This window comes from Amblyomma americanum, chromosome 7 (genome assembly GCF_052857255.1).
Source record: "Amblyomma americanum isolate KBUSLIRL-KWMA chromosome 7, ASM5285725v1, whole genome shotgun sequence".
Lineage (NCBI taxonomy): Eukaryota > Metazoa > Arthropoda > Arachnida > Ixodida > Ixodidae > Amblyomma > Amblyomma americanum.
In genome coordinates, this window is record NC_135503.1 from 15,008,151 (window position 1) to 15,072,993 (window position 64,843).

General features: G+C 47.0%; 3 protein-coding genes across 4 annotated transcripts; 1 reads left to right on the forward strand and 2 right to left on the reverse strand.

Moving 5' to 3' along the window:
* Positions 1-14,584: 14,584 nt before the first annotated feature.
* LOC144098541 (uncharacterized) lies at positions 14,585-22,170 on the forward strand. 2 transcript variants are annotated; one of them, XM_077631268.1, is made up of 3 exons: positions 14,585-14,796; positions 19,241-19,654; positions 20,323-22,170. In XM_077631268.1, exons 1-3 carry the CDS (start codon positions 14,785-14,787, stop codon positions 20,917-20,919), a joined length of 1,023 nt encoding a protein of 340 aa, XP_077487394.1. In that variant the 5' UTR covers positions 14,585-14,784; the 3' UTR covers positions 20,920-22,170. The 2 variants fall into 2 exon arrangements, with proteins under 2 accessions (XP_077487394.1, XP_077487393.1); XM_077631267.1 differs by lacking the exon at positions 14,585-14,796 and having other exon boundaries at positions 19,220-19,654; positions 20,323-21,053.
* Positions 22,171-34,270: 12,100 nt separating this feature from the next.
* Positions 34,271-40,964, reverse strand: LOC144096953 (cuticle protein 16.8-like). The gene is made up of 3 exons (XM_077629760.1): positions 40,758-40,964; positions 39,084-39,278; positions 34,271-36,135 (listed from the first exon to the last, which is right to left on the reverse strand). Exons 1-3 carry the CDS (start codon positions 40,764-40,766, stop codon positions 35,776-35,778), a joined length of 564 nt encoding a protein of 187 aa, XP_077485886.1. The 5' UTR covers positions 40,767-40,964; the 3' UTR covers positions 34,271-35,775.
* An 8,019-nt stretch (positions 40,965-48,983) lies between these two features.
* On the reverse strand, positions 48,984-53,073 carry LOC144098542 (uncharacterized). The gene is made up of 4 exons (XM_077631270.1): positions 52,889-53,073; positions 52,648-52,738; positions 50,226-52,170; positions 48,984-49,157 (listed from the first exon to the last, which is right to left on the reverse strand). The coding sequence occupies exons 1-3, from the start codon at positions 52,898-52,900 to the stop codon at positions 50,249-50,251; spliced, it is 2,025 nt and encodes a 674-aa protein (XP_077487396.1). The 5' UTR covers positions 52,901-53,073; the 3' UTR covers positions 48,984-49,157; positions 50,226-50,248.
* Between the last annotated feature and the right edge of the window lie 11,770 nt (positions 53,074-64,843).

Genomic DNA, 64,843 nt, shown 5'->3' on the forward strand with positions numbered 1-64,843 from the left:
GTGCAGTATACGCCATTGTCGCATTACTTTGGCTTTTGTGCCGATTTGTAATGTTAATGTCCGCATTTCTTCTGGGTGTGCTGAACGTGCCCTAAATGCACCCGCAAAAATTTGCGGAAGTGTAGATTTAGAGCAGTGCCGATCCCGAAGCTTCATATCCTGAGCGGCTCGTTTCCATTCCAGAAGTGCCCACTTCCGTGATGAATGCCACTAACAAATGCCACATGTTGTTTACTGCAGCGAAACTATTCGCATTGCTGTATATATATATATATATATATATATATATATATATATATATATATATATATATATATATATATATATATATATATATATATATATATATATATATATATATATATATATATATACTGCTGAGGAATTTCATTGTTGTATGCAAAGTGATCCTTACTACCGAGAGCGCAGCTCTAGAATTACATTTTTTGCGCCTCTGTGGACGGACAAACGGGCTTCAAAGCTGTTCGGCGTCAAGGCGGGAACAACCCGCCAAGCCCTGTAATTCTTTCTGGCTCATGCTTCATATGCGTTCACGGCTAGTATTCCATCACTGGGCCGTCTTTAACATTACATAGCCGTCAATCGTTATCTCACCTTTCTACCCTTCTACGAATCCCCCCCCCCCCCCCCCCCCGACCCCTCCCCTCACTGGAAAAAAATACAGAGAACAGGGTTCACCCCTGCGCAAAAGTTTATATGTTATTATTCAATGCGATACATTCAGTTTACGCACGGAGAAAGAGGTTCGTCCTATTTTAGCTGGTAACAAGCCTGTCCTAATGTCCTGCAACACACATATCACAAAGGGGGTAACAATTGTCACACTTTTCTGCTTTATAAGGAAAGCATGTGCCCTGATTTTAATTTTAAAAAAGTAGGCCGGCTTTATGATGACACTCGAGGGTTCGCGCTATTTTAAACACTTGGTGATATTAAATCCTTCTATAGTGTTCAAGGGTTGGTGTTTATTTCTAACAGCACTTCGCAGACTGCGTCACGGTATGGCCTGCGCATAGTTGGCTAAAATGCACTTATTGCAGTTCATTAAGAAAACACACTGGCAGATTTTGTACCATTGAAGGTACGAAATTTTCTAAGCGTGGAAAAATTTTTCCACGCTTACAAGAAAAAATACAGTTGAACATAAGAAAGAAAACATGCAGAACGCAGAAAAAGTGTATTTTCTGGGAACTTGCATAGTGATGCGTTCACCTTAAAGAGATCATGTGTATAAGCAAGTGCAGGAAATTTTTATTTGCCTTTAACAGTGCTCAGAGCTGGATTCGTAGCAAATATTATATTGTATTTAAAAAATGCATTAAGAAGTTTGTCTTCGGTCGCACTTCTAAAAAAAAAATTGATAAGCCTTTTCTTCGATGGTTCTGCCATTATATACAGAAAAAATTTAAGCAGACCACCAAACCCTGTTATCAGGTTACTGGTAAACGCGGTTACAATCTTTTTGAAAAATCTGGAAGTAACGTTTTGCAATTAGGAACACTGAGCATTATAGCGGTAAAATTAAATCCAAAAGGTTATTTACGGTCCTAAACTTGCATCGTGTTGTACAGGTTCTGAAAACAATTAACCTTTTCTGAGAACGTTTATTTTTTTTTCTAAGGTCTCAAGGCGTATATAAGGAAAAGAAATACAACGGAGAATGAAAGGCCGAACTCTAGCACGGTGCTTCTTCTCACGGACATATTTCTCGACATAATAATTGCTCCTTTGGTCGAGAAAAAGGCGTTTCTTTGCAAAACAAAAAGGGGTGTGCGGATTACTTGAAGGTGATGAAAAGGCACCAGCTGTGTAAAGCAGGATGCCCCTCCATCCTTGACCATTTTTTGTATGCATGCCCAACATTTTATTCTAAATTTTGTAATTTCATATTTCCTCTACTAACTTCTTGCAATTAACCAGAGTGGCTACTACACCAAAAAAAATACTGCCAGCTTTTCTTCGCCCCAGCAACGGAGATTCGATAAGGTCATACTGTACTTTAGAAAGAAAGATTTATTCGGAAATGGCGTGCGGAAGTGAAACAAATTGTTATCCGTGTCGTAAGAATGCTGTTTATCTCACCTACCCCTTTAGCTGCCCAAACTGTTTCTGCCGCAACCGTTAAGCGGGGGCACTCAAACAAATAGGACTTCGCCACCATTAGACCACAGTGGAAGCACTTGACAATTAGAGAAACTGAATAAATGGTCGCTGAAAATGTCAACTTTCCTCTATACATTTTGTCGCCCAAATTAACGCTACATATGTTTCTTTAACAGGAACTGATATCAAGTATAACCAACGCAAGCAACGACAAAAAGAAAAGTAACCGCCGGTGGTATTCGACAGATATACGCGAAAAGCCCATGTTGAGGCAGATATTCTGCCACATGTCTGAGTTGGTCTCTCTGCGTCTTAACATTATAACTCTCAATGTTCTCATAGTATTTTCGCATAGTAAGCACGAGATCATTTTGCCCCGCGTAAAGATGCCATTCAGTTACATTTTTGAAAATAATTCATTTCTGGGGTAATGGTTAGAAGACTGCATTTGCATGTTAAGTGGCACAGCATGGATTGCTAGCTGACAGAAGAGGCGATCAAGCTGCGTCGTGTACAGCAATACAATGGGCTTGCTTATCACGGCTGATTCATATAATATACATTTGGTTTCGGGGGAAAGGAAATGGCGCAGTATCAGTCTCATATATCGTTGGACACCTGAACCGCGCCGTAAGGGAAGGGGTAAAGGTGGGAGTGAAAGAAGGAAGGATGAAAAAGGTGCCGTAGTGGAGGGCTCCGGAATAATTTCGACCTCCTGGGGATCTTTAACGTGCACTGACATCGCACAACACACGGGCGCCTTAGCGTTTTGCCTCCATAAAAACGCAGCCGCCGCGGTCGGGTTTCAGTTCTGTGTATGCGCTAGATCAGCAACATTTCATACGCGTCCACCCACAGCCGCCTTCACAAAGTTCACCGGGCCGCACTATCCAGTTAAACTCACCCGCACTGCGCATTAGGTTATAAATGTTTACAATTGATAAACGTTCATTAATAAAGGCGCAGCTGCTCAAAGTGCTTTTTAGACCAAACACTCCTGACCCTTCCACGCGTCAGAGTTACTGAGAAATTATGAAGAAAAAAGAAAATGTTACAGCGCCCACAGTTCTTTGGCCCCACCGTGTCATAGCTTGGGCCGCGCATGCCGCACTCACCGAAGACTGATGCGGGCGGAAATGCATCTCATCCTTTACGAGAAGAAAAAAAACAAAGAAAAACAAAGCAGCGAGAGGCCTAAATAACCACGACGCCTGGAGAACTCGTTTCCCGACTTCAGCACCGGATAGCAGCAGCCCAAACTGCGTCCAAAATGCCATCGGGGAGGACCCCAAGTTCAAGAAATAAGACGCTTTAGAGCGGCCGCCATCATTCCCTTCCGGCTAGGAGTAAAAAATACAAGAATAATCGACCCTTTTGTGCGGATAACGGTTTCGAGCGACTATTTGGGAGAAAAAAAAAAAGGTCAGAGAAACAAAATCAGAGGAAGGGAATGCAGTGCGTATATAGCCTGAACAATTCGGGCGCATCAGGAAACAATAAAAGTTTCATAGAAAAAAAATGAAAGTAAAGGAAGCGACTAAAGTCGGCCCCCGGGGTATTTCCGCAAACTTCCGTCTCGGGCGATGTTTTAATTCGCCGCTCGGAAAGGCGACCATTCTGACGCTGTCGGACACGCATTTCAACGCTTTCGCCTTCGCGGTCCATTTGCAATTCCAATTCTTCGCGCCCATATCCGTGAAGCCACGAGCCCATGTTTTTCGGGGCTATGGCAGCGGTGCTCCTCGCGCTTCAGCCGTGTTATTACGGGCCGAGCGCTCTGGTGCGCGCGGTCCGCACGCTACAATTTAATGCCCTCATAACAACGAAATCGTGACGGGCGATGCCGTGGCATCTGAACCTCCCGGTGCGCTCGAGGCGGGAAGGTGCGGGGTTCGTTAGGGCTGACTGGGGGTTTCACGACGGTGACCGAGGTTTTTAGTGGTAACTTTGCGTTGCTGCTGACCGATGCTTTACGCCATACGTGCCGCTATAGGGGCCAAGACAAATAAAATGGTTAGAAAAGGCTCGGCTTCCGGAAAAGGGCACGCGTGGCTTGTATTTGCTTGCTGTTACGCAATGGCGGCCTGTTAAAAGATGATTCTCATTTTTTTTTCGGACCAGTATGGGTCACGCTTGAAGCTTCTACGACGATACCACCACCAGTGTCCCACCTTGAAACATTATTGCATGAAACTTTATACTGACAGAGTTTTGGATTGGTATGAAATCAATCAATCAATCAATCAATCAATCAATCAATCAATCAATCAATCAATCAATCAATCAATCAATCAATCAATCAATCAATCAATCAATCAATCGAACAATCAATCAACCAATCGATCAATGAATGACTGAATCAATTTTATTTTCCCAGAAAAGAAGCTGAATGGTCTTCTGGGCTAAAAGCTGCTCAAACAGCTTGACTGAGGCCCAAGAGACCACTACAAGACAGTAGCAGCCAAATAGAATGCACAGCTATAGCGCCTATAGCACCAAAAAAATAGAGCACCAAGAATCATCAAATAATAAGTTGGGAAACAATTCAAAACGTCACATAAGCATTGCACAGTACGAAAGAAAATAACTGGATCAAAAATCTAGTAATTACATCTTAAAACAGTAAACACACGTGACCACATAATGCTTATTAGAGCTAAAAAAGACTGATTAACATTGAGCATTATAAAAGAAAATAATTGAAAAAATCAAGCAATAACATTATTAACAGTCGACACACATAAAACAACTTAATGCTTCCTACAGTTCCAAAAACAAAAACCTGAGCTCTCTGCGGTGCAATCCTGGCATCTGTATGAATTTGTTAAGCAATAATGGAAGATTGTGAGCTAAAATGATAAGATATGAATGAATGAATGAATGAATGAATGAATGAATGAATGAATGAATGAATGAATGAATGAATGAATGAATGACACAACGAAAAGTAATAAAGCCATTCCAGCAGTTAGCCACTGGCTTAGTTAGAACAATGAACATAGAAGCTGCATTTTCTGCAAATTATAAGCACATAGGTGCAGGTCAAGCATGCAGTCATGGATAAGCTAACTTGAAGAGACGGAACGGCGGCTAGTAACTATTTATGGCTTCGTAAAACCACGACAACGTGAACCAACAGCAATATAAACATCTAGGAAGAGAGCTCTCTGCGTCTCGATTCGAGTGGAACAACCCTGCGTTGATAACGCTTATGAAGACATAATTCCGGAACTAGGCGACAGAAGCAAAAGAGCAATAAAAATTCGGCGATTGTAGAGAGCGCTCAATGATTGCTCGTATGAATAATGAAACAAGATGGAAGCAAGGCACTCCTCCTCAGCTCGTCTAGCATCTATTATGCTGATGAAGGCCCACTTGTCTGCACTCTCGTACGTTAGTATATCTCGTTAACGGTACTCGCTTTCCAAGCTGCACGGAGCCACCGGTAGTTCTGAGACGTCGTTTCGTCATTTCAGGTGAACTTGTCCTTGACTGGACATATTTATATATCGACAAACGGCAATCACAAATATCGAACAAACGAACGGCAACAAGGCAGTCGGAAGGGAAAGGAAATAATGTTAAAAATATCATGGCAATGAACGTCCCTAAGTATAGCTATTTGGACCCGTATCATAGTCGTTTGAGGGTGCCGCTATAGCTACGGAAGTCGTTCATTGTGCTCGCTGGTCGCTCCAAGGCGAAAGCAATTTTTCTGTTATGGGAGGCCGGTCGTCTGGCCGACTCAGTGTCGACATTCGAACTTGGTCAATGATCCCCTCAAGAGAAAGCACTTTCAACGAGTATGGTTGTAGCTTGAAATATGCAGCAAGGAAAACTGCCTCTACCGACATTCATTACTTACTGTGGGACTGCCCAGCTCTCAAGCCCACAAGGATCCGGCACCTGATGGTAGCAGGTCTTTCACCAAGCAAGCCTTCTACATACGTTGCCTGGACGCAGGGACCGTACCATCGTTCTCTACTGGACTTCATCAAATCAGCTAACCTTTTTTCATTCATTTAATCTCTACTATATCATTCATCACACCTTCACCCATCATTGATACCCTGGGGCAATAAATTTCTCTTAAAAAAAAGAAAACTGCCTGTAAAGGGCATAAACCGGTGATGCATGCATGCATATGCCCTCCCAGAATCCGCCTTAATGCAGGTCACAATGATTATTGCTCACATAAAATCGGTCAGTCAAGAACACCAATGTTCTGTTTGAGAAAACATTTAACGTTTAATTTTCGGTTGTAGTTGTTTCATACCGCCCACGCATAGCATATGCCTTCACCGAATCCGCTTTAATAAAAGACACTAATTATTGCTCACATATAATCGGACAGTCCAAAACACCGATGGGCTCATGTTGTGTTTGAGAAAAAATCGAACGCTTACTTTTCCGTTGTAGTTGTTTTACATCGCCACGCAGAACACTATCAGCTGCTGCCGCTGTTGCTCAGTGGTTATGGCGCTCCTTTGCTGACCCGAAAGACGCGGGTTCGGTTCCGGCCGCGGTGGTCGCATTTCGATGCAGGCGAAATGCTAGAGTCCCGTGTGCTGTGCGATATCATTGCGTGTAATGAACCCCAGGTGGTTGAAACCACCGGAGCCCTCCACTACCGAGTCTCTCATAGCCTGTGTCGCTTTTGGTCGTTAAGCCCCATAAACCCAAACCCTAAGAATCAGCTAAAATTGTCTCAGAAATATAGCCCCAGTCTGGGTAATCAACTTAAACCCGCATCTGCGTGTGACTAAAGCGTTTTAAGGTGTCTCATTTACACAGGACGTATATGTACCGTGCAAAAAATCTGCGAGTATGCGTGTCAGCGAGGCATTTTTGTGATGTACTTCACCTCATCCTTGTCATGCACACTTGTGGTAGCCTGCCAGACGGATTATCAGGCTAACGTATCTTCTTATCATTGAGGAATGCCTCGTTGCATGTCGGGACTAAAACCGTTGTACACAGTCATTTAACAGCAGCATGCACCAACTCTTTAGAAAAGAGCTTCCAAATTGTGTGACGATGATGAATTTGCGAGCGCAATGGCACCACGATGACAAGGGCACTACCAAGGCGAAGATACTGCACGCGCAATTCTAGAATCTACGAAAGCGTATAAGCGATTTATGTACTTATTTATTTGTATGTATTTCCCTCGCTACAAAAAACTGCATGCCCCATCTGCCTCGGTTGTGGAAGTCGTAGGGGTCAGCACGGGCGCAGTGCAATGCCCACGCCTTGCCCAGGTTGGCTTTTCGTCACCTTAGGGTGGCGGGCCTGTGACAACGGTGATTCAAGTCAGGGCAGGAACCCAGCAAACTGGGGTGTAAGATCCTCAATGGAGGCAGTTTTAGGCATTTTTCTATACGTAGTGCCATGCTATATTGTGCTATGGCAAGTGCGGGATTAAACCAGTACCCTGAGCTATAAAATAGACACAGTTGGACACAGTTGGAAATATGCGCGACTAGGGTTCAAACTTGCGGTGACGCGAACAGACCAGCTTCGCTGGCCACTGTACCAGAGCACTACTCTATCACCGTAGCCAATCACGCCTCGTGTTAAACTGCAACACACTTTCGCGTTGTGCATTGCACATCGTCTTCTGCATCAACTAATATTACTATCAAACAAATATTCGCCCTTTGAGATATGTGGCATTATAGTGACAAAGAGATGTGCTCTACATGCAGTAACGTGGCACTGGAGCATAGGCCACCGGCGTACATTGAGTAAATTGGCACTGGTGATGAAAAAGTTCGAGATGCGCATAACTAGCTCCCCGGGTAAGTGCACACCTCAATCGCGCTTTCAGGTACGTGGCGGTGGTGTCCACCTGAGAAAAACTGCGCTTTCGCAGAATACTTCGTGCTGAGCGATGCTAAACTTCCAGCCATTTTGTTCCGCGAGAGGAATGCAAATGAGACGTTACTGAGAAGGGAAGAAGCAGAAAGAAAGAAAAGTACAATCGGGTCACGACCCTAGATTAAAGATCAAAGGCCTCAGGTGCCTGAAGTACGTTGAACTGCCTTAATCTCTACTTGTCGATAGAATCTCTGATCCGTAATTATGTGTTTAACCTTGACATTAATTAATGATCCCGTTCAGTTATTTTGAGCGACACCTGATTCATCAATCAATAAATAAGCACGGTGCAGAGTAAGCTATTGTGGAAAACTTTAAACTCTCTTGGTGTTATCGTTGTTCTAAAAGAAAAAAAAAACAGCGGTAAGTATTCCTGCTAGTGTAAGTACGCTGCTTATTGTGACAGAACGTTCCTGCCGTGCGCTAAGTGAGCGGTTGTGTGTATGATTTGTGAGTCCGACAAGTATGACCTTGTAAAAGGAGTTTTTATGCTGCCCCATTTCCATCCTTTAATTATCCGTTTCACGAGGTCTTATCTTGTAATTCTTTCCAAGTTTGTGCCGCTATACGCGGGGAATCTTTTAGGAGCCCTTGTTTTGTTTTGCATTGGCGCTTCGGTAATTTACACCCATATCTGTTAGCTGTTTGTGCCGAAAGATCTGCACGCTCGTTGACGACGGTGCCATTTCGACAGAGATCGCACGGTGCTAGAGATGCAGCAGATAAGTATCATTCAGCTTTTAACTTAAACTGCCGTTACTTCTCTGAAAAGGCACAAAAAATAAGAATATTTCTCCTTCGTGGGATTCATTCTTAAGTGCAGCCGTTGCACTTCTCGGGCCTTGCTGTACGCTACTGCCTTTTTGTGTATTTCACTTCAAATGATCCTGCGTCAGACACACATCAAAGCGAATCTTCCAATTTGTGGATTAACGCAGTGTTGTTATTTCAAGTTCGTCAGATGATCATGCTGCTTGACAGCATACCCAGGAAATGCAACATGCAAACATTTCCGCCCCAAGTTAATAACTAATATTTTCAAACACTCGTAACCGGTAGCAACTGGGGAGCAGCCACGAGTCTCGGAAAAGAAGTGTTCTCACGGTCAGCAACCCCGCGGGACGAGGAACACAGGCGAGCCAGGTGTTGTCCCCTTAGTCAACGAGTAGCTGGCTGCGGGAAGGGGCGATCTTTCCTGACCTTTCCTGAGGATGTCGCTCAAAAAGTACGCGGAAAGCCTAGTCGCGCTCTTTCGTTATGCTACGCCAGCTCCTCCAGCACCCATCGGTTACCTTGGAACGCACTTGCAGCGGAAGACAGGCCAAGCTGTGGGGCCCCAGGCGCAAGTGTGTCGCTGACGCGGCTAAGGCTTACGTACCAAAAAAAGGGGGGGGGGGGGCTCGCCGAGCGCCGACGCGCTAGTTCCTGCTGAAGCGACGTCCTGTTAGGAAGTGGATGACCTGAGAGACTCGCTGCCCTTGAGTTGTGCATACTTGTATCATACTATGTACATTTTGTTTTATCACAATAGATATATACGCAAGCTAAACTCTTCGTCGCCCCTGGCCTGAGCTGCCCCTGCAGAGACGAAGCAAAAAATTTAGGGGCACTACAGTTCATTTCATGAGTATGACGCGATTGCTTTAAAGGGTTCCTACAGTCGCTTAACCGGGTATCCCCTGGCACATCCTTTCGCAGACATTAACGCACTTGCTGCCATCACGTACTGCTTATTACATACCACTACCCATATTAATTCCTGAAGCTAATTGGGGATGCTGATTAACTCCTGTAATATAATTCGCCTACAGTGTGATGTGAGGTCCACTTAAAATACCTCCATTTATACCACTGAATGAATGTTCCTCAGTGGTGTGGCGGTAGCATGCCCTGCTTCCGATCTAAGGGAAAAAAAATGGCTGTGGTTTAGCTCTGGTTAAACCTGGAGTGACACGATAGCTACATCTGGCCAAGTGGAACTCCCTCAGTTGAACTGCAAAGTCAGTATTTCGCCGCTCCGTTTCGCTGGGCGTTCCTTCTTCATCTTCGTCCAACTTGACTCGGCGCATGCGCGCAGCTGTTTATTGCAGCTCTTGCGCGCCGCGCCGCCGGCAGCAGCTGCTCCGCACCACGTGACCAACCACATGACCAACGGCCGCACCACGTGATCAACCCACGTGGCCAGCCACGCGACCAACGGCGCCGCCACGGAGCTGAAGTTTTGCCACGGATCTTAAGTGGGGCCACGCTTAAGGGTCGTGTAGCTATCGCTACAAAAAAATGGACAGTGGTTTGATTCCTCTAGACCAGAATTTTTTCTTTACGACGAAAGTGCTGTCCTACGTCACAACTCTCTCGACCAATCAGGATTTTCCAGTCACGTGGACGTCGACACCGGGTTTTCCGCCGACCGAGACGTTTAACGCTATCGGTCAAATAAACTGAAATACGCCACACTAAACATTTAACTTTGTGTTTGGCGCATGATTGCCATAGTTCCACGGTGTTAAGTGCCGTTGTTGGAAATTTATGTGAGCTGTTGTGGGTGGAATTAGAAAACTCGATGATGATATAAGAGTAGAAGCTTTGGGATCGGAGGATGCATTCCGCACAAGCACTGATGAAGTTTGGAGGGGCGTCCGGGGATCTAAGAGCACTATATCGCCTTAGCTTATAGAGCACAAATTGTTGTCGCAGTCGTACATGGAGGGTTATATATAGGATGGAGAGATAAGCAAATAGTAAAGAAATATTGGAGGGGACACTTAAGCTCCGCCTTAAGGGTATGACGCGATAGCGTAATGGGTTAATTTTCATATACGCAGAGGGTCATTCTCTGCTTTGCAATAATGGATCCCTGGGAGTCCTAATACCCCTCCTGGCGCAGCGGTTAAGCGATGCGCCACTACCGTGCGATGGCAGATGCTCCCAGCGGTTGGGTTTGTGTGACACAGGTTGCTCTTCCCGAGCGACCAATCATTTATTTGACTGCCACCTGTCACGGTGGGCAGTTTGCTCACTGTCCGGTGAGCAGTTTGCAATGTGTTCGCTAGGTAACGCGACCTAGGTGGTCCTCTGCCTCCTAGGTTGCTCTCAGGGGACCAGCTGCCAGTCCCATGCCCGTGATTTTTTGCTCTCAACGCCTACAACAGATTTTCTGGTGAAGGGGGCCTTTAACGCTGTCGCGTTAAAATGTAGTCCATTGTTGAAGCCGCCGGGTATTTTAGCATCACAACGTTTAAAAAAGCATTGTTCAGAATGGGTATAATGTTCCGTGTGGGCAACGAACGTTATTACCAACAAACGAACAATATCGACGCCTATTTCCTCTTCTGTCACTTTTTTGCACCAGGTAGTAACTTGGTGCTATTTTTTTCTTTACTTAACGCGCAAATGAAACAGTAAAAGCCGGCGCCTCCTCCTCTCGTCAACGGTTCCGCCTGAGCTTGATTAAAGCTAATATACTGTTCTGAACGGTATTTCTTCACAGTATGCACCAGTTACGTCGGGAGTTCCCCAAGGCTCAGTATTGGGACCACTTTTGTTTTTGCTGTATATTAATGATATTTCAGTTGGCATACAGTCTTCATTCAGGATGTTTGCCGATGATTGTGTTGTTTACAGAGTAGTAAATTCCACTTCTGATTCACAAATCCTGCAAACTGATTTAGATACTGTGGCAGACTGGTGTGTACGTTGGGACATGTCCTTAAATATAAACAAAACTGTTCACGTCACCTTCACAAGAAAACGTGCTAATCATCCGTATAGGTATAGAATTAATGATCTTACTCTCAACATAAGCAAGTCATTTAAATATCTAGGCGTCTTTTTTACATCGGACTTACGATGGAATAAGCACATTAATTATATTGCGAATAAGGCAGCGTCACGTTTGGGTTTTCTACGGCGGAATTTTAGCCATTTACCAAGTAACTTAAAAACACAGCTGTATTTCAGTTACGTACGCTCCATACTTGAATATGGATGTGTTTGCTGGGACCCACACACATCTGAGTGTGTAGGAAAATTAGAGAAAATTCAGAATAGGGCAGTTAGATTTGTTCTTGGTAATTATAATTGGCAAGTTAGTATGACGGAAAGCAAACGAAAACTTAACTGGCAAGAGTTGAAGGACCGTAGAAGGTACATCAGATTGAAATTTTTCCATGAGATTTATTATTCAAAAACTGGCATAAACCGCGAACAATATATCCAGGCACCTCGTTATATATCAAAGCGACTAGACCACTGTTTGAAGGTCAGAGAATTTTCTTGCAAGGGTGACGTCTTGCGTTATTCTTTTTTTGTTAGAACTGTTCGGGACTGGAACAGTTTGCCATCGAGCATTGTATGTATTACATCTAACGAAGCATTTTTCCATGCACTGCAATAATTGCTTTATACCTATAAATGAAGTCTGTACCCCCCTGCTGTAATGCCCTGCGGGGCGATGCAGGTAACTAATAAATAAATAAATAAATAAATAAATAAATAAATAAATAAATAAATAAATTTTTGAGACTTCATTTCTTTGCAGCAAAAACACGAAACAACACGAGATTTGTGCTGAAGGAGGGAGGTAGAGAGTCCAGTGTCTACAGGAAAGCGTTCCGCTTGGAGGGATGAAATTAAAACGCGTACAGCGGTTGGTCTACTGACCGCTTAACTATAGATAGATGGCTTCAACGAAACGTCCACACTATTTGGTTTGCTGATACGGCGTTAGGTGTTAGTGCGCAAACGCCGCGTGATGTCGCTCTTGAGCTTGTTCTTTCTTGTCTGAGTATTCGTTTTTCCGAGCTTAATTGCTCCCGGGATTCCGGCAGTTATTTTTTGTTAAATGTCGCTCTTTTAAAACGCATACACACCTTAAGTTTCACTCTTTATATACCAACATACAAGGGCAAATACTTATGGACAACTACAGGTCGTCACAGGGCCAGGGCGGAAGACTACGTCAAAAAGCTCTCAGTTTGTTCGTTTCTGAATGCCAGCAAAATTAAAGGTAAGAAGAAATAGTGAGCATAACCTAGATGGCACCCTCACGCAGTCTTGAGCAAGCAGTAATGGTTGAAACTCCGGTCACGATCAACGCAGAACCTCCAGCCCGAATGTGCAGATGCGAGCGGTTAGCCAAGCGTGGAAGGCGCGCCGCTTTTCTTGCGAAAGCACCACCCTTCATACAAGGAATAATTACACTCCTGTCGCGAAAGATGAATGGGAAATTTTGTTTTTTGTTTTTGGTGTCATCCGTCTTCTACCCAAAGGCCAAAACGCTTAAGCGGAAGGCTATGCTAACTAAACCAAACTTTACAAAAAGCGAGCACCCTGCGCTACGCGCCGGTTTCGCACCCTCTGCTGAGGTGTAACTTTCTGCAGCCCATCCTTTGCGCTGAACACATAAAATATTCCTCACATTAAGAAACAGAAATGAAAACATGAACAAACACTGCTTCTCTCGCATATTGCACCACGGATCCGAATTCAGGCAAAGAGGGACAGAAGGCCAAAGGCTTGACCGCACCTTGCCCCATGCCTGCGACCAACGTCTACCGCCGGCGAGAAACCGCGCCGGGGGACTCCCAGTAAAGCTCCTCAACCCTTGCACCGTCACGACGGTGCTACGCAAAAAGCAGCGAAAGAAGCGGACAGCCGCATCTCCCAGAAGGGTCTCGCGGGATAAGCAAACAAGCAAAAATAAACTCCCGCTCGAGTCAGCGTTATTGCACCCACTTCCCCCCCCCCCCCCCCCCCCCCCCCCCCAACTTTTCTACTCCTTTTGCTGCGGCCATACACTGCCTCGCATTAGAGAGCTACCACCGGCGTCCGCGTCACTTTCCTCCTTGCCACGGTCCACGTCTCGCGGGTGACGTCGGCCGCTCTTCCGAGAGCGAAAGGACCTTCCGGAGAGGAAGGGCCTTCGCGCCAACTGAGAAGAGACGGGTGAGGGGGAGGGACGCACCGGCATTCCCGTTACATCCCGCAGTGCCGGACGGCGACGAGGAAGGGGAGAACGGACAGGTGGGAGGAGGAGGAGGAGGAGACGCGAAGGCAGCGGGCGAAAGGCGGTGTCCGACGGTGGCATCTCAGAGGAACCCCTCTTTCCTCCTAGCTCCTCTTCCCTCTTCCTTCGGAAGGCCCGTCCACCGCTCATTCGTGTCCCATTATTTTCACTTTCGTCCAGGGCCTGTCCTGAATTTCGATATTATTCAGCCGCCGCCGCCGCTCGCCCTTCTCGGCGACTTCTTTCTTTGTGGTTTTGTGCTTTGTCTGTCTGGCAGCGTCGCCTCTCCTCTCCTCGACTTTTGTCCATCTTTGGCCCGCGCTTTCTCTTTTCATTACGCCCGGCTTCTTTGTCCTTTGTTTTGCCTTTCGAAGCCTTCCTGCGAGGGGGTGTGCGTCTCGCCGTGAGGTCCTCGCCCGCTCGCGGCTGGGTCGAGGAGCCGGTGGATATGGTCGAGGGGGGTGGAGGAGGTGCGGAGGAGAGAACGGAGGGAGAAAGTGTAACGGTCCGCGAGTACTCGCGAGGTCTGGGCCGAACCAACGCGTGGGTATATAAGCTCTCGGGCTGCGGACAGGGAGCATCATTCCCATCGCAAGCGTCTTCCAACCCCTATCGCAACGAAAAACGTGCTCTTCCTGCAGCGTCAACCACAAGTGCCCCGGCAAAGTTGTCTTCGCGGAGTTGGAGAAAACTGCTTCTTCATCGTGTTTACCCTCCCCCTCCGCCCCAGCACGCCTGGAGTTAGAGCCCAGTCAAGACTACAACCAGGAACCATGCTTTTTAAGGTAAGGAACCGAACCACCGCGTCAATGTTAGGATCAGCAGGCGCCGCGCCTACTTCTTAGCTTGTTTGAGCCATAGGTTCGGACACCGAAGCGATTATGGTTGAGGAAGCTATTAAGTGAATTGGTAGGAGGCACTTTCTTTCAGCATCTCTTATCTCAAACGTCAGTATTGGAGGGAGTTATTGAATCCATTGTCGGGGATTCTCAACTCTAGTTAACGATACAGGATCAGCAGTAATGGCAGAGCGGCATTGCTAGCTTCACAATATTAAAAAAAAATTAAGTATATAGCGCCAAGAGTTGGCTAAACGAGATTTAAAATTAAACGTCGGTAGCAGCAGCAACCTCCTTCCAGCTTCACATTACTCAGGTTTTATACCCTGTGGGTGCCTGCAACAGAAGTCTCAGCGCTATCACAGCTTTTCGATGTCATTCTGCTAATATTCGATGCAATGCTGCTCATAAGGTTTTGGCGCCAAATTTCTGCGCGGTGTGCATAATAAGCACGTAAGAGCTCTGTCTTATCGATAATGCTACCTCTCAGTGCTCGTTATAAGCTATATTGTTAAGTATCTGCCGAGGATGCACATGGTCATACCAAATGCCAAAAAATATATATATATATAACGCTGGCAGAAGCAATTAGTTTCTGATAAGAACGGTGGGGGAATCAGTGGGAAATAAGCCTTGTACTGAAACTAGCTGATTTAACGGCAATTATTAGGCGCTCGATAGATTTGTTTAGAACTCAGCAGGAGTGAAGTGTTGTCTGTAAACTTAGTCCGTTTCAATTTCTGGATAAACTTAACAGGCAAGGATCAGAAACAACCCCATGAAAGGCAACAACCACGTGTTGCCTCCAGTGACATGTATTCCATAACTAGAAAGTTTTCCAAGTTGTAGCACGCAGAACCGCACTTTGTGTTAAGGTTTTATAAAAGTAGATTATTTTACACTATGATAGAGCTGCATGGAATTAATTTCGTACATTTTTCTCATGTAGTCAGCTAAATAATTTGTCGTGTAAGATGGGGTGGAAAAATTAAAATTTTTAATAATAAATAAATAAGATCTACAGAAATGGATGCTCGCCAAGGCCCTGACGAGTTCAGCCACATCAGGTTGATTACTTTGCCTCAATCCACCCTTCCGAACAACACCAACAAGGAAAAAAAAAAAAACGGACGAGAACTGGAACTGGTCAGGCGTCCCGTTGGGAAGAGCCCAATGCGGACGATAATTTTAGCTCCATCGCTAGTCCCAGCATCAATTGTCAGCGGGCTCAGAAGACTATATATAGTGGAACATGATCGACAGCGATGCTGAAGAAAGGGGTGGAAACCTTACCCCTCCTGTTTTTTCAACAACCTTGCTCTAGAAAAATCTAGCAACGGCGCTCCAGACGACGGCGTCAATTATATTCCCCGTGAACGCCGATTAAACAGTTCTTGGCCTGGCCGAGCATACCTTGTGTGGCCTAGCGCAGTCCCGTGAAAAAGGCTGAGATAATCAGAAAGATAAGGTCTAAACTTGAACAATGGAACCTGCAACGTTGATATTCTCGCATGAAAATGTGTGCGAAAAAGAACTCGATTGAGGCGAAAAAATAACCACTATAATTCAATCTTCTCCATTTAAAACGTTGAAGAATTTAGTAGAGCCGCATTAGAGGGCTCTTGGCGTCGGCACCTCTAAGACTGACCACTCGATACTATTGCTCAGGTACCATGATGATGTCATTGGTGCTTAAGTTTTGGTCACAGGATGTGTCCTAAATCTTGTGGTGCCTGCGGACCGGACGCTGCCAAATTAGGCGGTCAGTGGCTTGTTTTGGAGTCCGCAATTTCACCAAAGGTTTGCTGCCTAAGCGCCGCAGAATAGTGCGACGGTGGAGTGCGTCGAGGGGGGTCTACGACAGACGGGCTTTGCACAAAACGCGGTGTTTTCTTGCGGGAAAGTTTCGTGCCCGCGACCGTCAAGAGAGTTCCGTTCGTAAGAGGCGATTTTTCTCGCACGATGCTCTTTCCGGCTCGAATCAAAGCTCGCTTCAAAGGGAAGCACGAGACGAAAGAAGGGCATATGAGAGGACCGGATGCTGCACGACCGCCGCTTCTTTCCCGGATCACGAGGAGTAGCGGGGCTTTCGTGACTAACCCGCCGGGCTGGACGAGCAGAGGGGAAGGGGTGGAGGAATCTTGTCCGCTCCAAACGCTGCTATCGGAACGAGAGCGCCGCCGCGCTCGTCCCCGCCATTCTATTTATACGGCCCCGTGGCGCCCTTTGCTCCTCGGCGGCTACTCGCAAGGAGAGGAGGTTGGGGCCGTAATGAAGAAAAACAGAGAGAGCGAAGGGGAAACAGAGAGCGGTAAAGTGGAACCTGGGAACCACGTGCGCGTCCAAATGAAGCCTTATTTCGTCGGGTCCTCCCGCGTGATGAGAGCGAAAATGAGTCCCAACTTTCTCTGACCTCTCTGGAGTACTTCTCAAAGAGCGTCCGTAATGGTCCACGCGCCGCGTCGCTTTCGTGAGCGTTACCGGAGGAGGGCACCTGACGAGCTAAAATGGTTCTGTCGACAAATATCCAGCCTGTTTATATATATATATATATATATATATATATATATATATATATATATATATATATATATATATATATATATATATATATATATATATATTACATATATATATATATATATATATATATATATATATATATATATATATATATATATATATATATATATATATATATATATATATATATATTTGAGGCCTTTTTCCTCGTCCTGCATAGTCTCTCCGTCTAGCGAGAGCTCTGTTGCCATCCGCCCTTAGAGAAACAAAACTTTATCACAGCTTGGCGCTCCAGGTGAGGTTAACCAGATTCCTCAGCTCAAGGTTACAGGGATTAGAGAATGTGCGTGTTATACTTGCGGTTGTACAGTCAAGATCTTGGTTGTTTTATGTGCAGCATCATCTAAATACATGTTTGCACGAATTGTTGCAGATATGCCAAATGGCGAGAAAAAAAAACACTTAATACACATTTCTTCCTGTAGTGCACTATAGGCGACGTTATTCATGCCCAAGTGATGAATCCGCGAAATTTCAAAACGTCACCACACATAAGATAACCGCTCTTTGGCCCGCTTTTAAAGCAAAAATATTCTTATTTCTTAAACAATCAAAAACGTCAATTAGGTTTAATCAACATTTACTCCATTGTTGTGTATTAAGAGACTTGAAAAAGAACAGTTAAATTTGAGCCCATATTTGTTACATTGAGATGGTATGCCGTTAAATTTGTGAGTACAGAATTGCGGTTCACGTGTGAAGTCTTCGCAGTATTTCCACAAAAACGCAGAAGTACTGGTCGCCAGGTTGCTGTATATTTTCTGTTAGCTGTATAAGTAGTGTAAGACAGCGACGTCCTTCCTAGATTTGCTATGCTGAGTGCATGAGAGGGCATACCCGGAGCATATAACCAGCGGAGCATACAAGGAATACTTCAACGATTGCAAAGGAGATTTTTATGACTATTTTGTGTCGCCTGAATATATCCTGAGCGCCCCAGCTTATCATACAGGTGATGGCGGTCGAAAACAACAAATGTGTGTAAATTTTATGCACGCTTACGAACCCCAGTTGGTCGACAGTAGTCCGCAACCCTCCACTATGGCGTCTGTCATAGCTCGTGGGCAACTTTGAGACTTTATACTCCCCATATCATAACATGCCATCAATTGCAACCACTCAATACCTACCCCAAGCATCTAACTTGGTAAAAAGAAAACAAGTTTACGCATTGCATGTATATGCACAAGAACATGAGCTTTATCAGCATACCGTTCCCGTAAATGGTGGGACAATAATAAAAAAAAGCCAGTCATATCCTGCAATGGGACGTACAACCTGATGTGTTTCCTTTGTTCTGTTCGTCAGATGCATTATACGCGAAGGAAAGCTACATCAAAACAAAATTACTGTGGACCTAACCCCATGGTTACTGTTAAAGTTCTGAACTCTTGTTTCCTAGTCTCCAAAGTAATTATGCAGAAGCCACCCATTAGGCTTATGCGGGTGCGTGGTATTATTTTTATTTTTTGTCTATTTTTGTCTAGTTTATTTTTTGTCTCACTTTATAATTCTGTTTTCATTCCCGTAAAGATACATTACAGCATTCTTTGCCAGTGCACTGCAAGTTGCAATTTCCTTATATGGCCTGCCTTCCGGAAAGGGCTTAGGTGTATAGTGGCTCTCATACTCTTAGAAATATTTGGTCTTCAACTTGAAGATTTGTTTAAAATACTGCTTCATTCGGAAAATAACGCTTGAATCCAAGGGTTGTTCAAAACAATTACTATGGGCGAACGTTATTTGTTAGACAAGGATGTTCATAAAAGGCTGAATAACACGTGAAATGATTTTCGCTGTTCTACAGGGGCTGTGCCTAAGCCTCATGGTGGCCACCGCCCTGGGCGCTGGTCGCGGAGGTGGCTACGGCGGTGGAGCCGGAGGCCACCATGGTGGCGGAGGTGGCGCTGGCGGTTTCGGAGGAGGCCACCATGGAGGCGGAGGTGGAGCTGGTGGCTTCGGAGGTCATCATGGTGGTGCAGGAGGCGGAGGCTTTGGTGGAGGCCTTGGCGGAGGTCTCGGTGGAGGGGGTCTAGGCGGTGGTCTCGGTGGAGGCCACCATGGTGGAGCAGGAGGTGCCGGCGGTGGTGGATTTGGAGGACACCATGGAGGTGCTGGTGGTGGCGGAAGCTACGGAGGAGGTCGTGGTGGCGGTGGATACGGTGGCGGAGGAGCTGGTGGTTACGGTGGCGGAGCTGGCGGCTACGGCGGCGGTGACTACGTAAGTGTGGTTTGTTTTCTTCATATTTGACTTGCATTGAACAGAGCACGAATAGCCAATGACAGCGTGCGGAAGCTTTATGAATTTTGTGGGGCCTTTATACAGAACTTGACTGATTCGGTGAGCTATGCGCCACGAGGAATCAGTTCGTAATATATATATATATATATATATATATATATATATATATATATATATATATATATATATATATATATATATATATATATATATATATATATATATATATATATATATATATATATAACGAGGGGCGCATAAAACTTTTCAAAGCAGAAAAAAGCAAATTAGGGTGACAATAACAACCAATACATGAGCTGGGAAATGTTCACCGCAAATTCGGAGATAGTTACCCTTTGTTGCGTGTGTCGGATTTCACTATTACTCACACCCCCAAGTGGTGCCGTACTAAACGTCGCGGCTTCCTAATACCCTATTCGGATTGCGTAACGCTTGCTATTTGTATTCCTTGGCTTTCTGTAAAACTAGGCAGTGTGCCTAAAGAGCATCACTACAGCCACATCACAAATATATAAACAAGCAGATACATCACAAGCATTGCGACAGGTGTTTAGCCATAATAACGAACAGTTTTCCTCTGTACAAAGCCATGGCCTGATGAAAATTGTTTTTTGTTTCATATTTAGGGCCAGCCTACCCCGTACAACTTCGGCTACGATGTCAAGGACGAGTATGGTAACAGCCAGAGCCGCCAAGAGAGCGGAGACGGAAGCGGCAATGTCAAGGGCAGCTACGGCTACACCGACACTAACGGCATCTACCGACAGGTCAGCTATGTCGCCGACCAGAACGGATTCCGCGCCACCGTCAAGACCAACGAGCCCGGAGTCGGCCCCGCCAGTCCCGCTGACGCTGAGTTCCTTGTCGAGTCACCACCCGCAGGCGTCGTCAGTCAGTACGCCGGAGCTCGCGGTGGCGGTGGATACGGTGGAGGCGGCTACGGCGGAGGAGGACACCATGGAGGTGCTGGGGCTGGAGGATTCGGAGGCAGCCACCACGGTGGCGGCGGCGCTGGAGGTCACCATGGTGGTGGTGGTGCTGGTGGTGCTGGCGGTTACGGCGGCGGTGCAGGCGGATATGGAGGTGGTGCAGGCGGTTATGGAGGCGGTGCCGGAGGTCACCATGGTGGGGCAGGTGGGGGTGGTGCATACTCCCCGCCAGCCACCAGATACGGTTCTGGTGGAGGTGGAGCCGGAGGCGGAAGCGGCCCCTGGAAGTACTAGTACCTCCTTTCCGCGCGCGCGACACCGGAAACTTTTTAGTCCCCAAAAGATGCAGCGCTTGCCCATTTCCAGGGGCTAGCACTCCATGATGCTTCGTTTATTAATTATTATAGCGACAGGAAGACCTCTGTGTTCAGTAAAGCCACTTTTGCCAGTCAAAAGCACTTGAAACGAAGGTACAGGGTCACCTGGCTCGTCAGCTATGACGCCTACTTACATACTGACAACATTTTACAACATTAACAGCTACATCCGTAGTACATGGAACCTTGACATTATAGCTCCAATTCAAAAGTGACTAAATACCAACAGTCACGGTGTGCTACTGCATACTTTTGGGCAGCGAAAAAGTTTACCGTGTTGGCACAACGTAGCTAACGACAAGCTGTGGGCCTTCGCTTCAGGCTTTCACCGATTCTCGAGGACTTCGCACCTGTACATGTGTGTGTCTGTGTGTCCTGTCCTGTGTGGAGGGGGGAGTTGTCGCTTGGTCGGTCTGTGATTGCTCGGTACGTAAGTAAATGTACACCAAGATGCTCTCTACACGTCTAAGTCCTAACAGGAGCTTGTGCGAGCCAGCCCGTTGCCCGGTCGAGTCTCTGCATGGCCAGCTGAACGAACTTCCGATTCCCTCCGGGCCAACTCGAAGTTTGCAATGGGAATCAGCGGCCCTGTTCACTCTCCTCCGGGCAACGAGAGCGCGGCGCCACTCTGCCTTCATTGTGGTTTGTTTGTGGGTGTGTTTTGGGGATCTTATTCCTGTGTGTGTCTGCCAGCTGTTCGGGAAGCAAGTTTCGTTTTCCTATTGACCCATCACTGTGTTCCTTCTGCAAGAGTTTAGTGCGGTTACTCGACATATAACTGTGTGTTCTTGGCGTCCGGTTATTCTTCTGTCCTTCACATTTTCGGGAAACGCAGTGGTTTTGTGTTGTGTTCGTTTCGATGACGTTGCCAGTGGTTTAAAGCGCTTGCGCTAGCCGGCAAACGGGGCGAGGGTGTGGCATCTGTTGTTAGTTCAATAATACTCAATGCTCTATACATGTGACGGGCCGGCCGACTGTACGCAAAAGGAAATGCCAAACTGTGTTGTGTGCGTCTGCGCATTTTATTTTCTTTCCTGTACATGAATGCTTGTTTTGTAAATGACGTTTGCGGCTGTTCCTTACTGCGCTGTGCGGCTGACAGCATGTATTTGACTGAGTACTTGTGTGTGTCTTTAGAACCTTGTGCAATAAATCTTATTTATCTGTACTACCTTCCTCGAGAGTCATATATGTTGCAGTCTATTGGGAGTTCTCTGACTGTGAGAACTCCCTGCTGTCAATGGTTCGTGGTGTGCAGAATTTGAATATCTCCGCGGCAAGCAATCGCTAGATTAGATCAAAAATTGAATAAACCTCCAAAGCGTCTGCCTCTTCCCCCGGTTGAATAAGCGAGAAGGATAACTAACGGATGATCCCTCCAGCACCCTCGCAAAAACCACATCCACAACTACTAGTTCTGCTACTAATTTAAGTGGTACTACCACTACTTCAACTACTCTTACTGCTACCAGAGCTGCGACTGTCATTATTAATGTTCCACTACTATCACAGCTACTGCCGCCACTACAGCAACTACTTTTACTGGTACTACTACCAAAACTACTACTGGTACTACTTCTACTCCACTACAACCACACCTACTGCCGACTCTACTGATGCTAATACAATATCTACTACTGCTGCTACTATTATTACCACTTTTACTACTATTACTTTTATGACTGCTGCTGCAATGACTGTGATGTTAACAACAACGCTAATTGCGGAAAACCTCCATGATGTTACGGCCATAGCAAACTAGCAAAAAAAAAAACTTGGGAGACACCTAAGCTGCGCTTTACGAGCGAAACGCGATAGCGCCCGCTCTTCATACCAGCCACATGACGGCATCACTGCATTACTCCGCCCCGCTCCTAGAGGCAGCCGTGCGCAATGCTTTCGACTCCGCTTCCTCAAGGACGAAAGATGTCGGCACACTCACTCACAGCGAATCCTGGTGGCCTCCGCCGGAAGTGGAAAGCTTCCGTTCTCTCAAGCTGGGCAAGGCCTACGCCGCTGGTGCGCCTGGGTTTTTCAGGCACTAACGACGCGACGGATTCCTGGCAGCATTAGAATGGCGACGACCACCCCGAATTTTCCGACTCACGAGTTCCTTAAAACTCTCGCTTTAAAAGCAAAAAGAAAAAAAAAGACGGACGATCATATGAACTTGTATGGCGAAGTGGCGACAGCAGACAGACTTTTGCCTTTCGCTTACTCTGGTTTCCTTCCATTTGAGTCGTTTAATTTCAATCCGCCGTCTCGTCTTCACTCTGCTACTGAGTGGGCTTCTGGAGGGTGGGGCTTGTGGAGGCTTAAGAGTGGTGGAGGTCCTTGGAGGGTAGGGGTGAGTTTCGTCCCACTGCGTATGCTTCTGGTTGGTGGGTTCAGATGAAGGCTTCGTGTGGGTTGTAGGTGGATGGATGGGCGGTAGATGGCGCTTCTGGATGGTGGCGGCAAGTCGCAACGCAAGTCGCAAAAAATGCCAGAAGTTCGAAAGAAAGCTAACAAATTGGTGGAGGGTCCAAAGAGGCCAAAATTGACGAGGAGGTAGTTATAATGTGGGTGTTGAAGAGTATGTAATTCAGTGAAAGAAATTACCAAGTATAGGGGGTCGAACCCAGGCCCTCTGCGATCTAAGAGGGAACGCAACACATAGGCCAAGAAGGGCAGCTGTTTAGGCGTGTTAGAGGGCACATGGTGAGCGCGCTGTAGTCTGCATGACTTAGTAACGTGTTTTTGAGATGTATGTATGAGTTTGTACTGGCGTAGTATGTCATGTAGTGTGACTTAAATAGCGATCGGTAATGGTATTTGGTAATCGATAATTGTGATTGGTGACTGGTAATCGAAAATGTGATCGCTAATTGTGATTGTAATCGATGACAATGTTCTTAAAGTGATTCTGTATTTGTAATCTGTGATTAGTGATCGCTTATTGGTGATACATAATTGTAATTAATAACTGAATTGGTACTTGGCAGTTATAAGCGCTTTAGGATTGGTAATTGATAATTATGATTTCGGAATTGTAGTCATTAATTGTTAATTCGAGAAGTGCCGACTTCTCGCGGCCGTCGCATGGGGGAACAGGCCGTAGCGACATGCGTGGAAGGTTTCCATCGCGAAGAAATAAAAAGAGAAAAATAGAAGAAGGAGAAGGCGGTATCGCGTGTACACTTAAGCAGAAGCTTAAGAGTCCTCCTGATTTTAGTCTATCACTTGTTGACGTCGTGACTTGGAGAAATGAGCCTATTACTGGAATCGCATCAATCCGAAAAATAATGTGCTTCATTCGTCGATCTAAGTCTTATCGTCTGCATATCAGATTAAAATGTGTATAAAGCGCCGTACAAAGCTGTGCCCAGAACGCTAAAAATTGGCTTCTACTGGAGAACAAATTAGATCAGAGTAAGTTAATGTGATCATTTAGTGCTATTCTTTGCCTCAAAAGGAGATAAATCATTAAATTCGGCGCCTGAAATTTGCATAGACATCTAATCTACTCTATAACTCGAGCATCGCTTTTAACGCTAATCGCTGCCAAATCGCTACGTCCGTCGCTCCTGTCAGTATGCAAGGAATTATTTTTCCGGTTTTTATCTAGCCTTGTTTTCCTTCATTAAACCTTGATCTCTTAGACTGTCCACAAATTAGATATCCTAAATCTATATATCTGCGAAAAATGAACAAAGTAAAAAAAAGAGAAGAAAATAAAGGTAAAGTTTGCTGCTTTCTAAACTGCTTATACAAAATATAATCACGCATCATGAAACCTTCTTATCATTATAGTCACCAGTGAACTTCCGATAAGAGTTCACATAAGCCTTTGACCATTTCACCAAATGAACTATAGGGAAAGGAGAAAAGATCAAACAACTTAGCGAGACGAATGGTCCACATCTTTAACTATGTCTCACAGATTCTGCTGTGGTCAACAATGCTTCTTTCTCAGAACAGCAACCATTTAGGACTATTTTAGGAGCATCAAACGCGCGTTGGACACAAAGCTCCTGGTCACACACCACGCCGGCAGACATGGGGCGTTCTGGAATGCGCACTTTACTTCACTCCTCTAACCAAGCATAAAAATGTGCATCCACTTCAGCGTGGTAGTTGAATTAGACCTGCTCTAAAAAGATTCTCGTGTCCATACGTTTTGTTTTCTAGAAGCCAACTTGAAAAACTTGATTCTCAGGCACTTCACGGTGTTCTGAGATGCGAAATCTATTAAGCCTTCCGCTTTCGTCTAATTGGCACGTCACGCAACGTTAACGCTCTTCGTCGTCCGTGACGTTCACCAGGAATCTGCAACGCTTCCCAAATCTCAGTGTGCTGTATACTTCAGAAGAGGCGAAAATAAAGTTATATTCTACGAAGAAAAGCATTGCCCAGACTCTTCAACCCCGCGCATGCAGCACCTCCTCAGTCATCATCACTATCAGCCAGACTACGCCCACTGCAGGACAAAGGCCTCTCCCATATCTCTCCAATTAACACTGCTCTCTGCCAGCCGCGGCCGCCTTATTTACGCAAATTTCGTAATTTCATTCTTCCTCTTATGTAAGTACGCTCGCAGCCAGGCCAGCCTCGACCACATGACTAAACGCGAAACGTGAAATGTGAATTATATATAAGTGCAGAGATCCAACAGTGGTAATTGGTGAAGAAATTTTCATAGTTCCTTACTTTGCATAGGATAATGAGATCACAATCTACGTGGGCATCCAGAGTAAATAAAAGAGAAAAAAAAACTGATGTGCCTTTACCTTGATAAGTTTGTGCCATATCAACCTTCTGGTCTCGCCAACAGTGACATAGTGCGACTAAGAAAAAAAGAAGACCTAGAAAAACATAACCACGAAAATGTCCTGACCATGAAAACATTGAACCGTCGGAGGATAGAAAAATAAAAGATTTCTTAATGTTTTATCTCCCACTAGAGGATAAAAATATATTTATCCCTTTAGGGGAAAAAAAATCTGAAAAAAGTCGGCCGCCGCTCGCCTTCCTATCCCTTTTACGCACTTCTGCCTTCTGCCGTCCTCTCCGCTGCTCTCAATCCCGGCATGATCGCATGGCCAGAGGACATCCTCTCAGGTGCGTGGCGCATATTATCTGATTGTAAACATGCGCTGAAAATTCTGGAACGCCTGTTGCGACGACGCTCCTACTTGTATTTGGCTCTGAACGCTGCTGGTCTGCATTTATCAGCACAAGAAAAAAGCAACCCTACAGTTGTGCCTCTCGAAGCCTCCTTTAGGTTTAATGATAGAAGAAGGCAACGAAAGCATCCCATTTCTGGATGCCCTCATAACACATTCACCCTCCGGCCTAAAATTTAGCGTGTGCAGGAAGCCTACCCACTCAGGAAGGTAGCTTGATTCCAAATCGGAGCACCCATTAGTTCACCAACGCTAAGTCGTGGCGTCACTTGTGAACCGGGCAGTCCGCGCGTGTTACGATGAGCACAGCCGAAGCACACACAACATTCAACACCGTCATCTCGACCAAAACGTGTGGTGATTCCTTACATCCCAGGCGTAAGCGAAGCCCTGGCACGGGTGTTCACGAAGCACAATGTGTATATTGCCCACGTCCCGACTAGCAAATTGCGCAGGGATCTTTTGAATGTCAAAGATGTTCTGTCCAGTTCAAAGTTCCCGGGTATCGTCAGCAGGATACCTTGTGATGGTGACTAATTCTACATGGGGAGACTGGAAATAAACCAAAGCAGCTAAACGAGCACCGCAATGATGTCGCCAAGAAGCGGACAGTCTCAAGCGCTGTGGCAGAACACGCGCAAAAAGAAGTGCATGAAATCGTCGCTTGGGATGACGTAGAAATCGTCGCTACCGAAAGAAATCTGTCAGCCCGGCTGCACCTGGAATCTCTGATAACACAGACGACGCCAAACGCTATCAACAGAACAAAAAGGAATCTTCACCAGACTTATGCAAAGTCTTTACGTCGATTAGTCCGCGCTACTTAAGCTGCATCTTACTCGGCCTGTTGTTCATTCTCAACAAGACACTCGTGCGGGCTCCGAAAGGTCAACTAACGTTTCTGACTTGGTCAGTGACCTAATATTCATTCTTCTGTGTCACCACCTGACAAGACTGCATTCCGTCAAACCCTGGATTACACTTGTGCCGCTTTGGAGACTGGACGCCACCTGCCTTCTTTCTGGTTTTATGTGCGGCGTGACAGAGAGACACTGGGCTCACCTAGGCACTCGACACATGCGTCTGCAAAGGCTGGATCCGACCATGACCTTCACCATAGCACGCTGCATTCAGCTTAACCAGGCAAGCTTCCTACACAGTCTGAGACTGGGCGTTGCTTTCCCGCGATAGTGCCTACATGTAATTGTATGTGCAGCCTTTGTCAAAAATATATAGCCCAAGGGTTTTCCTCTCGAACCCTGCAGCGTGGTTTATTTCGTATCCTGAGCGGCCCTAGTCTTTCAAAGGTGCGAAGAACTCGTGTCCTCAACCCTTGCAAGCATAGGACTGCCAAATGTGCTCGAGGGGCTCGGTACATGTCTTAGAAGCAAACCCCTTGGGCTGTATATTTTGGACAAAGCATGCATGTACGAGCGGACCCTTCAGATTTATCTTCTTGTCATGTCCCTGAAACTGTGGACAATGTATAGCAGTGTGCCCAGTGTATGCGCGCGGAAGACTGTGTTTGCCAGGTCCCTCAGCTCGCTTCTAAAGCGGGACACTCTCGGAGGACGTTGTAGTAGGCGCTTGGCCCGGAGACTAGGAAGGCTTTCGAGGGAACACGGGTGTTCTCTGGTTTCGCGCGTAATACGGGTCTCAGCACGCGGTTGAGGTAGGCACCCACGTGCAGTTAACCGTGTAAAAATTAGAACTTGCAGATAGAAGCTCCGTGTGCATTTCTCCGCTCCTCGCTGCTGATTAAAGTAGAGGAAAGTGCCCTATACGGGTGAATGAAAATAACCATCGGGCAAACCTCATCTGTGCCAGGATTCCTCTGTTTTTGCTCCCTCAGTTCTCGGCAAACACGGTTTATACGTTGCAAACTAAAGGAAGGCACGTGTTCTTCAGCACTCGCAGTACAACTTCCTTCATATCTCTCGTTGTCCTGAGCAGACGCAGACATCTCGTAACCGACCAGACCACCTCGAGGTCCATTAGTTGAAAACATTCGCGAACGCCCCTCGTCCTCCTGAGGAAGCGGTGCCGCGGCCACACAAAACGGCAGCCGCGGCAGGGGCGGCACCGTAGTGCACAGAGCAGCGTCAAAGCAAGCGCGGGAGCGGCCCACGGGGAACGCATCGCGGCTGACGGCACGGCACACACACGCAGGTGCGTCGACGCCGCAGTCAGCCCGGGCCGGTCTCGAAATAAGAAAACGTCATAGCGCGCCGGTCAACGAGGATCGGTTTTCTGCGCGCGTAGCTGTCAAAAAGGAGGCCAACGTGTCGATCAGCGGCGGCCCGCGCGCACGCGCCCTGCGGCGAACCGTGTGTGGGGACGAAGGGGCTTACCAGCGCGGTTATTTGTCGGTTGCTATCTATATATCGCGGCGCTCCATTCGGAGCCCTTCTCTCCGCGATGCTCGTCGCTATATGCACCGCGGGACGGCGGCCTTCTGTGCGGGTCCGCGAATAAAATGAGGTAGGAGGCGAAGCCGCTCGGCGGAAGCATCATTTGCTAAGATGGAAGTGGCCGCTCGGAGATCCTGGCTGTTTGGCGGAAGGGAGATATAAAAGGCTATGTTTTGCTTTTCTTTATCTGCTTGCGAGTGTCGTCTCCAGGAGGGAGCGACAGACAAACCGGGAAGCTAACCGCGTGCCGACGGGTCTGACAGTGGTTGACCCCTTACTCTCGTTCTAGGCCCGATCCTTTCAACCCTCAACCTGCCCTCCCCTTCGGGGCCGCGTATCGAACGTCGGTCAATAGAAACGTAATCCTGCGAATATCTCGAGATAGTTCCGGCTCTATCTGTCCGGGTACTCCCGTCAAAAGTGCCGAAATAGCGACCCACTGTGCGCCTCTTCCGAGAACAAACACTTAAGGCTTCGCGTAGGCCGGTCTTGTGCTGAAGAGATTCGTTTCTTTCCGATGTAGCCTATCGCTCTAAATCCTGGAGTGTTTTACGTTGCCACTGTGTCGCGCATTCTGGGGTAGCCGTGAAGCTGGCGATGCAAAGTACTAGTGACGTCATGTTCTATATAATAGCCGCTGGCTCCTTCGCCAGCAGGCCTAAGATTCGCAGTGCCATACTCAGAGAGAAGTTTGCCTACGTGGAATTTTTTTCGCTTCGCGCTCGAATGTGGCCACTTGTAGGCGTCCCACAGTTAGCGGAGAGGCGAAGATCTCACAGTTCAAGATCGTCCGGCAAAGCAGGAAAGAGGTGCTCAACGTCTGCACCGTCCAGTCGACTTCCTCATACGAATGAGGTGAGAGCTAACGGAAGTTTTGGAGCAGACAAAAAGCAGAAAGCTATTTAAGAAGCATAACATACACATTTTAAAGTACAAAATTTAAATAGCATAATGAAGCACAGATCAGAACTTTTCCCGTCTTTTTATGATTTTTTTTTTCTGCCTGACTGCCGCGCTTGTCCTGTTTGCAGTTCAGCGGGTCGGTTGTATCCTGATAGCATTGCTGGCATGTTCCGTTGTGATCAGTATTGTGTATTCCGAGTTGCAGCTACGCCGTGATGCGTGTTAAGTTGCAAATCCTTGTGCTTTTTTGTTCACACGTGTGGCAAACAGCAGACGGTTTCCCTGTGATCCACCAACCTCTCCTGATATGACCTTGTGAATGACCAAGTAGTATGAAATTTCTCGCCCTTTCAATTAAACAAAACTTTCTAGAAAACGGGAAATAGCGGTTTTGTTTTCGAACCCTTAGGTAGTTTATTGTCATGCGCGTATGATAGACAGCGAGACAGCGGGAGCATTGTCACAGCAAAACCAACCAACAACAAATTTTGGAAACAGCGCTAACTCACGGAATTTCAGCTTGTCAGTAAGCGGGGCAAATTGCTTTCTCGTAAAATTACCTGGTGTGTACCAGGTACAAAAACTATCTTGCCTTTGCTGGACATCTGAAATACGCTCGTGCAGGGAGGATGAATGTCGGAAAGAAGGGAGAGAACATGTCAGCGGCGCGCGAACATGACCGCGATTAAAAGCTCCATTCTCTTCTTTCAGTAGTCCCAATTACAGTTACAGTAATCCTGGTAGATGAGGGTCCTCATTTTATTACCACATGTTTAAATAGGTTTTACTCTGATCGGGACAAATTTCGCACCGCATGAACAGCTGTAAAGAAACAGGATATGCTTAATTGGTAGGTGACCTTTAACTACGCCTTAAGTAAGAGGAGCCGAGTGCGGAAGTGTTTTGAGGTGGAATGAATCTTTTAGAAATAGATTCATCCCCTTCACTCCCCCTCCATAAAAATGAAACGCGACAATAATTTCAGTGCTGTAAAAGCTAAGCTATGAAAGCTTTAGTCTGGCCAATAGCAGAACACTTAACTGTAAGCTTTCCCAATTTTCTTCATAGTGGAACTAGATCACATGTAGTTAAATAATGTAGGCAGCATAATACACTCACTAACATTACAGTGCGCGAGCACCACTACTATCAGAGGTACTTTGCCAAGCATATCCGCAGTAAACAATTAATTCATTATGTTGGACTAAGTGCGAATGCTTCTAGAATTGCCGTACAAATGCTCACAAGCAGCGTAATTTACTGCCTGTGTCAAAGACCTCCAACAATACTGTTCACTGAGCCTTACCGCGATTCAAAGTGGTATTAAGGATGCGTGACACGTCCTTTAATTGAGGCCACCGCTTTGTACACAGAAATGCGAATATCAACAAGCACAGAATAGTTTCACATGTGATATTCGCCACTGCTCGCTTCGTGGACCCTTTCCATAATAAAGGGAGTTTAATAATGGCGCTCTACTAAGCAAACTATAATAATCAAATGAAAAGGTACAAAATTTGTTGCACTTCTACGAAATGTCGGTTCAGGTTGGATGCTTGTCCGTTGGTTATGCTGCGTTCATTGAACTCAATTTTAAACAGGACGACCTAGGCTTTCTATCGACCGTCCCACTCATTGCCATGAACGTTCAATTCGCCGCACGTGACAAAATCCCGCTGAAAACTCAATAAAAATGGCAACCATTTCATCGAGAGGAATGAAATTTCGATCGCCGCATCACGTTGTTTCTCGTAAGGCGGGGTAGGAAAAAATTGACACAATAACGTTCGTGGCGTGGTAGAGTGTTTATTACCTTGAAAAGGATAGTGATGGCCAATAAGAATACGCGGTACATGCATCGTGCGAGGCCCTATCTTGAATCCTAATATTGCCTTTGCTGCAGTGACCTCCGACCTCGAAAAGCTCACTTCCAAGAAGTTAATCAAATGCCTTGTGAGCTGCACCTTTCTTTTTTCGCTTTTTCGCCAAGTGGTCACTTCAGGTAACTTGCTTTAATAGTTGTTTGTGTTTACAGAGGATAATCATCATGTTGGCAGTGAGAATTAGTATATTTGAACCAGTATAATCTCTCTGCATTAGCCATTGACACAGTCGTTGTGAGACCGAATGAATGAATGAATCCTTAGGCATAGTAGCAACGCCAAAAAACACACACAAAAGAAGAAGAACTAGACACCGAGAAACACGCACAGTAACCAACTCGCCCAAGAGCTCGTATTAGTGAAGCACATTTCTTCTAGAGTGGGCCCTTCTTTCTGTGTTGACCAACCATTTCCTTCTGTCAATGCTTTAATCGTCACCATTGCCTACACAACTTCCCTATCAAGGTATACCGCCGTCTGTCTGAGGAAAGACCGGATTCCCGAAGAAGTGAGTGCCATTTTTGATCCTGTTTCCCCTTCGTGGGGACCTGTGAAGCGCGTTGGCAAAAATCTGCGATCGGAGCTATGGCGGCAAGTGCGCATTTACCAGGACTGGCTGTCAGTAAAAGCAGCGTCTGTGCGTGTCTCTCGGTGTCTAGCTCTTCTTTTGTGTGTTTTTTTTTGCGCTATTACAATGCCTAAGACAAGTAACCAACTCACCCAAGATCTCGTTTTACTGAATGAATGAATGAATGAATGAATGAATGAATGAATGAATGAATGAATGACGTTTATTAGATAAGTTTTCTTATGAGATCAAAGGGACTCATCGGCATTAAAAACGCATAACAAAGCACTTGATAATCTTCGCATTCGCAAAAGTACTTAAAGGGCGACTAATTATGACGTTGGCTTTATATATGTTGTAGGCTAATACGAGGGGTGAGGGTAGTTAAAAGAGAATAGTAGAGGAGGGAGGTAGGTGTGGAGGGCAGTGTACTGGCAACATGGAGATGATTAATTATTGAGGCTGGGGGATCAGCTGCGTGAGAAGCGGGAGTTAAGAAACTTAAAAAAGCGACGCTGTGAAAGCTGAACGTCGGGACTAAAGACGTGATTAAAAACGGGCGTGTCAAGATACAATTTCTGGCTTTTTTCCCTCGACCCTCACGATGTGTACATGGAAAAATAAATTGAAATTGAAATTGAACACCGTGAGCATCCTGGAAAAGAAATATTTGATAGTTTTCAGCAGCAAACCACACGGGACTTGATGTAATGTGATTTGCAGCAGACGATGGAGCCCCAAATGCGTTGCTATTCTGTGAGCACATCTTTCTTTTGTTTGTTTTGTACAACCCCTTCAACTACACTAGTCTCTGAAACCGAAAGCGAAGCTCATGTCGAAAAAGCACTACGGCAACATATTGTTTAAACTCCACATGAGCACATCTTGTGCACATATATCGTTCTCGAGGCCCTGCGCACCGTTATCAGGAAGCAACGATTACAACCTGAAAGCTTTGTGTCTCTACTCCTTTAACTATCTCATAGTTAAGCTCGTCCTGAGAAGTAACGGCGTAAGTGTTAAACGGTAGCGTCCTGACGGACCTGACCGGCGGAGTCGACGCGGGGTCGCCCTCAGGCCTTCTGAAACGTGCGAATGAGATGCCCGCGCACTGCGCGCCTATACACACTGAGCCCGCGAGCGACTTATTAGCCTGTGCGGAGGGCCGCTTTGAAGAGATAGCTCTCAGCCCCGGCGCAAATTACTTCTCGGGAAGAAGCCCCTTTGTTCTCCCCTAATGAGATGACCCGGACAAAACAGAAAAGTGGAAGGAACGCGCTTCCTTGTATCTTTCTAAAGACTGGCCCGTTATCACCGCTGGCTCTGACCTATGCGGACGGGCTCTGCGGTCGCAAACAGACTCAAGTAGGGGGCGCGCAATCACCGCCTCTCTTTTTTTTTTGCTTCAGCGTTTTATCTCACCCGCTACTGAGCGACTGCCGCAACCGCGGACACGTTAACTGGGTGTGCGAATAAGTGGCGCGACATCTCACAAGAGGTAGTCCGAGAGAGAAATGGCCGCGAGAGGGGTATGCTAGCTGTGCATAATTGCGTGTTAAATTTAGCAGCTGCGACGCCGTGGTGAATGCACTCTCGAAATGAGAGGACGGACGGCGGACGAGACGGCCTGGGTGGTTTTTAATCAGTTTATCCCCGCGTGCCAAACGCGCGCACGAGCGCGCTGGACAAGGAGTTTGGCTGATTGCTGAGCCTTGAGGCATAGCGTTAATCGGGGAGTGCGATTTTTGGTTTTGTTTTCCATTTATTTTCTAGCAGAAAAGGCTATATGGCCGCGTGAACAGTAAACTATTGTTTTCTTTTTTTTTTCCGACCTTCTTTATCGTCTAGAATGAAGACTTTCAGAAAAGTACTAGTCGCATGCCTTGACGCGTAATTAATTTTTGTGACTAAGGCTGTCATATTAATGGGGGAAGGCGATACTGCAGGCTGTTCTATTTTTATTTTTATCTTTTAAAATGCAATTCTTCACGATAGCATTTGTAACTGCACGGCACAGCGTTGTGACTTCCTACCGGCAATATCAAAGCATTCCATGCCGTAAAGATAAAAAAAACATCGAAGAACACATAACAAATACTAGTAACTTTCAGCGGACACTTCTTGCAAAGCAGAAACAGGCAAGACGAACAAGTTCACAATATGTACTCGTTCCTCAGATACAAGACAGCCTGCATTCGACTCCGTGCACCCAGCTGTGACTCGTGAATGCCCTCATATATTCTGAGCCCTTGTCGTACTGAAAAGAGAACAAGAGAGGAAAATGAAGATTGTTTGTGTGTTGCACAAGCCAGGAAACTGACCCAGATTTAAACTCTACTAGCCCACCGTTCTTTCGCCACCACACTCTGTGCTGAGTTCAATGGAATCCTCGTGCTTCAGCGCCTCAGACTTTATTTTCAAGCCTGTGCTGCGCATGAGCAAGTCACCCACAAGAACGCCACGAAAAGAAGGCCAGATATGACACACTCTCAAAGAAGCATTGTTTATTGCACCCAACATCCCAGTGACTTAGAGTCAGTACCATGGACTCGAATAAAAGCAGAAGAGAACCGTCTTATGTACAACAGAGAAACAGAGCAGTCACGCCAGCCACAAGCCTGTTATGGAACAGCTGTTGCGATTCAGCCAAGTGGGAAAGGAAACGTCACTGAAAAAAAAAGAAGTGTGGGAGAAAGAATGGCGCTAAGGAACACGGCGAGAGCCTTATGAGAAAAGCGCACAAACTCGGTTTTCCAAGACAACGCGTCAACCGGGCAGAACGGACCGAAGGAAACTCGAGACCTGGCCCATCACGTCACTCCCTTTTTTTCTTGCACGGCAGTGACGTGTCTACCAGCCTGGACCGTATACACATCGAACACGGCTCTCCGTCATAATACAGAAGCTTCTAGCGCCGTAAAGACATGGAAAACAAGTCGCTTATTGCATAATACGCCTATCCAGACTCGAAAGGCGGTATGTACCTGAGGAATGTTTCATTTGTGCGGAGGCATGAACTCATCACGATACGCTATGCCCAAAGTCGTTCCACACACCGGCAGCCTTCCGCGTAGGAGCAGCGTTGTACGGGAGGGGAGGTCTTCGGATTTTCACTTCAACTGTGTATTCGACTTCGTTTCTCGTAAGCAACCTGCCCGTGATAAGCAAGGCGGCGAGTGCAGAACGTTATGGGCAGGTTGTCTGTGCGGTTATCTGTTCTGAGGACTTTGCGTTCTGTTCATTTGTGCTGCATTACGAATCGATACATACACCAACTGACGACCCCATATTGTTTCTATTCACTTTGCAAAGCACTAGGAATTTGGGAAACATAGGAAGCACATATTCTATTGCGTGATTCGTACTAAGATATCTACTATGGAGAATAGTGCATAAATAGAACTGAAACGAATTGTATATTGTCAGAGAAAAGTATGCAAAGAAAAAAACAGGTAAAACTCCTATATATCAGGGACCACCACCTTAATTGTAATTTACTACTTTGGTACCCTCAAGAATCACATGTTAGTCCTTCGACAAGATCCACTACAACAAACCTCCACCGTCCACAATGAAGACATAACGGTCACGCTAGCGGCTCTGATGACGTAGTGTGCACGCACAGCGTGCCATTGTGAAAGAAGTGCGTTTCATTTGCTCGCACTGCACGGCTAGCTCAGCGCCTGAACTAACTACCGGAGCTCCAGCATTAGAACAAGACAGGTGCTGCACTGACTATTCGCTACGCCACACGGCCACCTCCAGTCCAGTGGAGTGAAGGAGATACCTCCGCAACTCTCCGGCGGAGGCAGCTTCCGTGGGCCCCTTGGGCTTCAGGGAGTCTCACAGTCCCGGCGGGAATCTCGGCTGTGTTGGCGGCCCAGCGGGGAGCTTCCCGACGAAGGCGGACCTTGAGCCCGTCAGCGCCTGCTGTAGCACGCCCTGCGGCGGGGGCTCGACGGCGAGTTGCACGTCGGCCGGGTTCTCCTGCTTGACGCCCGGCTCGTTGGTCTTGATGTCCGCCCGGAAGCCGTTCTGGTCGGCCACGTAATGCACCTTGCGGTAGACGCCCAGCGCGTCCGTGTATCCGTAGCTGCCCTGCACCGAGCCGGACTCGTCGCCTTTCTCCTGGCGGAACTGGGTGTTGCCGAACTCGTCCTGCACGTTGTAGCCGAAGTCGAATGGCTGCGGTCTACCGCCGTCCTGCGAAGAAAGGGTGGTGGGAAGAGGGACAACGGGTGGCACATCAGGGCGAGGTATGAGCAAGAAAAGGACGCATCGCTGAGGCGGCAAGCGCAAGACTTTATACCATGGGGCCATTACGCTTGGCGCTTGTGCGTGCGTGGGCTCTCCTGCTGTCCTCGTTACTTGATGCTGCGCCATTATTCCCCTTAGCATGCGATACCACGCCGTGATGGCTGCTGCCCCCCACGGACGCTGGATCGAATCCAGGCCGCGGCATTCGAATTTTGATGGAGGTGGAATGCAAACACGAGTGTACACTGCGCGATGTCAGTGCGCTTTAAGAATATCAGGTGGTGGAAATTTATCTGCAGCCCTCCATTCCGACTTTACCAGGGCAAACCGCATCGGCTTCGGTGTCCTATATCACGGCATTACCGATAACTCTCGCTGTCACAAACTTGCTGATAATAATACTATTTGTTCTGTGGGATATAGACTCCATCAGCGGTACTTGGCCGCTCTTCCCTCGAATAAATCCCAACAGAGAGCAAATAGGCAGTGAATAGACTTTCTATTCAGATTCTTGTAAGGGTTCAAAGGTGCCATATCTGGTCGTATAAACCAGGCGCGCTTAGGAACGAGCTAGTGCTCTTATTGGGGAAGCTTTTGAATACTGACTGACTCGACTGTGTGTCGGTGGACGGTGAAAATTGCGGGAGCTTTTCTTTCAGCCTACAGATGACAAGTTTCAACAGGGTGTGTTGAGGCCGCTTTGATCTACCGGGGCTAGCAACGTCGTAGACGCCTGCGCTAAGCTGTGTCCATACTTTTTCGTGATTGGATTTTTCTGCACAATTAATTATTTAGGCACTTCGTCCCTCTTAATTTATGTTTAATAGGCTTGAACCTGCTTTGACATATCTGCTAGGTACAAGTGTCTTCCAACCTTTATCGTTTTTTTTTTTCATGATGGTGGTCTACTTCATATCTCTTGGGGGGGGGGGGGTTATAATGGGTGTGAGAAGAGATACTGCGAAATAGTGACCGGTAGTACACTCTCATGTTTGAGAATTAAATACGCGACCAAGTCACGGCTGTACTTGAGGGCAATGACGACTCGGAACGCGCGCGCCGCATCCACTTGACATAGAGAATGACGCAGTGCGCAGCAAACAGCGCTCTACTTCCGCAGGGCTTGGTATGTTTGAAAACATATGAAGAAAATTAAACATTCTGAGAATACTGAGCAAGTTGTGATGGGGGCTCCGCACAGTTGTGTACTTGTGCTTCAAATCTTGACGCTGAACCCCAACGTGAAAAGGTTATCAAGCAGCAAGAACGAGAAAGCATTTCCCACAACTCCCAGTCCGGTGACCGATGCCACCACTCCTCGCCCAGCACGTTCTTGACGCGCTCGAATGGGTGCGGCCGGAGAGTGAATTCATGGCAGCTAGCCACGGGAAGTGAACCGCTCCCCCCACTCTCCAGTCTGAGGGTCCTTGATATGGCGTGTAGCGCATGTTGGACAACAAGACTGGCTGTAGAGAAATCTCATGGCTGGTGTCTATTGTCAAGTCGCTTCTTTATTTTTTGTTACAGTGACTGCAGTTTGGCAACATGGTGAAGTAGTGCTCGGAGTGTTGTATCAGCAACATTGATTCTAGTTTTAAAGAGATAACTGTTGGGGTATTCCGGTAGAAGTGGAATAAATGGCTTTTGCTGATTCTGGTGTTTGTTCCCAGTTCCTGTAGAGGAATGACTTTGTCTTTGCAACGTTTCTTGGGGAATTTCTTAAATTCTTCGGAAGGACGAAGGAATGGTGACTGCGGCAGAGTGCACATTGCCTCCCTTTTATTTGTCTATTTCTTGATATCCTAGCACATCTGATATTGACACAAGCGCAAGGAGCCGCATTCATCGTATTAGTATGTCTTAATGTGGACTGTAGTGTAGGGTGCTGCTATCGGAGCGTCTTGAGGTGTCTTGCTTGTGGACGCATTGTGATGCGTCCCACTTGTAAGCAAACTTGTAAGTTGAGCAGGCCTTCCTATTAAGTAAGATTAGTTGAGTGCGGATGCCTTGATACAGAAGTCAGAAATTTTTGATGTCCAATGCGCTTAAGGGTATCCCTTAAGTTAGAGTAGGTGTTCATATCGAGCTACTACTTATTAAACTTGGTCCGTCCCAGAAAGGGGCTAATTTTTCTTAACCTGCAAAGTTTCTGAGAAAGCTGCAGTGTTTTTCTCTATGGCTGTGCACATGATCCAGTGTAGATGTTAGTAATTACGTATTTGTTGTCTGGCCTCATACAGTTTGTACGATCTCTGGAATATCGGGCCAGCTAGGAATGTATTGATCTCCATGACAGCGTGGTCATCACCAATTTGAAGAAAAAAAAAGTGTGTGGTTGAGGTTGATGTGAACCATTATACCCATTAAGAGAGTCGTTTGTTGCTTTAAATCCTCAAATTAAGGGCAGGGGCAGATGTTTGATCACTTTGGAGGCGGCCTGGGGGCGGGGGGGGGGGGGGGGGGAGGAGGGAGGGGTGTCCTATTTATGGCATCTATTTTTTCCGCCCTTTTCCTTTTCTTCTCTAAAATTTCTTCCTCCCCTTATTAATTGAAGTAAAGGTAATAAGCATTAAAGTGCAGAGTGTGATGGGTTAATTCTGAAAACTAAATCGCATGCGAGATATAAAATGTATCTGGCTGTTAAATCGGTAATCAGGGATTAAGTGTAACTGTTCTACGTGTACAAGGCGTCCTGGTAACATGAAAGCTACCTGAAGCTGGCTTGCAGTAAAAGCCACTGGAAGTTACTGCATTGCAGAGTTCATCAGTTAGCCAAGGTGAAGCTGCCTGAGCGTCAGTAACAGAGCAGCACGAGCCAATTAGGCTAGTGCTCTGCAATTGCAGAACAGTTTTTTGTTCTTTAAGCAGAAAGTTACCCAGCATTTCGAACTTACTAGTCCCGCCGATTGTCCATAGGTGGAGCGCCCATATGTCGGAGCTGCCTGGAGGTAGTTTCCGGGCGACAAGCCGGCCTGACGGAACGTCGTCGCCTGTCCGAGTCCACCGAAACTGTGGCCTTCTGTCTCCAGCTCCTCGCCTTTTCCATCTTCGCCTTTGGCGGTTGCTAGTAGTACACCCAGAAGGAGAACCTGCAACGAAACATCGGGGACTGAAATGCTCAAGTCTTAGCCAGAGTTCAAGGTTTTGAGAAATTCTCTGCGATAAAGGCTTTCTGACCGGCTTAATTGCGACGCCTTTAATACAATGTTCCGAGCAGTGAACAACAGGCTCAGGAAAACTATGCCCCGAAATTTTGCAACCAACCATACTACACAAAACCATCACAGCAGATACCAATTCGCGATTCCCTATTCCCCGAAACGCATTATTTCGTCATTTTTTGCCTAAGTTGAAAGTTTCAGAGCTAACTCAAACGGAAAAGGTTTACACCATTCTCTAAAGAAACCAATGCCATTCCACACTTAAAAAAAAATATTTAACAGGTCTCTTGTTTCTTATTTATTAAACAAATCCTGAGCGAAACTGTTGGTGCCCTACCCTGTTTTTACAAAAAGCAATCTCTAATTTGGTTATTTTACTCGGTTATCTTCGGTTAATGCTTCGGTTAATGCTGTATATGCAATACTGTATTCCTGCTGTACAATATATGTTCGCTGCTTAATTGTTACTTGCATATTGGTTGACTACTTTATTCGATCAACATGGGAGATCCTACCTAGCGTCGTTACTACTGGGGCCTTCTCCTGTAATCAAAACATGAAATTCTGAACATTAGTCATGCTTCTTCAGTGAAGCCTTCAAATGATGACCTCAACACGAACGTAGTCTAGACATTGTTAGGTTGATACAAACGCTGGAAGGGTTAAGCTGAGTATAAGATAATCATAAGTTGAAAAAGTATAAGCCAAAACATGCATTATGATCTCGGTGTATCGTTCAAAAGGGGGCTTTTCTACTTGAGAGCAAGTTACACCTGCCTGCAGAAGGAAAAAAAAATGTTATCAAACATATCCTCTCTGCCAATACAAGGTTCGGGCCTGGCTCTTTGGCTATTACAAAATATTGATGTCCCGATAACGTCAACTAGAGACTGAAAAGAGCCCATGAATTTGCCACGTGAAGAAGGCTGACGACCATTTTCTGGTCGTCTTGGTTCAGTTAAACCTGACCTGGAAAAAACTATGAGCGTGTTCATAACGTGTGTAAACAGGCTGCTCCTAATCTCAGCCAAGGTACAAGCGACAGGTCTCACATGAAGGATGTCGACAACCTAAAAACAGTGCCATGCGAAAATCGAAATTGCCCAGTTAAGATTGCGGGGGCAAGGTTGATTGCAATCCGAAGACTAGTATCACAAAACTCTTCCTTCACCTTGTGATTTCTAAAAAGAGAGCAGGGTAATTGACACAACAGATCTCTCACAGCGAAAAAAGGGATGTGCGGAGTAGAGGTAGAAGATTATTATATTAGTTAGACGCGTGAAAAAAAATGTCAAACGTTGCACAACTAGGGAGTGAAAATTTTAGGCTGCATTTCCCGCCGCTCGCCTTTACAGGCAATGGAGAGAAGTTTTCGGAGCAGTTAAAGCACGAAAAAAACTTACGCACCGTGAGCATGGTCGAAGCTCCTCAGAAGCGTCAACTTCGTAGGCGACGCCGCGAAAGGGGGTAAAAAAGCGGGCCGCAACAGATGCCGATCGTGGTACGCGTAAACGTCTGGAAAAATAAAGGTTTCTTCGATGAGCAGCGCTCGAGTTACGCTTCGGTTCGCACCTGTATGAAAACAACGCCGCGCGTGCTCTCTCAGCACGTCTCAAAAGTGTCGACGAGTTGGCGACTCGGGGCTTTTATACCCGCGGCACTTTTCCTACAGCCGAGGATGCCTCCACTGTCTCAGCGTTCGCCGAAAAAGGGGTGGAAATGAGAGCCGAGAAAGTGGAGGATTAAGAGAAAAGACAAAAGTGCCGTCATCGTCATCGTCATCACTGTCATCATCGCCGGCGAAGTGAAAGACGCGGGGCGACTCCCTGCTGCGATGTCGCGCCCTCGCGGCGCGGATGACATCTTTGTTTTCAGTCTTACTTTTTCGTCATTCATTTTTTTTTGTTCTCGCTCCTTCTAACTCGTCCATCCTTGTGTTTCTGCGGCCTACATTGAAGCGAGGGGAACGGCGAAAGTGAAAGGTGTTGTCTCATTCCGCGGCACGCAGTGTCTTGAGCTTCGCTCTCGCTTTGTTTCATCTGTTTTTCTTGTTTTGGCTGTCGTTAGTGTCTTCGCCTCGCCAAGGAGAGCTACAGGCGCATTCCTGCTGCTTTGAAATACGCGGCGAGGGAGCGCGCCCATGTCGGACGATTTTAATTGCTCTTGCTGGCTTCCTTTGTACCCAGGATTCCGGGTCGGGTGACATAATAGTACTGCCTCGTTTGAACTCTGGAATTTAGCCCATTGAGTTTGAGGCATAGCGGAAGTCTGACACCAGCAAGTTTAGACAGCTTGTAGTACGACTTGATTATTTTACGGAGTTTTGTAACAATACAATCGAGCAGGTACAGTTTGGCCTTACTCTGGAATAGCTTTTTGTTCGCGACACCTAAGTTTGCTAAGACGTTCAAATGAAACAAAGAAAGTGGGTGCATACCTGAATTTTTTTATTCCTTGCTTTGAAGTCCCTGAACATGGTATCACATTACTTTTGATGCCTCAATGAGTCCCGAACGATTAAAATCTGTTTTAAAAAACGAGAATGCTTTACGATTCCATAACACAATATTTTACTTTTAAGGACGCAATTGCATGAATTTTTCAAATGAGTTTGCACATTGGACGAAGCTCAATGCGAAAAACTGGTTATCTACTGACATTCCTTAACAGCGTATTGACGAACATGCTCTGCTAACTTAAACTGTGAGTTAAAGTGATTTTAAAGCAAGCCCCCAAGCGGGTAAAAATTCATCTCCTCGTTTGCTGATTTTCCATTGGAAGGGTGCGGAGAAAACAGATCGGTTCTAGGTACACCGTTTGTTTCTCATCCTGTACTGTGATATGTAGTTGCCATAAGTCATCGTCATACAAGAAAATTTTGATTCACTGGAGCCGCAGCCGATCCATTTAGAACAACATTTCGCGCTCGAAATTTCGCGGGTGAGCTCAAGGCAAGCGATTTCTTATTAGCTGTTTTACTTCGACGAAACTTTGCGCCACGCAGACTTTGTATGCTTCAATGGCAAAAAATTCAGAGTGCACCTAATTACGTGATATGCTGGCAATGCGATAATATTAGAAGCTGTTGATGCTTTTACCGCAAGTGACGCTATTTTCGCTCTGGTGATGTCATTTCCCTCCAGCCAATGAGAATTATCAGGTCTGGTGACTAGACTTCCCAGCCAATGGACATACTTTGTGACTGACGACGCATTTTTTTTTTCGGTTAGGAGGAGGAGGAGGGGGAAAACTTTTATTTAATTAATCGTAGTTTGTCGCCATCCTCTTTGGACGGTGTGCTCAGTCCAGGACTCCGTTAGCTGTCGCTATCCTGCATGCCCGCTCGATCCACCATTGCTGGTATTGTCGGTATGGGCTGGACAGAGCAGCCTCCCAAGAGGAGAAAGTGCGATGGAGCCACCGGGCCACCTTTCAACCATCCTTCCAGAGGTGGCATTTAACACTCACTGCAAAAGACAAGGACAGGAATGGAGTAGTCGAGATTTCCTTTCTGAACCATTTCGCATTTTAGCCGTGACAGTAATTACCGAAAATTACCCGCACTCTTGTTTAGTTAAGAAATAAAAGCAATGTGTTAAGCGCTGTCATATTTAGGCCAGGAAGTAGTCCGGTACAAATTCACAGAAAAACCTTAGGCGAAAGCATGCGCTGGAAATGTGATTATATATGTTTCACAAAGATTGGGCATGAACCCAGTGACTTCCAAGGGAGGGTTTTACATGACGTTATTATCAATTACATTCCATCAAATAAAATCTTTGTAATGGTTTGGTTTGGTCTATGGGGGTTTAACGTCCCAAAGCGACTCAGGCTATGAGGGACGCCGTAGTGAATGGCTCAGGAAATTTCGACAACCTGGGGTTCTTTTGCGTGCACTGACATCGCACAGCACACGGGCCTCAAGAATTTCGCCTCCATCGAAATTCGACCGCCGCGGCCGGGATAAAACCCGCGTCTTTCCGGCCGGCAGCCGAGCGCCATAACCACTCAGCCACCGTAAATCTTTGTAATGATACTATCCTTACCATCACGTATAAGATCGCAGTTAAAAGGCGTCGATAAATGTTTGCGTCTCTACAATTAAACGCTTATCTGTGTTCAACGCAATTCTAAATGTCTTTCCGCAGCCACCCTGCCTCCTACACTGAGTAAACTGGCTGGCGTTGGACCAGCTGGGCGACTAGTGAGCTCTCTGGTTCTCCATGCCAGGTGTATTTTTAGCGCTGAATATGTCGCTCTTTAAAAAAAGTGCTTTTCTCTCTCTCTCTCTCTCTCTATCGTTCTATAAATGCCTTTTCGTGACAAAATTTGCCTTACTTAAGTGTGTTTGGCTTCAAAGAATATCAACTAGTCTGCTAAAACTCTACATCGTAAACTTGCGAAATGAAACTGCGAAATGAAAGTCCCGTTATAAACAGAAACAAAACTCTTGCATACAACTGCACAAAAATTGTTAGCTGGTTAGCTTCCGCAAATTCTATATCGCCTTTGCTTCATTCCATTTTTTATTTCACATAATTCAGAATTTAGAGGTCGTGCAAAACATTAGACAGAGCAACTGCGGAAGCTCGTGGGCAAAACCGTTATTAGAGACAGGAGTTTTTAGGCATTAGCTTTGTTTTTATGTCTTGTTTCTTCTTTCTTGTTGACTGTTGTTCAAATGGATGAGAAGCCCCGCCCACAAAGGAACGGGAAACAGGAGCGCCTCGGAAGGCCCTAAGAGGCAGAAACCGGGTCGACAGGTCACCCCCCTCCGCCAACCGCTCACACGACCCAGTCGTGCTATGACGAACGGAGAAGGACGCCATGCGAAAAGGGGGAAGACGTCCGTCGCCGACAGAGCCGCCTTAGGCAGAGTAGCGAAGCTCAGGCAGAGCTCCTTCGCGATGTCGTCGACAGGTGTCTCTGGGGTGTCTCACGTAACAAGATTGCACATCTGCAAAGGTCGTCAAATCTTTGCCGAGAGCCGAGAATGTTGCTGAGAGGAATGGCGTGTCTAATGAACGGAGCCGGGTGGGGACGAACTTCCGCCTACCGACCTGGGCGCATTAGTTAGTAATTATACTGCTGACCGCTAGGTGTAGTTGACAGTGTGGGGGCCTGCGGCCTTGTCAAGCTGCCTTAATGGCAGCTTTTTCTGCAGGCCTCCGGAATCATGTGCGTTTGATGCAAATAAAATTATTATTATTATTATTATTATTATTATTATCTACAAATGAAAGTACATGTGTCATCGTTCCATTCTTGGGACACGAACGCTATGCGCGTGTGCGCTCGCTCGCAAACGCACACACACGCACAAGCAAGCACAAATGCTCACACGCACGCACGCACGTACATATGCGCACATACACACGCACATACACATACGCACCTACTCATACGCACGCACACATACGCACGCAAACCAAGCTTCGAAGGAGCAGCCGCGGTGGCTCAGTGGCTGTCCCGAAAGACGCGGGTTCGATCCGGCCGCGGCTGTCGAATTTCGATGGAGGCGAAATTTTAGAGGCCCGTGTACTGTGCAATGTCAGTGCATGTTAAAGAACCCCAGGTGGTCGAAATTTCCGGAGCCCTCCACTACGGCGTCCCTCATAGCCTTAGTCGCTTTGGGACGTTAAACCCCCACAAATCAAATCAAAGCTTCGAAGGGAGGAGTCGGAAATTTCACCCTCGTATTCTTTGCAGCACGAAATGATAACCGTTAAAAGAGAGGTCCTTTATACCGAGTGTTTCAGAGAATTATAAGTAATTTTCAAAAATAGGTTTTTTGAGGTTAACATATGGCTTTTGCGGCAGGGTATTGCCAGGGTTGGCGGACATCAGAAAACCGGTGAATAACTGTAGCTAGTAAGCTGGTGAACTAACTTCCGATAATTAACTTTTTAACTATTAGATCTAGGCGCCTGGTTGCAATTAGAGATTTGTGACAGCTCGTTAGTAACCGTCATATTATTTTTAGAATTTAGAAAACGCGACTAGCCTCTGCACTGTGGCCCAATTAAATTTGGCTACATCGTGCCAAAATACATGTGCAATCGAAAAGCATGCAGGCGAAGCAGCCCCTGCCGTGCACGTAACTAGTCGAAATAGCCAAATTTTGTCGAGCCATAGCGCCGAGGGTAATAGCGTTTTTGAAATTCTAAAAACTGTTATGGTCGTTACTAACGACCGGCCACAAATCTCTAACTGCAATCAGGCTCCTTACTCTAATAGTTAAAAAGTCAAGTATTGGAAAGTAGTTAACCAGCTTACTAGTTAAGATGATTCACCGGTTTTGTGGTTTTCACAATAGCATGCCGCGAAAGGCATATTTTTACCTAAAAAAAAAATCCTGTTTTCGAAAACTAAGTTTTCCCTTGAACACCCGGTATACATGAAAGTCTGGGGAATGACACACACAGCAGCAAAGGCAGTCTTATGACTTACGCGTTATAATCTTAATACCCTGCGGAAGCCTTGCCAGGTAACCACTGTGATTTCTTATTTTTATTATTCCATCCTCACCAACGCATAAACATCAGCTGTGCTCTGCAGCTTAACTCCTTATGCCGGCATTTTCAGCAGCGGAGCACCTTATTACCAGTATTCCCGTCACGGCTACTGATAAGGCTAACGTAACTTACTGCGTAACCGTGAAAGTCCTCGTAGGGAAAAGCTTACGCAAAAACAGGACAAAAAGCGAACTACATGCAAAGTTATTCGTGGACGCTGCTGCATTTGCATGAGCCGCGTGCAAAGAGCCGTTCTTACCTGTGCACATTTCGCAATGTCTTCGCGTCCTTAACCCAGTATATATGTCAGTCTGTAGACCTGCCATAGATCACCGAGATCGCTTGACCTATATCTAAAGCTATATATCGCCTAAGATTTGTCGTCAAGTTTCAGATACCACTCGTTTAGGCCTACAAAGCAGATAAAAACGTACACTGATATATCTTGTGACAACAGGTTACCGCGCAGCCGTTTCAAAATAGACACTACACGAGTGTTTTCTCTTTTCTCCTTCAAAGAGATAAACTGTCATGTGTACTGCAACCAGCAGCGTTCAGAGTCTGGATATTTGGAGTAACATTTGGTGGCTAGTTAGTATAACATAACACTGCGCCGGCAGACGAGACATCACGTAGAAAGGACGAACGGAGACTTGTAGCTAGCGCTTATATGAGAAGACCAACAGCCATCTTCCCATCATAATATGACATATGACATGTGTTTGTGACGTGTTTGTGGGCATGCGTGTGGATTTTATGGGAAGATGGCTACTGGTTTTCCAACAAAAAGTAGTTCAAAGTCTGAGTTCGTCTTGTCTACTCCTCCTTTCTCTCTCGTATGCTGACGCAGTTCTATATATTCTATCTTACTAGCACAGCTGTTCCGTAACTAAGCCCGATAATACGCATTACACGTTACCGAAGCCGGTTGAATGCGTCATCCTGCGAAACCTATGCAGACTGATAGCGTACCCAACATGCTGTAGGAGGTGAAAGCGTCACCTGATAATGCAACGGCGCATCTCTGGGATGCGATTCCATCGTCTGGCCCGGTGTAACCAGGTTAAAAGGTGTCACCGGGGAAGTTATCGCGAATCAGAGCGAAAGACCTCTTGGAAACTGGACCGACCTTCTGCTGAGAGCGCGGCGGAAGCGCGACCTTGTTTTTGCAGCGGCAGACGCGACGGCCGACGGCCCTTCTTCGCGTCGCTGAAGGCAAAGAGGAGCTGTTTTGTATGCCGACCAACTGGACCGGCTTTGAACGTCCTAAGCAGCACTGACACGAACTCGTTTGCTACGGCCGTTGGAACTAGTCGACGTCATTGTAGGAGCCATTTTATGGGTCAGATTTTTTTACAAAGAGTTGGAAGACTAGCAGTGGAAATATCCCTATTAAATTACTCGGTGTTTTCTCCTGGTAGCCGACCGATGGGCTAGTTGGTGCTGCCCAGGAAAGCAGGGCTTAGCGGTTGAAGAACAAAAACTCCAAAAAAGAGACGGGACAGAGGCAGGCGACAACACATGATGGTATTGACAATTGAACATTTATTAAAGAAGAAATGTTCAGTTGTTACTACCACCCTGTGTTGTCGCCTGCCTCCGTCCCGGCTGCTTTTGCAGTTTTTGTTCCTCTTAATGTGCCACCATCCGGCTTGCAAATATATGCCCTCCTAACTTAGCGGTTGTCCTATACCAGTTGCCCCGTTTCATGATCAATGCTGTGCCAGCACCGTTTCCGGCCTCGCCTCTAAATTAAATTTTAAAGCAGTTAAAGCTGTACTGAGAACCTTTCGTCCAAACTGCAGTCTCACTGTCTCCGTTTTTCTATGTCCTACTCAGTTTTAAATGCTGAAAGGTAGACGAGCCGGACCATTATATAGATTACTTTCTATGCTGTGGGTGCATCGTCAATCAAACGACTTCAGGCAGTACCTTTTTCGTCTTTGTTTTTCGACGATGTGCACGTCAACAAGCTTTACATTCTATAGCAAGGGGATTTGTTACGTCTCGGTTTCATTATTTATCGTGAAATAAAGCGCTTCAGACCAACGTAATAATTGGTTTTGGCATGCGGTGCTGAACTGCAACTGCAGCGCATTATGCTTTCCTCGTCTCCTTGGTCACTTAATCGTAAAGTTAGGGTAGTGTAAAATACAGCCTTTCTGAAAAGTATAGAGACCACAGTGTTTCCTTATAGGTGACGTCGAGATGTTAGTCACGCATCACCAGCGTTATTGTAAAGATCCTTGGTTTTCTGAAAGTTAAGCCGTCCACGGATGTCACAAGGGCCACTCTATGCGGCCTAGAACAAAATTATTTCAGCTATTTACTTTTGACAAAGAGTGCTTGTACTTTCCGCAAACATAAAACATAATGCTCGAGAGTTGAAGGCAATAACTGAACGTCAGAAATTTCTGCCTCTTGACACGTTTACAAATATCCGTAAATCATTTAGGAATTTACCGAATTCCTAAGGTGGGGATAAATCCACTGCACTTCCCACTAATCACTGGCCAATCTACGCTACACGTGTTTTCGCCTTCGTCCATTGTCTCAAGTTTCGACAGCACCGCCTCAGGGAGCACGGTGAAAAGAAACGTGAAGCTGAGGTACGAAGCTAAGAAGAAATCCACCGAATATGAATTTATTATTTAATTAAAGGACACTTCTTTTTTTTTTCCGATTCCTCGTTCTTAAACGCCACAAATTATGAAGGTCGAAGAAACCGGCTCTAAATTTGTTTCACCCATTAATCCTGCAGTTTGCTGGCAAAGCTTCAAATTCACCGGCAGATACTACGAAGTGCATCGACCTTCGTCTTGTTCGTACTTAATCATTGCCTTGCTATCGATCGTGCTGGCACGTGTGTTGAATTGAGGACAGCGTGTCTGTTATTTGCACTAAGCCTCTCGGCAAGTTCTCTCATCATAGCGCAGGAGAAGGTACTTTATCAAACGATTGCTGAATTTTCTAGAAGCCAGCTTTCCAAATATTTGCCAGTGGGAATTCTAGACAAGCCAGACAAGACTGCAAGTAGTCGGTAATTCTTTTTTCGCTAGGAAAGCATAAATTTAATATTGTGTCGGGTAGTAACTATGAAAGAAAAAGAGGCCATAAACCTATATAATAATTTATTCAGTTTAGACAGCGAATAGGATCGGCAATGAAGGTAATGGAAGACTGAAGTGAAGAGCCGGCAATTTTGTTTTCGTGAGCCGCTTGAGATGACGTGGAGATGAATCTTGGTTTCTGCAGATGAATGCCTCCATGAATTTGTACAATCGATGATGCTCTGCAAAAAAAAAGAATATATATATAGCTAAAAATGACGAAGCTTCGCCGCCAGACCTACAGGTACTTTTAGACATAACACAGTCACTTATCCTACACAAGATAGGTGCATGCTTAGTATTACTGAGGATGAACGAATGAATGGAAAACTTTATTGTTAAGGAGGATTTTGTTTGGCTCTTGCAGACACGTCTCAATAATGATAAATTAATCGACTCGGAACTATCGGCCGTTCAAAGCTGAGTTAAACATCTTAAACCTTAAACCTCGTGTAAACCTTGAGAAGTAAAACATCGCACACTAGCATTCATTCTTCGTTCTTCCAGAGCAAAAAATAAAAATAAAAGAAGCTAAAAGTTCAGGATTAACACACAAACAATTATCAAAAAGCTTTCGAAGAGAAATGAATAAAAGTAGTTTCTTCAATGCACAAAACAAAAAAATCTCGAAGCAGTGAAAATCGAACCAGAGCACCCTCGCGTGAAAAATTAGACGTTTAATAAGCGTTTCATCCCGAAGGAAGATTTCGGGAAAGTTCTTACATAACTTTACGAGATAAAAAGAAACTCTTTCTGGCACTTCGATAATTAATGCGCTGTATCAAACTCAGCCTTGAACGGCCCATAGTTCTGCGTCGATTAATTTCTCATTATTGAGACGTGTGTGCGAGAGACGAACAAAATACGAATAAAAATAGAAGCGAATTGCGCGTATGGCGCGACATTCTCGGACTGCTACCGAATATAAAAGGGGCTAGCCAGCTCATTCATATTTATGCGTCCACTCGCAGGAAATGAACCACATCAAAGTACGCTTAACCGGGCGTAGCGACGCACCAAGTGCCTCGAGCACGTGGAAAAGAAGAAGAAACCCATGAGACAGAAGTGCGAGCGGAACTGAATTAAACATGCCCACACACGCGCTGAAACTGATAACTCTACGGGAAAATTGAATGCGCCCCAACTTTCAGAATACAAATCAGGCAAGTCTACGGCCTCAGATGGTAGAAGTAAAGGAGAAAAAAGCAAGAGTGGTCTCCACAGAGCGAGTGACGTGGCCGGGTACTCACATGGGTAGAGATCTCGGAGTCGTTCACGAATGGACTCCCTGAATAATCCTTTTGCTCAGGTCGTAGACAGAAGACGCGTCGAAAGGCGACGCTTGGTACCTCAATCTTCCCGCCGTTGACCGGGCTATCCTGGCTTGGCCGTAAGGGTCAGCGACGATGGTCGCGTAAGGGAAAGCGTAAGGATTGTGCTGGTAAGGGTGGATCTGGCCGGGCTGCCCCACTTGGTACGTCGACGGGTCCAAGGGAGTGTACTGCTGGTAGAGAGCTCCGGGATACGGAGCCGCGGCGACTGCCTGCAGCTGAGGTGCTGGTGCCTGTGGAGCTGCAATTACACGAGGCTGAGTCTGGAGCTGCGGCTGCACATGAACGGCTGGCTGAGGAGCCGCTGCTGGACCCGGCGCCGCGGCAACCACGTTAGGTTGCAGGTGAAGCTGCGGCTGCCCAGGGGCTGCGACTTGAGCCTGAGGCTGATTGAAGACTCTCTGCGCCGTCGGTCCTGGTCTCAAGACCTGGGTCGGAACGGCAGGTGGTCGGGATTGACCCAAGGACGTACGCACCGGCTGCACTGGCACCGATGATGCAAGCTGTCGGTTGTAGACGACCTGTCCCGGTGGAACCGCGACGAGCGGGGATGCTCCGAGCTTGTGAGTCTCAGCCACTGGTTTAGGCGTCGTCTTCTTCGGTCCGTGGGTGTCACCGTGAAAGTGGGAAGTCTTCGAGCGAATAGAGGATGGCCGTGGGAGCGGAGGCAGGGCCGGCGGAATGTTCTCGACTGGGAATGTTGGACGGAACTCGATGGTTGCCGTAGAGGTAGCCTTGCGAGAAACAATCGGTTTCGGGGGAGCACTGACCCGTGGTGCGGCGGGAAGAGCGACGGTCTGAATGTCCGGAGACTCCTCCCCCGCCTGGTCAGGGACACCCCCGAGTGGAGGCAGTTCAATGCTGTCTGGGATCCTAAGCACCGGCTTGGTGGGCACGTCCGATGGCTTCAGTCCTCCTGGACGTTTCCTGTAGATGACGTTTTTGAGGATGTGCTTGCTCGGAGTTCCGCCTTCCGGCTCCTGCACCATGAATCCAACGACAGGAGCAAAACTGCTCGTCGGTGCTAGAGGAGGCTGTGGTGCTGAGTCATCCTTGTCGAAGTCAACGAGGACGGCTGTGACAGATCCCGAGCCAACAGCTTGTCTTTTCTGTCGCCGATGGAAGAAAGGGTTGAACAAACCGAAATCTTCGAACACTGACGATACACCGTATTCACCCTCGGGCTTCTTGTAGGATACTCCCTTGGAATGGTCCGCAAGAGCTCCCACGAGTCCATCCGGAGAACTTAGTGCGTCCCTATGGACTGGATACTCCCGGCTAAGTTTAGCTTCAAATTTCTTATGCTTTTCAGAGCCTTCGCTGAAACGTGGATTGTGACCTTCGAAGACAGATCCAACGCCGTAGCTTCCTTCTGGTTTCTTGAACGAGATGCCCTTTCTTGGATTCTTTTTGAGCGCTTCTTTGGCAAGCCTGTACAGACTGGTACGGTCGTATTCATCTTTTTTAAGATGCTTGGGCAAAACTGCTGCACCACTTAGTTCAGACTCGGAGGTAATCAAGTCTTCGGAACGAATCGGCGTATCAGGGATTTCACCAGGGGACCTTTTCTGAATACGGACAAGGCGGCCGGGGGTCGTCAGAGAACCACCATTGGCTCCTCTTTCAATGTAAAGACTTCCGAGACCGAGCACCTCCGTCAACCTGCCATTGCCGTTTGCAGCTACCGTAGCTCCGGCAGGAATGGCAAGGCGCCCGTTTTGGACCACAGATCCAACACCGTATGCCCCTTCGGGCGTCTTGAAGGAGCGTCCAATGGGAAGATTCAAGTTAACTGCCGGGCCTGGGCTCACTGGTACATTTGGTAAAGGTGGCGCTCTGATTATATTTGCTGCGGGAACTTGACCTGCGCAGAAGACGTGCATGCATTTAGCCGATAATGTAGGATAGCTTTTCTGAATCAGAAGACTGCTCATTGCGTCACTTATCCAGGCAAACTGGGATTGAAATTCAGCAGAGACTGTCTCATGACAATCAAATTAATATTATCAAAATCGTACGTTTATGCCTGCATTAACATTTTGGCTCCACCTAGTTATCAACCTGGGTTTCACCGGGGCCGTAAGGCTTGATCATGGATCGCACTATCTGCTCGAGCATACTTTCCGAAAGGCTTGTTTCTCGGAAGTGCCAAGTAGATTCTTTGTATTCGTAACTTTCAGAAAGCCGTTCCGCTTCTTTTCTCGTCGTGCTGTCAAAGTCAGAGACATGCACACGTTTAGGTTAGAAACTTAGGCTGACAGTAGTAGATCGTGACATTCGGTCACGGCTGTGGCGTACGAACACGACACAGGTTAACAACGCGGTCGATTGGCCGACCTACCTGTTTGAATTCCACTGGTTCCCACGCCATATGGGATGTACCGTTGTCCGTGGACACACAGAAATGAGGCCAACAGAACGATTGCCAATTGCTGAAAAGAGCAGGAAACAACGCGTCGCGCTTAATCCATGGGGCACACTCCTCCAGAGTCTCGGTGCACAATCCTCCCAGTCACAAGCCTAACGAGACCAGCGGTCGCCGTCGTCACCGCACCGGCGAGCCGCCGAGGTGAACCGCTTACCTGCGCCTTCATGTCGAATGTGGCAAGGTGTTCACCCTCGTCGCTCGCTTTTATAACGGGCGTGCTCGGGTGACCAATCCCGATGCGCGCGCACCCTCCGTCCTGTGCGGCTCGCGGAACGAGTCCCGGTGGCGGAGATTACCGACGAGGTGAAAGTGTATTTCTCGGTTGCAAAAGATCCGTATGAGGGCCCTTCTTTCTTTCTGCACTCCTTAACGTGAAACAGGGCTCCTTCACCACTCGGAGAGAGTGCGGCCCAGAGAGGGGGTGTTCTGGGGAGCGACTATCAGCGCAGACCATCTGACCAGACGCGCTCCGCATTCTCAATCACGAGCGCCGCTGTAGCCAGACCGCCACGAGTCGACGTCCGGCCCGAAGAAGAAGGCAAGGTTACGGCACCAGACGCGGGGACGGCCGCTTGCGTCGCTGCAGAAGCGCAAAGGATAAACTGCAACCCGTTAGCCTCTTACATACGTAAATGCGCCATTCCTTTTTATCGCTCTTCCTGCCCCAATGGCGGCGCTCATTATATTTTTAAAGCCTTTGCGCTCAACGTGCTTATGAGGAAACGCTGGCCAAAAGGACGTCCTCTTTTTTTCCGCTTTGCTCAAGCGCTTCGATAGTCACGGTGGTGTTTACGGAATCTTAACGAACACCACTCGCCTTTTCGAGGGTAGCGGAAGCTGGCACGCTCCAGCGGCTGTCTCGCGGTTGGTGTAATAATGCGGTCTAGCCAGACCGGCAGGAAGCAGAACGCAAGCTGGCTGCCCGGTGCGCCAACAGAGCCAACGCAGTGCTGATGTATTGCGGCGTACGAGAATTGCGCGCTTGGAAGCAACTACGAAACAAAGAAAAAAAAGAGAAAAAATTAAAAAAAATTAAAACAAGGCCATCGCAGGAAGGCTCCAAAACCAAAGGCGCCTAGTGGAAGGTCCGCTTTCTGGTTTCTCGTGTAGAGCATTTCTTTGATCCTCCTGAGCCCGCGGCAACGGCTTTTGCGAACATGACAACAGGCAAGCTATGAAGGTCAAGGCAGCCATAGCGCAACTCATAAACAAAGCTGCCTCGGAGGCACTCGCAAGCGGGCTTTTCGGCCCAAATTTCTCAACGCGGCGACGTCAGAGCGAGCGCGTGACACGCGTGTGAAGTGACTCGTCACAGGCGAGTAATTCAATATCGCCTCGCCCTTCAGGCCAGCTGGCGATTACTCCACGCGGTGGCGAGAGCCGTGCGGTTCGATAGGCTCTAATGCTCTAATGACCCGCTTGAGAGGGCGGTGTAAGGGTGGGGAAGAAGGCGTTCGGGAGGGGGAACTGAGTGGCCGTGTCTGGTACACGCGAGTCCTTGACGTATTTCCGGTAAATCGAAAGGTTCGTCGTACGAGAGCGAGTGCACTGAGAGCTCGCTAGAGAAGAAAGCAGTTACGAATAGAGTGGCGCTATTTGGTAAGAGCTAGGAGGCGGTGTGCAAAAGTGAGATTCCTCTTAGTGATGATGAGATTTGTGTCCGCACGTGTGGGGTTGACGGTAGCCGCCGACTTATCAGGAAAACGAACCAACACCCGGATGAAGAGGTCACAGCACGCGCGCGTCCAGTCTGGGTTTGCGCAATTCCTTTTGTGAATCTGTCACGTCGCTCCGGAAACGAGGGCTAAATCCTGAACTTGTTGACTTCGCTTGACGCCTGGAGCTCGCGGCTTCTACGCTGGCGGAAGTCAAAGCAATCAACTGCGCAGTTCGCTAGGCGGATCTAAACATAGTTACAGCGAACTTTATTTTTGCTGAAGGTGCGTAATAGCTATCATAAAGGTTGATGCAACTGCGCCTGTGCCGACTAACCCATCAAATCTTACCTCCTTCTTATCCCATTAAGCAGCATTAACCCAGGGGGGTCGGTGTGGCTTGCCAAGGTTACTGACTTACTGCCGATTCTTCATGACAAAAGCTTAGAATTACGCATAATGAAAGAAATATGCATTATTCTGAGCCAAACTAGCTTCGTTTGCACACAGGACAAGCGGAGTATAAAGAAAGACAGATCAGCATTTGCGCACTGTATCACCCGTGTATTCTTTAATGATTGCTTGTGTTTTTCCGCGCCAAGGAACGGGCAACAAAGTTCTTGTTTCCAACAAATCTGATTGGGGAGTGATTATACTGTTTATAGCTCGCTAAGATGTCTTTAACCCTCCGCTATAGTTTTTGAAGAGAATTTGCGTGTTCAGTTTTGACGCTAGAGAAAACAACCAGTTGTTAACAATGCACTCTTGGTACCAGGCGCCATCGCCAGTGCCATGTGCGGTTCTTCAGTACTGGCTTCTACTGTGTGTAAAAAAGCCCCAACTGAACTCAGAATTATGCGTAAGTTAGATTAAACAGCTTTGTATGAACCATAGCCCAGAAGAAACGAAGGCCTCAAAAAATCAACAGAACCTGCATGCATTTATCGTAGCCAAACAATCTACAGTGATCTAAGCTTGTTTCCTAACAAATAATGAATGGGTATGGGAAACGGTTGACTACGTGAACATAAGGTTTTTCCGCGGTGCCACTTCTTATCAACTTGTGTGTGATTCGTTCTTGCTGTTCCTTTAGCAGGGAAGCTGAAGAAAAAAATATTTCTTTTTCAAAATAATGAGAGAGAGCATAACTCAAGGAATGGCTGCGCACGGAAACACAGTGACGATAGGGCGGCCTGCAACTAATACCTCTAAAATGGAACAAAAAACAAACTAAAAATTAAGCGAAAACAGGCAGAACCTAGACTTAAGATTAGCAAGACAAGTTCTGATTTCACGGGTTCTATTGTCTATAGTTTTGAAATCTCTCTATTTGGGTTAGCCGCAATATCGCCACTCCCCAACATGGATTAAATTAGCAAGCCTCTTTCCTTATTTTTTTCACATTTGAATCGCGCCCTTGTAATTCAGGCCTAAAGATGCGTTTTTAACTCTTTAAGCGTTACTGCAATCGCGAAATCCCGCTCTCGTCTTTTTTTCTTTTTGTTACGCGTTTATGTCGAAAGAGCCAGAACTTCCGCTAACAATTTGGCGGCCAACGCCATGGAGCCTCCTTTCTGTACAGGGAAAGTGGCCACTGCCCGCTCGTAAGGCCTGCCGACAAGAGCAGCAACGCGAAACCTCGGCAAAGACCGTTCTCCTGTTTATTCGATTATGTTGTAACAAAGTTAAGCGCCCGAGGAGCCCTTAGGCAGAGGCGGCCGTTGTGAAGAAGGAAGGCTGCAGGCATCCACGTCAAGTTGTCAAGAAAGCGGGCCAGTCAGCCTCCCCTAAGTGCTGCTGCCCTGCCCGCTGCATGCGACAACGCTTTGGCGTCGACAGCGCGTCGAAAACGTCGTCGACAACGAGGCGCCTTTTAAGGGAGGAGAGGTGGGGGTCGTCCTCCCACAGAAGAGTCCAGCGGGGGCTTAGGGCCTCGAGACATTTAATGCGCTCGCGTGGCTCCCAGAGTGGCGCCCAGTCCTTTTCTTTAGTTGCATGGGCCAAGCATGACAGTCGCCTCCAGAAACACCCCCATTTCCTCCCTTTCCCCGCACTGGCTTTCAGTCTGTCGACAAGAGGCTGCATAACCTTTAATGTCTCCTCCTGTTCTTCGGCTCACGACGGGCGTAGGAAAACAAAGCGTGATTCCTGACAGGTCTGAATAAACAGCGCTCGGAAATTTCGTCGCGAGTACAGGTTTCTCCCTCGTCGTTTCTGGATTGAACTGAAGCCGACGGAAAGCTCCTTACGGACGGCGAGAACTTCGAAAGACAAGCCGCTCGTTCTTCTTTTGGCGGGATTCGGAGCAATACTCGGTGGCAGCTTCTGAGACAAAGACCCCTCGCAAACCTTCTTAGACGCCGCGCTTTCTGCCAACTTACAGCGATAGGAACGCACGTGTGGTAATGGGAAACAAAATAGCGCCAGCACTTGGCCGACTGCAAAGTGACGAAAGTGATATGCGAAGCTTTGCCGAAAGCCAGGCAGCCCTTCGGGGCAAAAATAGCCCGGCCGCAAGTATACGGCTCTTATCTCTGAGACAGGGGCCCGCTGGGAAAGGCATTAATATGCGACGCCAGTGCCAGGCGAAACGCAGAAACCCTGGCGCGTACAAAGAAAGGACAGAAAAAAGACACTGGTCGCATAATTTAATCAAAGAGGCTCGAGCTCACTGGTGACGTAACGCAAAGACAAAACGCCGGAAGCCGAGTATGATTGAGGCTCCGGGAGCGCGCGCTTTGCTCGCCTCACCGCCGGCGCATGTAAGCCTCTTGTTTCTGCCGCTCGTATATCCCGCTCGTTGCCGGCCGGCCCTCCAGCCGGCATCTCCGTCGCTTCCTACGGAACTCCCCAGTTCCATTCCTCTTCATCCCCAAAGGGGAGTGCTCGGCGAAGGAATGAAACTACACAGTGCGGGACGCGATACTGACGCCCACACACGCACGAAGCGGCGTTCCTCCTCCTGTTATCTTCTCTTTGTCCGCCTCTGTTCTCCCTGCAATCCGAGCAGTCGCAACTCTCCAGACAGCTGCGGCGGCGGCGCGGGCGAGAGGGAGCGCGGCGCGCCGAGCATTATCTAGCCGCCCGGTTTACGTGCTCGGAAAGCGGGAGAGAGTCCCGCGATATGCCCCGCCATCGAGCGGGTGCCTCGCTCCCCCGACGGCTTCTGCAAGGCGACGAGAGGAGCTTCTGCTTCGAGACGGCCCTGCAGCCAGAGACACCGGCCCAGAATTTCTAATTCATGCCGGGGGGCCGCTGCTGGAGCCGCCTAGTGGCGACGGCAAGAAACATGGTGCACGAAAGAAAGCGCAGCCGGTTCATGGGGACTCGCGGTGAGCGCTTGCTGTCAGTGTGTTACTACTGCGGAAGTACAAGTGGGATTCCTCATGTTCATGGGGCCGATAGGAATCGCTACGGAGATTTGCAAATTTACAGCGTTGAAGGCCACAGGGGGTGTGTGGCTGAAGCACACCATTTACGCATTGTTGACTTGCGGATAATACCTTTGCACGTTTTATGTGATGAATACCGGAAATCATTTGCGTAAAAAGACTACTTCATGAAGACACAAAATCCAAATCTATAAACAGGGCTTATTTGAATGCAGGTCCAGAAGAAAAGCAAAGCATCTTCACCGATGTTGCGATAGGCAGAATAGTGATTCAGAATTGTCCGAGAACGCACACAGTTTTACCTGTTAGTTCACCATGGCAGCAATGCATAACGCCTTTCTTGTCAAACGTAGGCAGCGCTGAAAGAGTCCCTGCTGTAAGAGCTGAGATAACAGTTTATTTGGTTGTGTGAAATATGCTGTCTTGTAACCTTTACTGTTGGCACCTGCCAGCTGAGTCGGTATATGTCGCACCAAGGTACTTGGCAGATACTTCCTTTTTTTATGTATGAGGCAAAAAGAAAAGAAAAACACGTGCGTATAGATTCAAGAAACAGCGACAAAAAAATATGCACGCTCATCTCTCTTGTCCATAAGTCATCATAAAAACACCGAGGTAGTGAATAAATAATCGCCATGACATATTAGACAACCAGGGATTACATTTAGGCTAGCGAGAAGAGAAAGCCAGGAAGTACGAAGGACAGAGAAACGAATTGAAGCAAGACGAGAAGAGACAGAAAGGTGACGACAAGTGCCTTTCGTGCCTTTTGTTTAATGGTATTTTCGCAAGTCAAAAGCGGCTGGTTCTACGGCCGGCATAGAAAAATCGGGCCGCCCCTCGGCTGACAAATGATGGGACTCCCCGGCCTGACGGGGCGAGCGAAGGTTCCCCAACTTGTGTAGCGCAGAGCGGCTGAGCAGAACGCGGCAACTGCGCCATTTTTCTCAAAAGTGTCTCCGCGAAAGTTCTGCGGTTTCCATAAAAGCTTCGGAGACGCCTTATAGCTCGGCGCTGCCAGCCTAGGCTTGTAAGCGAAAAAGAAAAACAATAAGCCCGTTCGGTACCGAACTTGCTTAACTCATCGGCAGGTTAGCGACTAGTAAATGTGACGTCAAACTTTCTACTCCCAAGTTTTTGCACCGCTCGAGCTGCCACTTACTAGGGCTTCTCTTCTGGAAACAGTCTCACGACAGGCGGCCAGTCAGTCTTTCTGCAAATTGAACCGAAATATATTGCATGCCACCAAACTGTGGCCGCGATTAAAGATAGGTCTTCACTTGCGACTGTTTGGTTTGGAGAATTTCGAGCAACTTTTTCCTGGTAAGTTCAAGATCGAACTTACTCCGACTCATTTTATTACATGCATTCACAAAATTGGCATATGGGCCGCACGCTTCGGAGATGGTACTCGAATGGTACTTAGGAGCAATATCTCCTTATGGATGTTTAAAAAAATGGTAGTGTTTCAACATAGTTAAACAGAGGCTCAGGTTAAGCTCTGATCGAGGTTAAACTGATCTGATCTGTTCGCGCAGCAGATGGAAGTTGATTAAGACGTCGCAGGTTAACACGAGGCGTGATCGGCTGTGGCGACAGCAGAGTGCTCTCGCGCTGTGGCCAGCGAAGCTGCTCTTTTCGCGCCGCCGAGGGTTCAAATTTCAGTCGCGGCAACAGTTACTTGATTTATTTGTTTGTTTATTCAAGGTCGACATCAAAGTAAAGGCTTCAGTAATGGCCCTGCTTTTGCAGCTTTGGTCGTAAAGTGGAGCTTTCGCCCTAAAAACAAATATTTTAGTTAACACCAAAGAAAGGAAGGAAGGAAAAAAGAATGCAGGAAGAGAGAAATAAGAGAAAAGAAATAAATGAAGAGAGGAAGGAAGGTGGAAGGAAACAAAAAGAGGAAGGAAAGAGAGAAACACAGAACAAACTAAAGGAACAAGAGAAGAAAAGGCGGAAAAGAGAAAGAGGGAAAGAAGGAGAGAAGAAAAAAGGAGAAAACAAAACCTAAAAAGAAGAAAGAAGAAAAAATAAAAACGGAAGAAAGTAACGATGAAAGAAAGAGGGCAAGAAAGAAAGAGGAAAAAAGAATGAAATGGACAGAGATTGAACTTAAGATAGGAAGAAGGAAGAGCAGAAAAAAGAAAGTGAAAAGATTATTCTTTGTTACGTTTTAAGGGACCCTGAATATCACTTGACAAGCTCAATTTTATGAAGCCATCAACACGCTTAAAGCAACTTGTATTAACATTTTATCAAATGGTGCTATTTGACGCTAAGCAATGGGCTCGACACGCAGATTGAGTCACTGCATACCGTCAAGCCACTTTTCTGAAACGTATTTGGGTCAGCCACTAATCCTGCCGGCTATAATGACGGGCTATAACAGCATGATTTTGATTGCACCTAAGGGATCAACACAGAAGAAAAAAATTGGTCCTGACGGAAGACAAGGAAAGATGTGGGTCATCGAAAAGGCCATTTCCGGCCAATGCGTCTCTAAGTAACGAGGCTGCCAAGCGAAGTCTTCACTTTCACCGCCATCTGACAGTCCGCGCAATATTATGCATCGCTAGTTTTATTACAGGTTGGGAAGGGAGCCTAGAGTTTTAAAGTTACGAAGGTAAGTATTGTGTTCTCCTGCACCGGTTCGTCAAGTGACAGGCCTCGTTGCTGCTTTAAAAGACGGTAGCGAAGTTGTAAGCTACTGTTATTTATAATTTGTCTACTTTTGCTTCATTTCCTGGTAGCAGCGTACATCGCAATTTGGGATGTGGCTGGAGGAAAAGAAAATACATTAAAAATGTCAGTGGTGTCTGCACGGGAAGTATTTTTAGTGCGTGAACAATCTGCTGCCTTCATCATCACGTGTGCTGACGTTACTGGAAATCTGCGCCAATTCCATTATTGTATCCAACGTTTCACACCGAAGTTGACGGCTAACCTTATTTAGCACTGGAGAGTAGCGCGCAGTACAGCGATCTTACTTGAGGAAGCTTGTGATGTGGGGTAATAGACAGCTTAGCACTCATTCTTTCTGCAACGATGTCTCGTTTCAACCGAGCTGACGGGATAAATGCGAATGCCTTGAGAAAATTTTCTTGCACCAAAGTGAATATCCACACTGAAAACTATTCTGGCCGAGTACCAGGTCAGCTAACACGAATCGTCACTACACAGACTCTCAAAGCAGTTATCTTCTTTTCTCGTTAAACAGCGACGCCATGGCCGCTGGATTGTCAGGGCAGTCTCAGACAATGGAAGGCCTAATCACGATTTTTTGAGACATCGCCATATAAATCTCAAATTGAGTGTACCTGAAATCTAAGTTACATGTCCAATCACAAGAATACCAGAGATGGGCAACTACATGTATTTGGCTCTCCTTGTAGAGTCACTGTGAAAACTAACATAATTATTACACCGACGCCAGTTAAGCGTGCGTTCCTGTGTTTCGCGTCGTATTACTAGTAGTAGCAGTAGTAGTTGTCGGCGTAGCCGGTGGGCGCGTTGACATGGGAACCGCCGGGAGAGAGGTTACCGTGCAAGGAGGAGGCTATGACGAGAGGGTAAGTGCGTAACCTCAGGGTGGTTCCCGTGTGGAAGGATGCGAGTATGCCGAGAGCGGTGGGATCCCCAACGGAAGATGGTTGCCGTAGTAGGAGGAGGGCACGACGAGAGCGTATGCGAACGTATAACCGCCGAGGCGTTGACACGGGAACTACCCGGGGGTAGTTCCCCCGTCCAGAGCGCACGAAAGCTCACCGGAGGGTGGTTACAGTTTAAGGAGGAAGGTATGGCAATTTCGAGGAACTACCAACCGGAGCGTGGCTGCCAAGGGAACCATCGCAAGAGTGATTGCCTTGGAAGGAGGGACAGTATAGCGAGGGAAAGGAATGTAACACGGTCTTTCTGAGGCAGCTACCGCGACATGCGCCGCTCTAGGAAAGAGAGGAGAAGGAGGAAAATCATTTATTGACCACAGAAAAGCTGTTGACTGAGCTGGTGGTTGGAGTCCTCAGTCCAGGACCCCAGTGGCCTTGGTCGGTGAGCGCACCAGTTGGTCAACCGCTCGTTGCCTCTCCAAGGAGACAGTGGTCACTTCTACCTCCCACTGCTCGGGTTACGTGCCCGGTGTCTGTAAATGTAGTGGTTTAGCCTGGCACCCCATAATATATGAAAGATTGACGGACCAGATAAGATATATATAGAGAAAAATGATTGATGTCTTCAGTTCAGCGGCCGGTTCTTGCACATCCGCTAGGCCAAGGGCGGTTGCTCCCGGAGCCAGGGCCTCCTCACTAGCTGCAGCAGGGTCGAGGAGTGATGCTGGTCGCTCGAGGAGAGGTTCGCCCGGAATGGTGAGCAGCCCTAATCGAATGGCGAGTTCCTTACATCAGGCTCATGGAAACAAATATGGTCTTTTCCTCCTGCAATAATAATGACTTCGGGCGCTGCAGCTATTTTTTGCTTAGTTTATGTGGGTTCAACGTCCCAAGGCGACTCAGGCTATGAGGGACGCCGTAGTGAAGTGCTCCGGAAATTTCGACCACTTGGAGTTCGTAAACGTGCACTACATGCACAGTACACGGGCCTCTGGAATTTCGCCTCCATCGAAATTCGACCGCCGCGGCCGCGATCGAACCCGCGTCTTTCGGGCCAGCAGCCGAGCGCCATAATATTTGAGCCACCGCGGCGTCAAGAAGTCTCGTGTACTCGCAACGACTACTGGGGGTCTCCCCGAGACAGCGGCCAACTAGCGAGGGGGAGCCCTGACGTCCGGCTTGAAAAATGTGATGTAACGGCCTCTTCTAAATTTTCTCCTCCCTCCATGATGCCTGGCTTTCCTAACATTCCGCAACTAGAGTCATCTGTTGTCTGCCAGTAGCGAACAGTGCGTAGCTAGATGTGGATATTTTAAACTTGTAACTGTCCATAATTTTATGGAGGAAAAACGCTAAGGCGTCCGTGTGCTGTGCGATGTCAGTGCACGTTAAAGATCCCCAGGTGGTCGAAATTATTCCGGAGCCCTCCACTACGGCACCTCCCTCTTCCTTTCTTCTTTCACTCCCTCCTTTATCCCTTCCCTTACGGCGCGGTTCAGGTGTCCAATGATATATGAGACAGATACTGCGCCATTTCCTTCCCCCCCCCCAAAAAAAAAAAAAACCAACCAAAACCAACCATAATTCGTGTCGCACTGCATATATCAACGGGGCAAGGCTGCATTTCCTTCGCCCATAAAAAAGACACGTTGTAGCGAACATTCGAAATTCTGGCGGGGATTTGGGGCGTTCAACGACTCGCTGCTCGTGGCAGTCGCAGTGCCAACCAGAAGTGCTTGTCCAGATTTACTTCAATATTTCCTTAGCTTTCCCTCACGAAAAGGTGCTGCTAGAGTTCTAATCTATGTTTTTGTCTTCTTGAGCTTTCTTAACATGGATGCCACACGTCGAGCATTTTTCCTGAGCTGCATTGATCGAGTTTGGCTGTGGGCTACAACAATTATTCGATACGCAATGACAGCAATGAGAGTCCTTGAAAAATGTGTTACTCAAATGTAGCATCAATTCTAGGCTAAGTCTTTTACTAAGTGGTCTTTCCGTGTCGCCTTTCGTCTAAGCCAAGAAATCACTGCAGTAGGCGGATGAATCTTTATGTTTTTTCCAATAGTTGCACAAACATCAGCGCTGACGACAGGAAGTCCGTCTCACGCGCTCTACCAGCGCGTCGAGCATGGTTGCGACAACGGGCATCCGTTAACATCATCAGCCGGCTTTCCCCAAAACGGGAGGCGTATTTCACGAACGCCAGCCATCGTGCGCCGAAAAGGACAGGGCGCGCGAGGTAATGCAGGTAGGTCACGTAGCCGGTGTAATTGGCGTGGGCCAGCGGTGTGGAACTGTATAACCCCGTTCGAGAGCACTGTCCTTGCGACACACGCGCCTACTTATTGTACGACGGGACCACTGCTGGTTGCCATGGGGACACGAAGGCAGGCGTCACGATGTCAAATGTCCCGTTGTCCCGTTTCTTTGCACGCTCGTGCATTGTATGCAGTACGCGCGCGACACACTACTGCGTATTTGTTCTATGCATAGCTCTGGCCCGCTCCTACGAGTGAGGTACGACATCGCAAAGTGCGAGGTGCTTAGTTTGAAGCTTTAATTACAAGGTTGAAGAACCCAGCACTTATGTGAACCTGGAGCGTAGTCATCGATAGTGCTCTCATTGTTCGTTGAGGCGTCATGTTTGAGAGATAGCTACAGTTAGGCGGCGTGCTCGCAATTCACGCAAGCTTCATACAGTCACAGATCATCCTGTTTTTGATTTCCTTACCCTCTTTTTAATGATGCGTTTGTGAATATGGTCTCGTGGTTAGTGACACAAGGAAAGCGACCAATGGCGGGATTTCCTCTTCTGTGGCAGAATGTTGGCTATAAATTGAAGCAAAGTAATTGTAAATTAAAGAAACTGTTTGATTAAGCATGACTGAGGTGGCGTTAAGCCCTTCCTCCACTTTCATCGACACCATCTTAATCTCTTCCAAGCAGAGATTCCTTTACTCTTATCAGTGATTAGCTTTAAGTGCAACAATCCTGTAATTTCGCTGTGCTTTTATTATGCGAACTGGTAACTACCATGTGCAGCACGTTATACTTATGTAAATGCTGCATGGTAGCATGAATATTTATAACTCGCCATAAAAGCCCGCATGTGAGCTTTATTTCACATAGGCAGTAGTGTAAAGCAGCTTCTTTTGGGTACTAACCGCTGCTCGTTGCATCGTATATGTGATACAAAAAACTCGGTTTGACCGATCGTCGGGTGCGTTGCCGTAATATGCACGCAAAATAAGGAACTGTTTAGATTGGTTTGGTTGAGGAAGACGCACTGTTTCTTAATCACTGCGCTCAAGCATTGTCAGGCGAAGCACGAGAACATTATTGCTAAGCAGTGTCATGCATTTGGGGGGGAATTCATTAAAAGGAAATTCAGGAAAAATATATGTTTGTTTGTGTTAATAGGGAACCGCGTTCTGGACCGTAAAGAGAACACACT

Excerpts from the sequence above, each read along its gene's own strand:
- LOC144098541 (XM_077631267.1), top strand. The coding sequence starts at position 19,220 with ATGATTTTCGCTGTTCTACAGGGGCTGTGCCTAAGCCTCATGGTGGCC. Across the intron at positions 19,655-20,322 it reads GCTACGGCGGCGGTGACTAC|GGCCAGCCTACCCCGTACAA; the intron begins GTAAGTGTGGTT and ends TTTCATATTTAG.
- LOC144096953 (XM_077629760.1), bottom strand. Across the intron at positions 36,136-39,083 it reads ATGGACAATCGGCGGGACTA|GACGGCGGTAGACCGCAGCC; the intron begins GTAAGTTCGAAA and ends CTTTCTTCGCAG.
- LOC144098542 (XM_077631270.1), bottom strand. Across the intron at positions 52,171-52,647 it reads AACCAGTGGAATTCAAACAG|GTCAAGTTCCCGCAGCAAAT; the intron begins GTAGGTCGGCCA and ends TCTTCTGCGCAG.